At 36.7% G+C, this 71,523-nt stretch overlaps 2 protein-coding genes across 6 annotated transcripts; one reads left to right on the top strand and one right to left on the bottom strand.

Annotated features, from left to right (window-relative positions):
- Nucleotides 1-2,115: 2,115 nt before the first annotated feature.
- Nucleotides 2,116-40,335, bottom strand: IPMK (inositol polyphosphate multikinase). Of its 4 annotated transcripts, XM_060102716.1 has the most exons (7): nt 39,636-40,335; nt 38,950-39,150; nt 28,857-28,951; nt 23,453-23,549; nt 17,595-17,767; nt 5,978-6,059; nt 2,116-4,738 (listed from the first exon to the last, which is right to left on the bottom strand). In XM_060102716.1, exons 2-7 carry the CDS (start codon nt 38,975-38,977, stop codon nt 4,116-4,118), a joined length of 1,098 nt encoding a protein of 365 aa, XP_059958699.1. In that variant the 5' UTR covers nt 38,978-39,150; nt 39,636-40,335; the 3' UTR covers nt 2,116-4,115. The 4 variants fall into 4 exon arrangements, with proteins under 4 accessions (XP_059958699.1, XP_059958697.1, XP_059958698.1 ...); XM_060102714.1 differs by lacking the exons at nt 38,950-39,150; nt 39,636-40,335 and adding an exon at nt 38,157-38,645 and having other exon boundaries at nt 28,866-28,951; XM_060102715.1 differs by lacking the exons at nt 38,950-39,150; nt 39,636-40,335 and adding an exon at nt 38,157-38,645 and having other exon boundaries at nt 17,649-17,767.
- CISD1 (CDGSH iron sulfur domain 1) lies at nt 39,848-58,079 on the top strand. Of its 2 annotated transcripts, XM_060102717.1 has the most exons (5): nt 39,848-40,028; nt 42,123-42,183; nt 46,370-46,464; nt 47,524-47,729; nt 57,662-58,079. In XM_060102717.1, the coding sequence occupies exons 3-5, from the start codon at nt 46,425-46,427 to the stop codon at nt 57,749-57,751; spliced, it is 336 nt and encodes a 111-aa protein (XP_059958700.1). In that variant the 5' UTR covers nt 39,848-40,028; nt 42,123-42,183; nt 46,370-46,424; the 3' UTR covers nt 57,752-58,079. The 2 variants fall into 2 exon arrangements, with proteins under 2 accessions (XP_059958700.1, XP_059958706.1); XM_060102723.1 differs by lacking the exons at nt 42,123-42,183; nt 46,370-46,464 and having other exon boundaries at nt 39,852-40,028.
- Nucleotides 58,080-71,523: the final 13,444 nt, after the last annotated feature.

Raw genomic sequence — 71,523 nt, forward strand, 5'->3', positions numbered from 1 at the left:
AATTAAAAATATTCTTTACAGTATATTCTAATTTGTTTAATCGCATGAGTACTATTTCTTCTTACTAAACACTATCAAAATAAGTAATAAGAATTTAAATATTAACTCCAGAAACATGGAGACTCCAACCTTCTTAAAATATTAACGAGCATTTTAAGTAACAATACAATCATTCTGTAAGTCAAAAAAGTAATTTCATACTCAGTGCCAAATTAAAAATACAAATGATTTGAAGATTGCGCCCTAAAATATTTGCAGTAAATTGTAAAGTACAATTTTTTAAATGTGCAGTAATTTGTTTGTGAATATGTAATGGAACGTTTTTCACAGTAATGTTATGTTAAAACACTATTCTACATGAACAGTCTAAGTAAACGTACCTTTACCAGCAAAAGTGAAAAATTAAGGCCTTCTAATGCTATCTATAATTATTTCCTGAACTCAACTGTCAAATAGAGGTTACAATGCTGCAAAGTATTATTTTTAACCTCTTTAACATATTGTTAGTTGCTTCACCTCAACTCATTACCTTATCTTTACACAAAGTTGAATGCTAGTTAACTTTATTATCTTTAAATAAGCATTTCTCCATATCTCTATTTTAATTTAGCCCTCAACCAACTCCCATCTAGAGAGAATGCTGGAAACGGTTAGGGCTTTGTCTGATTGCATCACAACTATATATTCAGGGGTTAAAAATGTTTGTCACATTTATATTTCTGAATGAATTAAGATGTCTGGCCTCCATATACAACATTACTTGTTTTCCTAAAGCATTAATAGACAATTGCAACCTCTTTACATGACCAAATTGACTTGTTTTAATTGAAGTCTAGGCTATGAAGACATTACAGGATGTAATGGAAGGATAACCAAGGCTACAAATATAACAAATCAAGGTTAAAGGCACTGGATAAGGAAGATTATTACAAAGCATTGTAAACAATTTTTAAAGCAAATCAAGTTTTAAAGTATCAAATGCCAAGCTACTAAGAGCAAATGGTACTAAACTGATGACAATGCTTTAAAATAGTGGACAAAATTTCTGTAATTTCACAAATAAAATTCTTTCATTGTTCTACCATTTTCTTTCATCCTACATCATCTTTAATATTCCAAGTCCTAGAAACAAATGTTTCCAGTTGCATGAAACAAGAAAATCGCAACTGAGATATCTCTGAAAATTAATTCTATCTTCTCAAGTTACATTATAAATTTGATGTGTATACAGTATAGAGATATGAAGAACATCATCTTGGAAATCATAAAATAGTAAATTATACTCAATTAAAATCATAAAAAAGATATTATTCAGTTGAACACAATCTAAAGCCCCACAACAGCAAACTGTAGTGTAAAGAGGCATAGTAAGTACAATTTCCAGACACATAAAACAAATAACGAATACTGAGTTGAAAATACCACATGCTCCATGTTACAGTCATTTAATACACACATTTTCACAACTGTTTCTTGAAAAACTATTCAGATAAAATATTTAGCATTTATCATCAATTTTAATTTATTTGAATCTATGTAACTTCATCCATATTAAAATATCAATTAATGTAAATACTTTATTATAAAACTATTATACAATTTAAATTTTTATTAGAGAAATGTATTATTCACTATCCACAACTTCTTAAAGTCCTTTTCATGAGTGCATTCCATACGAAACACACTAAAATCATTTATATTTCCTAGGGGGAAAAAACTACGGTAATCCTATTAACCCAAACTATATCCTTATTTTTATTTCTTGAACATTTAAATGTTTAAATATGCTTGGTGAATAGTGATCATTCATCCCCACAGTGGTAAATTTTAGCATAATGTTAAATGACTGGACTAGACAGTAAAATAGTCACATGTAGATAACACAAATAGATGCTTGTTCTGTTACATGTAAGCTTACTTATAAAGTAACATAAAATGGGCATTGGATAACAGTGATAAAAAAATGTAAACAGAATTAAATGTGAATCCCTTCCCTGAAGAACAAAAGATAAAAGTGTTTCTTGTTTTATTAAAACAAAACATTATCTATTGTATCAAAAAGGTAAGACACTGATTATACAAAACTAAATTTCCAAATATGGATAAAGAAAATATGGAACTGATTCACACTTTATTGAGCTAAAATGCACAAAAAATCTGATAATACTTAAATTTATTAAATTCATTGTACATATAGGTTGATACCCCCCCATACAAAAAAAAAAAGTCTCTTGTTTTGTTAAGATTCAAAATAGTGTTTAAATTATATGAGCTTAAGATCTATTGAACCACTATCCAAATAACAACAACAACAAAAGTCTACACTGTGGGACAAAAAAAAGTAAAACTAAAAAATTTCTATTAACTATGACTTGAACTTTATCTCCACAAAAAAAGCTATGGCAATACCCATTTAGGCAGCAGAGAAAAATATGAAGTCCTTATGGAAAATACCTACACTGACTTTAAATTAAAAATTTTAAATAATCAAATTTTGCTATAACAAATGCATATGTATTTTAAAGGTATTCAGGCCTAATAAATTTACTAAGCACAGAATCCATAGGGCATTTGTTACTTTTCTTTGTGCTCAGATACTTGCAAAAGTACACTCAGAGAGGGTTGGGAAGGTGAGATAAACATAAAATTGTGATACTTTCCTTCACACTAAAAAAAGGCCCTTGAATTTAAAAGTTTAATTTGTAATTTTGGGGGGAAAACAGTCTAACAGTTCACAAGCCTAAATCAATTTCCAGGAATATGGCAAAACTGTTAACTACTTAGATGTTTTATTAGTGAATCAAGGTGCAAGTAATGAAAACATTTAACATATTTGCAAATTTAATTTCAAAGTTCTAAATGTTTCCAATAACAAATAACTAGGTATTTTTTAAAAGGGGTGGATGTGAAACAGAGATAATACTTACAAATCTAATTTTTCCAAGAAAAATAGTACTGTTCCCCCTCCATGAAGTTAAATTATAATTTCTCTCTTGAATATGATATACAAATGTCTTAAGTAAGAATGAAACAGAAGCATGAACTTAGACATGTACCAAACTCTGTATGACGTACTACTATACACACAGTATTTTTGATAACACTCACAATACTGGATGTTGTCCTTCACTGCTTATTAGAATTCTGAGAAACACTTTTTAGCAACATATATTCATACCACTGCTTAACTAAATGGGGACATATAAATACATGAATATAAAAGAAAAAAACTCTCAAAAGTTATTTAAAGGAGAAATAAGAAGAGCTTCAATCATCCACCTTTTTGAAGCTGCAGTAAAAGGTATTATATGGTTTATAATACTTGTCACAATGTAGTAAAATTCCAATTTTCCCATAAAGATTTTAAAAGAAAAACATTTTGTTCCTTGCAAATAACTTCTCTCTCCCCTAACCTTGGCAAGACTAATTATTAGTGCCCTTAATGTCAGGACTTTTGTTGTTGTTGTTGTCCATTTCAATGATCTTTTTCAAGAAGTATTTTGAAATATGTATATAAATGGAAATTAAAGTGAAAATCTGCTTTTGGAATACAATGATTCTAAATCATTTTACTTCTAAGAAGCACCTTTTGATATGCTGGTCTGAACTTTTAATATAAAACCTAAACAGTACTTATTTCTGTAGAATTTTCTCCAGTTTGAATAACTTCATACATAGCAATACTAAGGATATCAACCTGTGCTTTCCAGATTTTTGAAAGTGTTCTAATAGTGTAATGAGTTTACATATGGCTCATTGTCAAGGGTGGGTGGACAGAGATTTCACAATAAATTGGCTACAGAAAGCTAACTGAACTCGTAATGACTGAATAATGGTTTGCATTTTGCTTAAGCCAAATAGATGTTTAAGCCACGTACCACCACATTCCCTGCTTAACATTCCTAAGTTTCTTTATTCTTTATAGTTTTCTAAAGAACAAATAATTAGTTTTCCTGAGTAAGATTATAAAAAGTTAACCCTTCTACCAAAAGTATAAAGACAAATAAAATGTAGACTCACAATACAAATTTTTTACACAGCATTACAAGTGCAGAGTTATTGACTGCTGCTCTTTATTATGATTGCCCCACCCCTTTAAGATTGCAGCAAAGGATTCAATTATCTAAAATACTCTGCAGTACAGTAATTAAATGCTTCAGCCCATAAACATATCCCTCATCTACTGTGTTGCTAGGGAACACATGAGCAAAGTCTATCATTCGCACTTCTACTTCCGCATTCTCTTGACAACCAGTAGGAAGATGGTAGAAGACTTTTTCCAGTTGGGAAAGTACGTTTCCGTTTAAATGTTCCTGTGACATGCTTTTCCACCCATTGTCTTGCTCTATATTTTCAACTTTCAATGAAGTCTGACTGTGATGCTTTTTTGAATACATTTTTCTGTGACGAGCATACATTTTGGACAAGCTTTTGCCCACTGAAGCCTCTATTTTTCCATTCGCTGTGGAACTTAATACATGAAAGTTATTATTGTACTCTAGTACATCTGTGTCTGAGAGCTGTCCTTTGGACAAAAACTTTTCTGCTAAAGTTCTGTCATTCAATTTTGCAGTAGTTGGCTGAGATGAACCTTCATAAACAAACAGTAATGAACTTGCATAAAAGTTAAGCTGCTTCTGGCTTTCAAACCACTGCAGAATATTCTCAATCTTCTGAATACTGGCAGCAATAGCATCTTTTCTTAAGCAGAATCCATTATGAAAAAAACGGGAGACTCCTATAAAAAGGAAAATACTAGGATTATAATGAAATTATGAAATAACTATCACTTGGGAAGTAATCTCATCTTAGATACAATTCTTTAACTTTCTCCCATCAGCCCCTGCAATTAAGCAAACAGATAAGAATTCTAGTCAAACACAGAATCTTGGAGCTCAACTTAATTTCTGGTGAAGATGTTCTTGCTAGAAAACATATAAATGACACTTATGTAACATGCAATACCTTATTTAGACAAAAAATTTACTACAGGTAGACTGCTAGTTTAGTGCTCTCTCTACATTCTCTTAAGGAACAGGATTCCAAGATTTGCTTCATTTGCTATTATGAGGAATTTTACAGTAAGATTACATATTTGTTAGAATCACATTCAAGAACTAATCTAGAATCTAGAGTCAAATCATAACCATTTTTAATGATGTCAACAGCCCATTATCAAAATACCAAACCATAACTGTACTTAATTTATGTTCTCGAAAATATTTATTAAATCAGTATTTTCACAAAAGTTGAGCTCACTTTGGGGACTAGTACTACTCCAAGTTGAGTATGTTATTCAAAATTTAGACTTTTACATGTTTTAACCTATCAGATTAGGCCTCTTATAAAATTATTTATGCATATTTTATCATATTTGGGAATTTATGGATATATGTAATTAAATTTTGCTGTTCCCCTACTTCGGGACAGAAACTGCTAAAAAATAGTCATATTAGCCTAAGAAATATTTTAATAAAGAGCCAATCTGGGGATTTCCCTGGCAATCCAGTGGTTAGGGATCCATGCTTCCACTGCAGGCGACATGGGTTTGATTCCTGGTCAGGGAACTAAGATCCCGCAATCTGCACAGCATGGCCAAACACAACAGCCAATCTGAATATTAGCTTGCTATTGGTTAAGTATACCAAGGCAAACACTAATTGTTAAGGGCACACTATAGACGATTATTTTGTATACATAAAATAAAAATTCTTCAAACTATTTACATCACTCTTAAGTTCTGCCCCATCTTGGATAGAGCTAATAATAAACTTTAAAAGAATATTATTTCTGGAAATCTGTGCTATCACTGCTTTTATAATATCTTGGCCATAAATATTTTAGAAGCATATATGTTAAGACTTTATTGTGAACTGAATCATTATACCAAAGGAGAATTAAAACTGAAATCACTTTAGAATTATTTTGATAACTGTGTAGTAATAAAAGCAGTGAAGTATGGTTTTTCAATCCTTACCATCCTTTAGAGTTTCTTTTGTTAAGCTTCTTCCATAGTGCTGGTTTTGTGTCTCATAGCTATCAGAATGAACATGATAAACCTGTCAGAAAAAAGCACTGAATATTAAACACTAATACTCCTTGACCCAGGGCTGGGAGTGAGGAGCAGTGGGGGGAATCCCAGCAATGCAAGGATGGTTAAAGATGGGAAGATCTACTCATATAATTCATTCTAATGGAGTTAAGATAAAAAAAAAAAAACATAGTGTCTTATCATGCTGAAAAGGCATTTAGCAAATTTACATCCACTATCAATGAAAACTCTTTAAAAAGACAGATGAGTACTTCCAATATGAAAAGAATTATCCATCTCAATCCACCAAAAGTTAGCCTCAAGTTTAAAGCAGAAATAAGGAAGCATCTGTCCTAAAATACAAGAAACATCCACAAAAAGTACTCTACCACAATGTGTTTTATCATCATTATTACCTAATATTGTTCTGGAGTTTCTAGCAAATGTAAATAGGTAAGAGAAAGAAATAAGAGGCATAAGAATTTGAAAAGGCGGCAACAAAAATATTACTCTTTGTAGATAATGGTTGTATACTGGAAAATCAATTTAAAAACTAACAAAAACAATAAAAACTTGAAATGGTGACAGTACAAATTAGTAAACAGAAAATAAGCTTTCATATGTACAAACAACTGGCTAGAAAATTCAATGAAAGACCCTACTTACAAATCAAATAAAAAAGAAATAAAACATAGGAATAAACTAAAAAAGCCTAAGATCTATAGAAAGACGTCTTTAAAACACTCCTAAGATATACACATAAACACATACTCATGTTCTCAGAAAGGAAGATTCAACATCATAACAGATATAATTAATCTAGAAGTAAAATCAGATTATAATAAAACACCAACAATTATTTTAATCATATAAGCTAATTTTGAAGTTCATATAGAAAATCAAGAATTGCTAAGGAAAATACAAATAAGATCAGTAAGGAGGGACTAACCTTGCCATCCTACTAGATATTAAAACATATTTTATTTATACTTTTTCCAACTTTATTGAGGAATAAATTACAAGTATAATTGTATATATTTAAAGTATACAATGTGATTATTTGGTATACATATACATTGTGGAATGATTACTAAGATCAAGAAAATAAACATATGCATCACCTCATACAGTTAACTCATTTTTAGTGTATGTATGTAGTGAGAATGCTTAAAATCTACTCTCAGCCAATTTCAAGTATACAATATCATATTATTAACTATAGTCACCATGCTATACATTAGTTCCTCAGAACTTATTCATCTTATAACTGAAAGTTTGTACCCTCTGACCTACATCTCCCCATTTCCCCCTTCCCTAAATCCCTGGAAACCCCCATTCTATTCTGTTTCTATGAGATCAGCTTTGTCTTTTGGGTTTCTTTTTTTGACTCCACATATAAATGCTACCACACAGTATCTGTCTTTCTTTGGCTGGCTTATTGCATTTAGTAAAATGCTCTCTGGTTTCATCCATATTTCCTTCTTTCTCATGGCTGAATGATATTCCATTATTTAAAGAGGCACATCTTCTTTATCCATTTATCTGTAGACGAACACTTAGGTTGTTCCCATATCTTAGCTATCGTGAATATTGCTGCAATGAACATAGGAGTGCAGATATCTCTTTGGGATAGTAATTCCATTAAAACATACTTTAAAATCAAAAACATGAGAAGCTTGTAGGTGATAATGGTATTTTAAACCAGTAGAAAAAGATGGATTATTATTAAATTGTGTTAGTATGATTAACTAGTGATCTGGAAAAAATAAGTTGTATTTATAACTTATACCAGGATAAATTCCAAATACATCAAAGATCAAAATGAGTAAAATAAAATGCCTCCCCACCCCAAGACAGAAGAATCCTTGAATAACTGATAACTAAGGAAGGCATTTCCAACTAAAACTCAAAAATTTCTACTGCATACTATATGTTTTTTAAAATGTTCATAGTGTTTTTGCCATTCAGAAATCAAAAGACAACAGAGAAAAGGTATTTGAAATTTATATGATGAACAAAGGGCATGTTTACTCTTATGGGAAAATGAACAACATATCTGAAGAGTTCACTGAAATCAAACAGCTCTCAAACATACCAGGAACACAGCCTACCCCAAAATTGTGGCAACCAAAAATGCCTCCAGACACTGCCAAATGACTCCCTGGGGAATAAAACTGCCCCAGGCTCAAAACTACTGCTCTAGATATCAGGCAGACTGCCAATATCTACCACAATTGTAAACGCATACAAGCTCAGCAATTCCCCTCTAGGAGCTTATCCCATAAATACCCTAGCTGGTGGAATGAGGTAGGTCTCCGGTTAGTCATTTGTAACATTACTTGTAAGAACAAAAGACTGGAAACAAGTCAAAGGATCCATGAAAGTAAGATGGTTAAACTATAATACTGTGCCACTATGGAAAAATCTTCATGATACGTTAAACAAAAAAAAAAGTAAGATACAGAACAGTGTTCAAAGTAGGTAGGTTTTGCAATAAAGGAATACATATATGCAGCATTTACTTGTATATGTTTAAAATACTTCTGGAAGGATACACTGGAGAAAAAAATCACTACAATATAGTATCCTGTGTGCAGAGTGACTTCTCACTGTATATATTTCTATACTTTTTGGAGTTTGAGCCATATAACAATGTATCTCATCAAATTTTAATTAAATATTTTTAAGAAGCATTAAGAGTACATTGCTTTAGGGACTTCCCCAGTGGTCCACACACTCCCATGCAGGGGACCTGAATTTGATCCCTAGTCAGGGAATTAGATCCCACATGACACAACTAAAGATCCCGTGTGTGCCACAACTAAGACCCGGCAAAGCCAAATAAATAAACAAATATTTTAAAAAAGAAAAAAAAAGAATACATTGCTTTAGAAACTGATATTTTATAACTTTCAGTCTAATATGGCTAATTACCATCTATCTCAAATGCTTCACTTTATTCAAAAAGTTAAATTAGAACCGTGTTCTTACACGCACTTACAGCCTATTAAAGAAAGATAACTTACCTTGAATAAAGTGTTACTATGAATAGAAGAAAGCATTTCATAAATACCAAAATTACATTTGACTACAGGAAAAACTATTTTTATAAGAACAGTTAATCATAACCAAAATGTGTTTTAAAAATATACTCATGTTCTCTATGCACAGAAATATGTGTAAAAGAGGATTTTCAAAGTGACAGAGGTATTAACTAATGCTATGTGGCAATCATATGGCAATATACAAATGTAACAAATCAATATGTTGTACAACTCAAACATACACAAGGTTATATATCATTTATGTTGTAATAAAAAAGGATGAAATTGAGAAATTAATAATCTGAGGAAATATATTAAATAGGCACAAAAAACAAGTGAGAAGAATTTTCAAATACCCAGTCATGTAAACTAAAAACTAGGAAATGTGCCAAAAAAGAGGATTCTCAAAATTGTCACCATTCTACTACTCAGGGATGTATTTTCTGAGCTAAGTTAGATTCCTCATATGAAAAATCTAAATTTCACAAATAGACTAAAGCTAATTAGTTTCAGTGGGACTCCTTTATTGATATTCTCTCTTCCTCTATTTACTTATTTTTATTTATTCATTTATTTTTTTATTGAAGTATAGTTGATTTACAATGCTGTATTAATTTCAGTCATCTCTATTTACTTCTACTTTACTAGTTAAAGCTAGAAGAATATAAAGAGGTCTGAGAATTTCTTCAGTCTCTACCCACTGTCCAGTCTTGGTCAGTCACAAAGATATCTGTAAATCAAAAGTTACAGGGCTTCCCTGGCGGCGCAGTGGTTGACAGTCCGCCTGCCGATGCAGGGATCACGGGTTCGTGCCCCAGTCTGGGAAGATCCCACCTGCCGTGGAGCGGCTGGGCCCGTGAGTCATGGCCGCTGAACCTGTGCGTCTGGAGCCTGTGCTCCACAATGGGAGAGGCCCGCGTACCGCAAAAAAAAAAAAAAGTTACAGTACCACCTTGAAAATATTTTTAACGGAATGGTAAGCTGGAAGACATGAGTAGGACAGAATAACAAGCAAAAAAAAAAAAAGCTCCAGCACTTCCTGGATCATATGAGTTGCTTATTTTACAGGAACTCATGTCAGGAGCAAACCAATTCAAATATCTTTAGCAAAACACATTTCCTATTAAATCAAATCCTATTAATGGAAAAAAGAAATTTGAAGGGTTACTGTTATCCACTATTATAGAGGAAAAAAAGATATACAAAAAAAGAGTCTGATTTTTAGACAATGTGATAAATAAAGATCAAAAGCGAAGAATCTTTTCCCCCAGTAATTAGAAATCAGTGATTAAGAAACGTGACTTCTCTTAAGTGCAAATATTTATTTGTAAAAAATTTAAGTTATTGCCAAAAATATACTGGAACATCCAAAATTAAATCATCTAAAATCTTGAATCACAAGTTTTAAAGAAATTTCAGGTAAATTTCTACAAATTGTATTTCAATTACTTGTGGTTAATAAATATAACAAACCCCTACAGTTATATAGCATGTGTTTTCCGAGTCAATACAAAACTGGAAAATTAAACAACCATTCAAATAGTTAACCCAAAAGGATGCTATGTCAAAAAGCCAGGAAGTCCCAAAGCAAGCTGCTGATATATTAACTTCTCTCAAGTTTGATACCTTAGGCTAAAATACACCCCACCTTCCTACATATAGTATGCTCTAGTCACCTTACATAAACTCCTATTTCACAATATGCTCTGCTTCTTGGTTTTCTACCTATTATTCTCCCTGTTGCCAGTTCAAAATACCACCTTTTCCAAAGGCACTCTATACCCCTCATTTTGTGACTCCCTTGTTCTTATAGTTCCTATTCAGTTTCTATCTCTTTTGTTACACATATCTTAATAAATATTGCTGTTAAATCAAAGTGAGTCTTATCATCTACACCATCTTGGGATCAAGGAAATAACAGTATAATTGCTGACAGTCATTTAAAAATAAGGAATTCCTAAATTGGCATGTTCTTCTACCCACCAAACCTCTTCCTACTACTGGTTAAACATAACAGAAAAGTATGTTAAAACTGATATATCTGGTAAACTTCAGTCTATTCAGTTATATTAAGGGTTGTTTTTGGTTTGGTTTTTTTTTTTTTTAATTTAAAGGCAGGACTGTCTTGAAGGAGAATTTTTAAAATTTGGAACATTCATGCTAAAATTATTCAAGTCTATCTTTATTATTAGTCTACAAACCCACTGTGATTAAAAAGTTTAATGAATTTACCACCTACTAAAGAAATAACTATTTGAAAAAATCCTAACATAACTCCTACTAAATTCAAGGTATGTCTCCCAATTTTAACATTCTAGAATAACATAATTAAATTTATATTCACATTCTCATTTATTATTTCATACTTCAATCATATCCTTTCTCAGATAAGTAAACAGCATGTAATTATAAACTGCTAACTACTATATAAAGGAAGCCATGAAAACAAAAATAGGGGAACCCAAATTGATCTACAGATCCAAAACTATTCCTTACACCAAAATCCCAGCCGACACTTCTTTGCAGAAATGACAAGTTGATTCTAAAATTCGCATGGAAGTTGAAGGGACCCAGAAAAGCCAAAACAATCTTGGAAAAGAAGAACCAAGTTGGAAGTCTAGCAATTCCTGGTTTCAAAACTTACTCCAAAGCTACACTAATCAAGACAGTGTAGTTTTGGGAGTTCTTGGCGGTCCAGTGGTTAGGACTAAGTGCTTTCACTGCCGTGGGCCTGGGTTCAACACCTGGTCAGGGAACTAAGATCTCACAAGCTGCACGGCACAGCCAAAAAAAAAAAAAAAAAGACAGTGTGGTTCTGAGAAAATATCTGCAAATCATCTATCTGATAAGGTGTTAATATTCCAAATATATAAAGAAGTCGGACAATTTGATGGGAAAAATTTTTGATTCAAAATGGACAGAGGAACTGAATAGATATTTTGCCAAAGACGACATCCAAATGGCCAACAGGAACATCAAAAGGTGCTCAACATCACTAATCATCAGGGAAATGCAAATCAAAATCACAAGATACACTTCACACCTGTTAAAGACACCTCAAACAGACAACAAATAACAAGTGTTGGTGAGAACACAGAGAAAAGGCAACACTGAGTACTATTGGTAGGAATGTAAACTGGTGCAGCCACTATGGAAAACAGTATGAAAGCTCCTCAAAAACTTAAAAATAGAACTACCATTATGATCCAGCAATTCTTCTTCTGGGTATACACCCAAGAAAAAGAAAATAGGATATCGTGGTGCTATATGCACTCCCTGTTCATTGTAGCATTATTCACAATAGCCAAGATATGGAAACAACCTAAGTGTACACCAGTGAATGAATGGATAAAGATGTGGTGTGTACACACATATCTCATTTTACTGCACTTCACAGATACTGTGTTTTTCACAAATCGAAGGTTTATGGCAAGCCTCCATTGAACAAGTCTATCAGCACCATTTTTCCAACAGCATTTGCTCAGTTCATGTCTCTGTGTCACATCTGGTAATTCTCACAATATTTCAAACTTTTTCATTATTATTATACTGTTATGTGATCAGTGAATTTTGATGTTACTATTATAATTGTTTTGGCACTTTTTTAGCAATAAAGTATTTTTAAATTAAGGTATGCCCATTGTTTGTTTAGACATAATGCTATTGCATATTTAACAGATTACAGAATTGTGTAAACATAACTTTTATATGCACTGGGAAACCAAAAAATTCTTGTGACTTGTTTTATTGTGATATCTGCTTTATTGCAGTGGTCTGGAGCTGAACCCACAATACCTCCAAGGTATGCCTGTAAATAAACAATGGAATATTATTTGGTCATGAAAAAGAAGGCAATCCTGCCATTTGCAACAACATAGATGGACCTTAAGGGCATTATGCTAAGTGAAATAAGCCAGATAGAGAAAGACAAATACTGCACAGCATCACTTATACATGGAATCCAAAAAAACAAACTGAACTTATAGAAAGAGTAGAAAGTGGTTACCAAGGGCTGGGAGGAGGTGGGAGAAATAGGAAGAGGTTGGTATTCATCATTCAGTTATAAGATGAATAAAGTCTGAGGATCTAATGTAAAACATGGTGACTAAATTGATAACACTGTACTGCATAACTGAAATTTGCTAAGAGGGTAGAACTTAGAACTTAAATGTTCTCACACACACAAATAAAAGATAAATATGTGAGGTGATGGATATGTTAATTAACTAGATGAGTGAATCCTTTCACAATGTATATGCATATCAAGTCACAACAATGTATACTTTAAATATCTTTATGTCAATTATACCTTAATAAACCTGGAAAAAAAAAAGACAGTGTGGTTCTGGCATAAAGATAGACAATATGGATCAACAGAAGAGAACTGAGAGTCCAGAAGTAAATTCTTACATTTATGGTCAGTTTATTTTCAACAAGGGTGTCAAGAGCATCCAGTGGGGGAAAGAATGGTCTTTTCAATAAATGGTGCTAGGACAACTGAATATCCATATGCAAAAGAAGAAGTTTGACCCTTTCCTCAAACCACACCCAAAAAACTAACTTAAAATGTACATACATCAATGTAAGAGTTAAAACTATAGAAGAAAAATAGGAGTAAATCTTCATGACTTTAGTTTAGGCAATGGTTTCTTAACTATGACACCAAGAACACAAGTAACAAAAGACAAAAAAAAAATTAGACTTCAAAATTTAAAACTTTTGTACTCCAAAGCCATTATAAAGAAAGTGGAAAAACAATCCACAGAAAAAACAACCCAAATTAAAAATGGGCAAAGGATTGGAATAGACATTTCTCCAAAGAAGATATACACATGGTCAATAGCACATGAAAAGAGGTTCAATACCATGAGCCATTAGCAAAATGCAAATAAAAACCACAATGAGATACCACTTCATATCCACTAGGATGGCTTATAGTTAAAAAAAGAAAAAGAGAGAGAGAGATACAATAACAAGGTTTGGGTTTTGGGTGAGGATGTGGAGAAACTGGAACTCCTATATATCTCTGGTAGAAATGTAAAATGGTGCAGGAACTTTGGAAAAACACTTTGGCAGTTTCTGAAAAAGTTAAACTTAATCATAGCACCCACCAATTTCAAATTCAGGAACTATCCCCCCAAATAAAAACATAACGACTTGTACATGAGTGTTCACGACAGCATTATTAATAATAGCCCAAAAGTGGAAACAACTCAAAGTTGACCAAGAAACAAATGGATAAACAAAATGTGGTATATCCATACAACAATAAGAAGGAATAAAATACTGATTTATGCTAACATAGACAAACTCTGAAAACATTATTGAAAGAAGCCAGTCACAAAAGACCACCTATTGTATTACATGATTCCATTTATATGAAACGTCCAGAAGAGGTAAAGCTATAGAGTCAGAAAGTAGATTAGAATTGTCTATGGCTAGGGGGTTGGAAGTTGGAAGGAAATGAGGAGTGATTGCTAGTAGGTACGGCATTTCTTTTGGGGTGATGAAAACGTTCTACAATTGAATATGATGACGCTGCCCAACTCTATGAATATACTAAAACACAATTGTGTACCTTAAATGAGTGAATTAAATGGTATATAAATTATATCTCAATAAAAATGTTATTAAAAAATATAAACAGGGCTTCCCTGGTGGCGCAGTGGTTGAGAGTCCGCCTGCCGATGCAGGGGACACGGGTTCGTGCCCCGGTCCGGGAGGATCCCACATGCCGCGGAGCGGCTGGGCCCGTGAGCCATGGCCGCTGAGCCTGTGCATCCGGAGCCTGTGCTCCGCAAGGGGAGAGGCCACAACAGTGAGAGGCCCACGTAACAAAAAATATATATATATATATATTATATATATAAACAGAGGAACCTCATTTGTCTGGGGAAATAACACAACACAGGAGAGCAAAATCATATCTTAAAGGCAATGGAAACCCACTGAAGAGTTTTTAAGCTGGGGAATGTCACAATTAGATATACATTTTGCAATGTTTGGAGAACAGACTGGAAGAGAGCAAAACTGAAATTGAGAGTTCAGTAAAGATACTAGTCTAGAGAGGAATAATTTTGACAATGGGACTCAGGTGCTTGGGAATTAAGATCAATAGGATTGATGGATGGCTCTGAGAGGTGATGGTACTATGAGGTTTCTCACTCGTAAAACTGGACGTATGGTGATGCCATTTACCGAGACAGAGAATAACAGGTTTGCTGCTACTGTTGTGGTTGTTATTTTGCAAGACAGATCTATGTCCATTTTTTACATATTAGTCCTAGATGTCTTTCAAGTTATCCAAGTAAAATGTCTAATAGGCCGTTAGCTATATAGATTAGGAGATCAAAGAAAAACTAGAAGCTGAAAATATATGTCTGGGAGTTATCAGTGTAAGTGAAACTGAACCAATGAGAACAAAGGACGCTACCTAGGAAGAAATAAAAAAGAGAGGAAGGCAGTAAAATGGAACTAAGCAGAATACCTCAATATTTAAAGAACAAACAGAAAGAAATGAGCTGGCAAAGAAGACTGCAAAGTGGTCTTAGGAAAAAAACAAGAGAGAGTGTAGTGTTGTGGACACAAAAAGGAATGTTTCAAGGAGAACCTAGTCAGTGTTGAAGGCTGCTTTTCAAAGTGAAGTAAGATGAGTAATGAAAAATGCCATTTGGATTTAGTGACATGGAGACGTCATTAGGGACCTTCATGAGATGCCAATCTAGTGGCATGATGAAGCCGAAGCCAGACTGGAATGGGTTGAAGAATACTGAGTGGGAAGTAAGGCAACAGAAACAAATATAACTAGTTTGGGTGCAAAGGGGAAACAATTTAAATCCATTGCTGGAGAGCAGAACAGGATAAAGATGGGTTTTGATTTTTTTTTTCAGAGTGATTTGAACATATTTAAAACAAAAGGAAAAAAGAGTAAAGAAAGACAGAAGTTGAAGATATAAAAAGGACAAGAGAGAATCAACAGTATTAGGCTCCTGAAGAGGTGGGAGACAATGAGATCCAGAGGACATAGTGAAGGGCTGTCCTTAGGAAGATGGAAAATTCTTCAATGTGACAGGAAGGAATAAGGAGGAAATGAAAGCACTTGCAGGTTAGGTATGTACATCTGTTAGCAGGAAATTAAAGGAAATCCTGTGTGATGGCTTATTTTTTCTGAAGCAGAAGGCAACGTTATCTGCTAAAAGAGAAGGAAAGCAGGAGGGTGAGAGATTTGAAAACAGTGAAGGTTCAAATAACTACCCAGTCAGATTCCTTTGAGATGTTTATTCCTTGTTTATTTTACCATTATTCCACTACCCTTTTCCCCTTTACTATATACCCACATTTAATTAGAGTTTTCTAAAATGAAATAACTGTGTCAATAATTTCTTTGGTTTTATTTACAGACTACCAAATTCAACTGTGCTCTTTTAACTATCACAGTAACAATTCATTTATAATGCTTCTTATTAACTCTCCTGTTTAAAACTCAAAAGGAAGACTGTATATCATCTTACATGATGAATCTCAAAATGACCCATTATGTTTTTATAGAAGCAATAATTTATCATACATACAAATTTTACCTCCAGACATCTAGGCATACCATTTATTTAGAGGATTTTATTCCACGTTCTTAACTGTGGCATATTGTTTGCGAAGATGGCCTCAACATCCTTGTGCACACTGCCATTTGTATTTTGACTTCCCTATTCCCAATATCAGAAGTGGGGTCTTCTTCTCCCTATCAATATGGACTGGCCCTATGATGTACTTTGACCTATAAAACTCCATAGAAATGACAGAAAGTGACTTCCTAACCTAGATTTTAACAGCTCTTGTAGCTCTCACTCTTGCCTTCCTGGAATGTAGCACACGAAAAAGCTCCACTTAGCCTTCTGGAAGATGAGGAACCTCATGGGAAAAGGCTCAGCCAACAGTTAGTATCAACTTGTAGACATAAGAGTGAGGTCATTTAGACCATCAAGCCCCAGCTGAGCCAACAGATGAGTGCAGCCACAAGAGGGAACCTGGATGAGATCAGAAGAACTGACCACCTGAGCCCAACTCAAATTGCCAATCCAGAGAAACATGTGCAAAGAAAATAACAGCTTTAAATCACAGTCTGAAACAATAACTTAATTTTTAATTTCACTTTTCTGTTTTAAATATACAGAAAAATTACTGAATATATAAACTTAGCACTTTTCTCGTGGGAAAATCATAAATAATATCACATTCACTTATCATGTTATTTATTTTGCACCTAAACTTAAGACTTCTTTAATACAAAATTATCAGTCAGAGCCTTGAGGTTTAACTATTCATTTACTTATTAATCATGTTCTGTGTATCAGAATAATTCCTGACACTACCCACATACCAGTGAACAGAAGAGGTAAAAATCTCTGCCCACACTGGGGAGTTATGGATAACCTAATACCAAAATATATGTGACATCTATAATTTTCAAGGGAAGAACATGTAACAAGAAATGTGTGTATTACACTAAAAATCACTCTTACCCTCATGCCAAGCACCAAGAACCCAATCTCTTCCATTAATGGGTACTTGCTGACCTGTTGCTGAATCTTCTCAGATGAAGCAAAAGGATCATAGCTTTTCCGCCCTATCTTTACATCCATTATACAGGGCTTATTAAATTTATGGGTCACATCTTCCAGTTTTAGGTATAAATCTGTTATTAAAGAAAAACCCTAATTAGTAATAGGAAAACATATTACTATTCAAGGAAAAACAAAAATGAGGAAATATTAAAACTGAGAAAAAAGTTAAAACAAGTCCAGAGTCAACAATTATTATTACTCCACCTGAAGAGGAAAAAAAAAAAAAGACTGACCAACAAATTTACAACAGGTATAAATGTCACAGAGAAACTCTTGCAGGAGATGGAATAAATAATATTCAACCATAAACAAAAGGTATGAATTAGATATAAGGCTTCCAAGGACATTAAAAAGGCAATGAGATTATTTTAAAAGCTGTCCCAGAATACATTCTCCTTTTCAATATAGTTTATATCATATATGCCTCAGCAGATATCAGTATTTTAATAATTTTTAAGTCTTCATTTAAAATTAGTAATAGGAATAAATCCTTCCCACAGAGGACACAACAGGTATAGGTTAAGAAAGGTAAATCAATCCAAATGATGGTCACTGCCAAATATACATTCTAGTCTTACTAGTCCCAAAGGAAAAACAAATATCCTGCTTTTTAGAACACAAGAAATCCTCAAAAGTTCATTTATAAATAACTTTGGCATCCTGTATACATCTTCCCTCAGAAAACTATTATAAATGGAGATTCAAGTAAAAACATAAACATCCCAGTTATCACACACGGTAGCTGACTTTATAGTTTTAGCTTGAATAAGAGTCCAGGTGCACTGAGGGAAAGAAGCAAAGAAAGAAATTCTTCCCCCACTTCCTGGGTGAGTGAGTCTTCCCAAATAAAGTTCTGAATGAGATCGTAATTTTCAGTTACGAATGTAACACGAAGCACTTCTCGTAAAAACTTTTCCTCAAAGACAGAAGAGATTATATTTTCTTTTTATCAAAGTAACAAGGTTTTACTTCTTTAAATAAAATTTAAGTAAATAAATTTATTTTTAAAAATTTTATCTCTTAGTGAAAGGAAAATGGTGAGTGGGAGGATTATAACCTTGTAGAACTAGGTGAAGTCAAGTGACAAAAAAGGAACTGCAGCCTAAGAGAACAGCACTGGCAGAAACAAGAAGGAGCATGCCACATTTTAAGAAAGTTTCTAACAAATGGACATCTTCAACAGGATAAGAGAAAGTAAAAGGTCTGGACACACACATGCACCTGCCGACAGTGAAAGGTAATGAGACAAGTAGGAATATCCTGATCAAGAAACTGGAACCCACCCATTTCTGTGCTTTAAAAGATAAGCAGAGGAGGGGATGAGAAGAAGAGAAAGGAGGCAGCACAGGACAGGCCCCTTCAGATTCTCTCTTCCCAATTTCAGCTACCTTGAGCAAAACAGAAGGAAACCAATCCATCCTCTCCCTAAAGTTGTACAAAAATTTCAGTAACTAGGCTTATATTTCAAGTATCAGAAAAGACTAATTAGATACTAATATAGTAAATCATTAGCATTCACAAATTTATCATCATTAATTTCCATAACTCAAGAAACCCTAAAAGCCTTACTGAGGTGAGACTGTGTATGGGAGTATAAAGATAGTGAGTAAACCTAGCTATCACAGCATCTATATTTCAGTGTAGGGTTATTATTTTCTACTTGCCAATTTGGTAGTGATTAAAAACAAAAAATAACCTGTTTGTTGTAATAAGATAGAAATGTCAGAAACTAGAGTAGAGACTTTGCAAACTGCATATAAAATCCCTATTTTTTCCTTCTCTTGCAAAGGAGAAAAATACAAATGCAAACTTTCTTTATAGTGGGAATACAATAAATGTTTGCTGAAAGAATCAATGTTTGCCCTTCTCATTCTTACTGCCCAGGGGAACTTTGGGTTTGGCCTTCCTCATCCTGTAATAAGTTGAGCCATTCCTTCAGTAAACAGGCTTAAGTATCATCGATTTTACTTGACATTTATTTTGACTAGGCAAATGTTTGTCACTATCTTACTTTCAGGTTCTTGATATGTTTTATATGATTGGAATTACCAAATAACTGCTAAATTATTGATTATTAGTGTTAAGTTAATGATCATTAAATTAAGGCCTACTGAGAGTTGGTTTAGTGTATTCTTTTAGTTCTCTGGCCTTGATTTTTTTTAAGTGAAAAGATTTTGAGATTCTTGTTTCTCCTTCCCTCTAAGTTATTTAAAAAAAAAAAATCAAAACCTGCTTTAGAGATGCAGAGTTTTAAAAACAGAATGTGATGTTATATATCTAGCAGCTTGCCACAACTGCTTTTGAATAAAACAGGTAAACAGGAAAATGAGGCATGATCTGAGCGCTGAGATCTAAGCTAATTTTTTTTACAGGTTATTATCACTAGAAATTAATCTGAATACTAATTCCCTCTGAAAAAATGCTATTAGCAAATTATTTCAGTAGAAGACAGTTCAACTCAAAGTAGGTCAATCTCAAGACTTAATAGCTTAAATGACCAAAGGCATTTTACAACAGGGGAGCCTCATTTATAAGGCAATGCTACAGACTGGATAACAAAGGACACTTTTTCAGCTAAGCCCCTCTGGGTATAGTGGAACAATATTTTTCAGTCTTTAGGTATGCAGAAAATATGTTCTAAAACTCCATCGCCAAAATCTGATGGACTAAGAATAAGATAATGTTCTATCTGGAATAGTTTAGGTTCATTGTAAACAAGGTCAAAGAAATAAATTAAACTATATTAATATGATGTTTGGAAAATAATTATGACCATTTGATATGATGTAACTTGTAAGTAAAGCCAGATTTTTGAATATTAAAAAATGAAGAGAGCTGATTTTTTCATATATACACATATATATGCATGTGTGTCTAAATCATAAAGATAGCAAAATAACTACATTTACTTTTTTAAATTCTTAAAAGCTCTATTTAGGACAACAGATTCTGATGAAGACAGCCTGTCAGAGGTCTAAGGACTGGCATTTGTGAACCTCGGAGCTAAAAGATATTCTATTAAGCTTAGTCTTGTTATTTGTATAATAAATAATAGGACATCTATTTTTCATAAATACATGGATCTCATTACAAGAGATCACACTGACTAGAAGTATAGTTTAGTTTAACGGGCTGTGGCCATAAGGGATATATCTGTTATTTACATATTAATTTATGGAAAATATATATAGAATTTCCATAGTTCCTTAATTTTTTGAGGTAAAAATCAGGAAAATAACTACCAGGTATTCTATAATATACCACTTCATGCTGTTATAAGCAGACAATTAAGTAAGACTTCTCAGTGGCTATACCAATGGCATAGTTAACATGCTCAAAATATTTATATATTTCATGCTATTGATGATAGTATGTATAAGATTACACAAGGTTACTATGAATGAAAAAGCTTTTCTATTTTAAATATATTTTCTATTTAAATATATACGATTAAATATAATTATCTGAAATATTAATATAAATACTTACATTGTTTTCTAATATATTAAGCATAAAAAAATTCTACTGACAGAATATAGTCCTGACACTCTAAGAAAAAAAAAGGCAGAAAATTCCCGAGTATCAAAGGAGAAAAAAATAAAAACATTTGGGCTTCCCTGGTGGCGCAGTGGTTGGGAGTCTGCCTGCCGATGCAGGGGGCGTGGGTTCGTACCCCGGTCCAGGGGGGTCCCGCGTGCCGCGGAGCGGCTGGGCCCGTGGGCCATGGCCGCTGGGGCTGCGCGTCTGGAGCCTGTGCTCCGCAGTGCGGGGGGGCGCAGCGGTGAGAGGCCCGCGTACCACGCAAAAAAAAATATAAAAAAATAAAAACATTTGAAATACTGTGGAAAAATTGAAAGACCTACAAAAAGCTAAACAGTCAAGATGAGATAACTAGTTCTTTTAAAGGAAAGAAAAGGGTGAAGACATTTAGAGAGTTGAAGGAAGACTTATTCAGATCCCCTTAATGAATATTACTGATTGTATAAATCATTAGAATATGGGTTCCAAGTTTCATCACATTCTTCCCCACCATACCTAGGTACTGGCTACCATCTTCATTTCTGAACCCCCCAAAAAGGAGAAAAGGCCTGGTGGTGAATCCCTGCCCATCTATGAAGCCAAATTTCTGTTTTTCACATCAATCTTCAGCTATTTCTAAGAGCAACAGAAGCTGAAAGTAAAAGGAATTATAAATAGAAGAGACCTTGAGCCTCCAAATGTGGGATAAAGGGAACAGCTAATTTCAGTCCATGCTTCCTGAAACTTGACTAGTAGCTAGATCCAGAAACCTACCAATCAATGAGACTGGAGATTACATTTCAGAACTCTCAATTTGATCAAACCTACTTGAAGATACACTTTTCCATTCCTCCAAATAACTATCAATAAAAGGCTTTTGATAGTACATGTACTAGGCATCTATGTACTTACACACAAGTAAAATGAGATTTAATATGTATAAATAGCTCCAAATCTTCAAATGTAATTACTAACAAATGTTTTACCTTAAAAAACAAAAACAAAACCCACTGGTCATGTTCTAAGGTTTGCTAATGGTGATGACTATAACTCTATAACAAAAAACTACTGAATTGTATACTTTAAATGGGTGAGTTTTATGGTACATAAATTATATCTCAATAAAACTGTCATAAAAAATTTAAAAGAATAAAAACCCTATTGGTCAGCACATCCTTATGCTTCTCTTAAGTGACAATAATTTGCTGAGCAAACTGGCAGTATTTTCTACATTTTACAACTTTGGATTATAAGAATTATACAAAGCTGTATAAAACTCTACCTTGAGCACATAAGAAAAGATGCTCAAATAAAAAGAGGAAAAAAAAGTCAAGAAATAAATTATGTCATTAATTTAATACTATGTAAAGTTCAGTAATACAAACCAGTTTTCTACTAAAATTTAAGAAAATATTTGTTTTCATGATCCCGTGGGCTAAAGATGTCAAAGAGTTTCCTACCTTATATTTATTTCACTTACAATCAAAATGATAAAAACAGAAAGATAATTCCATGAACTCTCTAGCAAAATCAAAGCTGAACAATCTGTATGGTGCAACAGTTTTATCTAACTCCTTCCAGAGCTAAAAAACTGGAAACGGGACTTCCCTGGTGGTGCAGTGGTTAAGAATCCGCCTGCCAATGCAGGGGACACGGGTTCAAGCCCTGGGCTGGGAAGATCTCACAGGCCTCAGAGCAACTAAGCCTGTACGCCACAACTACTGAGCCTGCACTCTAGAGCCCATGAGCCACAACTACTGAGCCTGCGTGCCACAACTACTGAAGCCCGGGGGCCTAGAGCCCGTGCTCTGCAACAAGAGAAGCCACCGCAATGAGAAGCCCGTGCACTGCAACGAAGAGTAGCCCCCACTCGCCGCAACTAGAGAAAGCCCGCGCGCAGCAACAAAGACCTAATGCAGCCCAAAATAAATAAAATAAATTTATTTTAAAAAAAAAAGTTCGGAAAAAAGAACATCTGTAAATTAATACAGTACTAAATACTAGTATACATATTTTCATTCAATTATAAGGGATTGGTCATTAATTTGTATATGCTATCTAAGAAACTGGTTATGAACAGCAAAAATATTAATAAGTTTTCTTTCATGAAGAAGAGAAAAAGTAGTAAGAAAAACGGATATATTGTTTTTATATACTAGGCTTACACTTATTTAAGCCTTTTAAAAAGCAACTCTCATGAATTAAGACTAAAAGATGGCTTTTAAAGAAAAGATTACCATTTGGTGCAGTGGGAGGTGACCAGATACCGTAATATTTTGGCAAATATTTTCGTAGCTCTAAAAGAACACCATCAGTACAATCAGCAGCATAAACCTGAAACAAAGAGAAATATAATATTTTCATGTTAGTTTCTTATAATGCTTTATTTATAATTGCTCCACACATTTTTCAAATAACACACTACTGTTGAATCATAATTTATCTGGTATGAGTTTTAACTGGAAGTAAATCTGGGGAAAAAAAAAAGATTACTATGTGTCTTCAGTGAAAAACCATGTACTGTTTAGAGCACATTCTTCTTAGTTATGTAATTCTAGCCTTTCACTGTCCTTGAACTATTTTACAACAAAGTAAGTTATAGATAACTCTTAGCAAATGCAAAAGAATTCTTGCCCATAGACATGAAAAGAAATTCTGGCCAGAGGAGGGTCAAATGACTTCCCTCCAACCCCGCTGAAAGGGGAGAGTTTACAGTGTTCTTATGTACACTCATTCCACCTTCCCTTTAAGCCATATAAACATGTGCTTCTTTGACTTCTCTTTTGAACCAGTTTTAAATCTGTCTAGTTCCCTCATTAAATGATGAGTTTAACAAAATCTTTACCATGTATTTGTTTTATATCTGTAAGGAAATTGTGATTTTACCTCAAAAAAAGTATCGTTTAAGTCAATGCAAGTCTAACTATTATTGCTCATTTAATTCTTTGATTTATAACCAGTAATAATTCTAGAAAAGACTAGAAATATCCAGATATCCTGGAACTAGATTCTTAACTTATTTCCTAGAAAAGGAGAGAAAATATTTTTGTTTTAAAAACAACTTGTAAGACACCTTATCCCATTAACTCTTGCCAAATAAGGTCTACCTAATTATCCAAAACCACTTAAGTTTACTCATGTAAAATGCTCATGAAATCTCAGTATCAGAATTCTAAGTGTCACACCACATTTATGTCAAGTAGTTACATATAACATAATTCTATAGAATAAACTCAAGTATGGCAGAAACTCACCAAATATCCACATGATACATTGTATTTCCCAGGTTCCCCTATTGAAATATGAGCAGAAGTGATATTAGTCACTTCTGGGCCAAGGTAATTAAGAGCAGGGTGTACCTTATCATCCCTCTGTTCCTGGCACAATGAGAGTGAGGGCACAGAGTGTCCATGATGACCTAACAACAAGATGGAGGAACCAAGTATATCTCTATGTACTTACCTAAACAAGTCTATGATATATTTATAAGTGAAAAGATAAAAACTGGAAGAGTAGAAGGGTAAACTTTCTCTTCTTACTTTAAATATTTTTTAAAGTAGTAAGACTGGTATTTACTGCAATATGCCAAGCAAGATAACCTAAAAAGCTTTCTACCTAGAAATGCAGAATATAACAAATATTTTCTTAAACGCATAACTGAGCTCCCAAAGTTAAAAAGGAAATTCATAAGGATCTAAAATAAAGAGGAAACCCAAAGTGCTAAGCTGAGCAGTGATGTTGGGCTCATAGAGGTCCACTCTGAAGACTTGAACCAAAGGATATCTGAACTTAAGGACTAGTCATAGATGAGGATAGAGCTACTATACTGAAACAAGGAGAGTAAATAAAGAAGGTTTTGGTCAAGCTGATAGAGAAAAAGAGAAAAATAGCAAATAAACAATATCAGGAATTAAAAGGGAGTCATAACTAAACTAGCATAGCATTTTAAAAAATACTATGAAGAACTCTGCCAGGTGGGTAATTATATAAAACAAACTATAATCTGTATTTTACTATCACATTAACAAAGAAAAAATCAAGACATTTAAGAAACTGAATCATTAGTTTAAAAATACATCCCTTGGGGAAGGGGGTAAGTTGGGACTAAGTGAGAGAGTAGCACTGACATATATGCACTACCAAATGTAAAGTAAGTAGATCGAAGCAGCAGCATCGCACAGGGCGATCAGCTCGGTGCTTTGTGACCACCTAGAGGGGTGGGATAGGGAGGGTGGGAGGGAGATGCAAGAGGGAGGGGATATGGGGATATATGTATACATACAGCTGATTCACTTTGTTATACAGCAGAAACTAACAAAATATTGTAAAGCAATTATACTCCAATAAAGACGTTTAAAATACACACACACACACACACACACACACACACACACACACACACACACACACACACACACACACACACACATATCCCTTCCAAGGAAAGAATGAGAGAAAAAAATGGATGGAAAGGAGGAAAGGAAGAAAAAGAGACAGGCCACTCGGATGAATTCATAGGTTAAGTTTTATTAAGGCTTTAAGGAACAAAATCCTTATCTGATACAAATTCTTCCACAAAATAGAGAAAGAAATGCTTCTCAACTCATTTTATGACGCTAAAAGAAACCTGGTATCAAAATCAGACAAGGGGGCTTCCCTGGTGGCACAGTGGTTGAGAGTCCGCCTGCTGATGCAGGGGACATGGGTTCATTCCCCGGTCCGGGAAGATCCCATGTGCCGCGGAGCGGCTGGGCCCGTGAACCACGGCCACTGAACCTGGGTGTCCAGAGCCTGTGCTCCGCAATGGGAGAGGCCACAACAGTGAGAGGCCCGCGTACCGCAAAAAAAAAAAAAAAAACCAAGGACAATATGTGAAGAAATAATAGTCCAATCTCACTTATGAGTATAGCTGGAAAAAAATCTTAAATAAAACACTAGCAAACAAAATCCAGCAATGCATATTATTAAAAAACAAATTTAAAAAGACATGTCCAAGTAGGTTTTATTTCAAAAATGAAAGGTAGTGTAATGTTAGAAATCTATTATGGCATTTACCACGTTAACAGATTAAAAGAGGAAACTCATATGACCTTTTCAATAGATACAGAAAGGCAGCTGAAAAATATTCAATACCCATTCGTATTTTGAATTGTTTCTTGAAATAAAAATAGGAAGGATGTTACATATCTTCTCCTTCCCCAAGAAGTTCATATGAATCGACTGCATCAAGGGGGGTTCCTTGCCCTCTTGCCATTGTCTCTTCCTGGTACAAGAGACTGGAGGGTAGGAGAAGACTTGAGGTCAGCTTATTTACTTCTCTAGTTCCCTCCTTATCTTCTCATAAAGTTACCCTCCCTGAGTTCCAGCAACCACTCCCTCTCCTTGCCGATTAGGCCCAGGGATGGTATGGCATTATCTCTTGCAGGTGGCCTTAAACTCTGACTATATTAAACTGACAGAGTGCACCATTTGTTCCTTGACAGAATCTTGACTCACAAAGAAAGCAATTTCCTTAACCTGGGGAGAAGCACCCTCAAAAACTTAGATTGAAAGTCATACTTTAAAGGGGAAATGTTAGAAGCACTTCTACTAAATGAGAGGAAGATGCCCCCACCATTGCTTCAATTAGGCACTGAACTAAAGTCCCTGACTGCAAGGGATGCGGGTTTGATCCCTGGTCGGGGAACTAAGATCCCACATGCCTCGAGGTGCGGGCAAAAAACAAAAAGATTTCAGCAAGATTACTATATATAAGAACACTATACAAATATCTATTTCATTCTTGTGTATTAGCAATCATTGGAAAACTTAATTCAAAAAAATACTATTTACAATAGAAACAAAAAATAAGGTACCTAGAATAAATCCAACAAATTATGTGCAAGACTTTTACAGAGTAAATATAAAATACTTTCCTCAAAAAAGAAGCAGTGTTAGCAGTTAAAAGCATATTCTAGAGATAAGACTGCCTATGTTCAAATCCAGAGGCCATCATTAACTGTTTGAATGATCTTGGTCAAATTATTTAAACTAATTTTGCCTTAGTACAAAATGAGGATAAAAATAGTACCTAACTCACAGGTTGTTGTTAAATGAGCTAATGGTGGTGAAGCATTACAGCAGTACTTGTTTTTTGTTTTGGTTTGCATCGTTTTTTCACTTGCACTAAATTTAAGAGCTATAGTTATAAAATTCTTGGAAGAAAATATAAGCATAAACCTTCATGACCTTAAATATGACACAAAGTCTATGCTTCGAAGGACACTAACAAGAAAGTGAAAAGACAACCCAAAGAACAGGAGAAAATATTTACAAATCACATATCTGATACAGGATTTGTATCTAAAACATGGAAAAAAGGTAAAGACAACCCAACAAAAAAATGAGCAGAAGATCTAACTAGACGTTACTCCAGAGAAGATACACACATGGCCAATAAGTACATGAAAAGATGTTCACATCATTAGCCATTAGGGAAATGAAAATCAAAACAAACCACAGTAAGATTAACACTTCACACTCACTTGAATGCCCATTAAAAAAATAATAATAATAACTAACAAGTGTTGGTGAGGATGTGGAGTAACTGGAACCCTCATACATTAGTGGTGAAAATGTAAAATAGTGCAGCCACTTTGGGAAACACTTCTGACAATTCCTCAAGTAGTTAAGTGTAGAATTACTATATGACCCAGCAATTCTACTCCTGGGTATATATCTAAAAGAACTGGAAACAGGTACTCAAACAAATACTTATACATAAATGTTCATAAAAGCACTATCTACAAAAGCCAAAAGATGGAAACAATCCAAATGTTCTTCAATGGGTGAATGGATAAACAGAATGTGGTATGTAAGTATAATGGAGTATTACTCAGCCATAAAAAGGAATAGAGTACTAATGCATACCACAAACCTTAAAAACATGCTCAACAAAAGAGGCTAGACACAAAAAGTCACATATTGTGAAACTCTAATTATACGAAATACCCTGAATAGGTAAGTCCATAGAAAGCAGATTGGTGGTTGGCAGGGATTTGGGGTAGGGAGGAATAGGGCATCATGGCTTAATGGGTACAGGGTTTTCTTTCATGTGATAAAAATGTTCTGTAACTAGACAGAAGTGGCAGTTGCAAAACACTGTGAATGTTCTGAAAAACACTCCTAGCACACCACTGTAAAGCAATTATACTCCAATAAAGATGGTAAATAAATAAAGTTTAAAAAAAAGTACTCCTAGTAATATGGTTAGTTCGATGTTAAGTGCCCCCCTTCACCCTTACCCTCCTTTGGAGTTGCACAGTACACATTAGCACATTCAAGGCTCTAAGAAATCCCGTAGTAAAAAAACACCTATTTAAACTCAGCATTTCTGAGAAACACAGGCTCTCAGCTAAGCGTTTTTCAAAGTGTAGGTCACAACCCATCAATTGAAATCAATTTAGTAGATCAAATCTTTAAAAAAATTAAGTAGAATAGAAAATACTAGAATGCATCGGTAAAGATAAGCATTGTATTTCTTGAAGGTTTTGTTTCAGTCACATACACAGTATACTAAGACATGCTGTCAAATGTATTTTTTACTGAGTCATCACCAGAAGGCTATGAAAAACACTTTGAATACAACAAAACAAATCTTACCTCACTTACCATATTATAGAATTCCAGCTCTCTTGGACCCCTTGGAGGTGGCTGCAACTGTTTCAAAACTGTGCCATCTGGATGTTGCAGTATACCTATAGAACAAAAGTCACATATTTTAAAATGGCTTAAATAATAGCGTATCTTGCATCATAGATTTGTTCCTAAAGTTACAGATAAACCACTTTCATAAATTTAAGGGATTCCTTACACTTATTTCAGAAATTTTAACATTCAACCAACATATTTCAGTGCTTGTTATATGCAAAGCACCGGAACACAAATTCTAAACAGCTTGGTTTTACTGTCTCCAACCACTGTTTCCCTTGTAGCCCCCTCAGACTTTCTAATAAATAGAACACATGTAAATTTTTACAGAAATTCTTCAGTAATAGACTTTCCAGGAGATGTTAATTTATAGTTAAATAAGAAGCAAGTTAAAAGCAGGAGCATGAATTGATCCCACTTTTATTAGGCAAACAAAAAAATGTTAACAATGGTTCTATATGAATTTCCTACTTTGTAATTTTTTTGTTTCTCTCATCTGTTATAAGAAAGCAACTAAAATTTTTTCCTGATTCAGAGGCACTGTGTACAGCTGTACAGATAGCATGAGGGCACCTAGGCAATGGGAAAAGTGGGGGCTGAAATCAGGGGCCAAGCCTGGAGCAGGAAGAGGTACCTTTTTATAATATGTCCACTCAAAGGGAAAAACTTTTCCTAAAGTCATCACATATATATACTAGCACTGCCCCTGTCACTATGCCATGAAGGTTCATTCCCAAGTTTATATGTTAAAATCTTAAATTTTCGTATGTTGAGATTTCATAAAATCACACTAGTTAGAACACAACATAGCTCAAATAAATCTATTTACAATTTTGGTAAAATACGTCACTTAAGTTTCTATTTCTTTTGGCAATGCCAGGAATTTTTAATCATGACAAAAATGCAGAGTTTAATCAACAGAGGCAGAAAGTACCAACTTAAGAGAAACAGTAATCAAGTTTATTTGTTTTAAGTCCTAGTTATAGACTAGAAGGAAGCTAAACATTAATTCATATGGATAAGATTGGTTGGTAGGGGGTTTTGGGACTTCAAGGAGGAGTCTAACAGAGCTAAAAGTTACTAAAGAGAAATTCTATTCCCAAAGGCTGGGATGTAGAACAAGAAAGGCCTTCACTCCCATGGAAATAGACATTTTCAATAGGCTAATGAAGAATGGTAGATGTAAAAACTCCTTGGTGAACTGAACTGTGGTTGTGGGGGGGAATGGAGCATTCATAAGTGAGAAGAGAACCATGAAGCTTCCCTACCTTGGGTCAGACACCTCATCTAGAGACAGGTAAACCTGCCATTAGACAAATATTTTAGCAGGCAAGCAGAAATCAGCCAGACTGTAGACAACAGTGGGGGGTAGCAGGATGGATTAGAGACAATAGTCCTAACACAAAAATAGATTGCTTGGTCCAGCAATTCTCCCACACTACTCACTCTGCAAAACATCCCTTCCAAATTTTCAGAGAAAGTAGACATGGAGTAGAAGATAGTAATACCAGGCATTCTCCCAGTGAATGAATTCCAGGATCTAAAAGTAAACCAGCAGTACCTTATACTGCATGCAAATACCTCACAGCCAAAAAACAGTCATGATAAGAAAGGAAGCATCTTGGAAGGCTGAACCAATACCAGGTGAACTGAATCTAAGACTGCAGCCCACACCAGCTCAATTCAATTCAAGGGGGAATCTGATTTATCAGCCCCTCACCCTAAACAAAGGGAAGGGCTTATACTCTATGTGGAGCAAAACAAAACAAGACAAAAAATAGTACACTTCAGGGGACTTCCCTGGTGGTCCAGTGGTAAAGAATCCACCTTCCAATGCAGGGGATGTGGGTTCGATCCCTGGTCGGGGAACTAAGATCCTACATGCCGTGGGGCAACTAAGCCCTCGAGCCACACCTAGAGCCCCCATGCTCTGGAGCCCACATGCCACAACCAGAGAGAGAAAACCCGCACGCCACAACTAGAAAGAAGCCCGCCCGCCACAACTAGAAAGAAGCCCGCCCGCCACAACGAAGATCCCGTGTGCCGCAACTAAGACCAGACACAGCCAAAAATAAAGATAAATAATAATAACCTTTAAAAAATAATAATAAATAAATATTCCAAAATGAGTAAATATACTGATGTCTGGGGAGACAGAGTTCTCTGTGAGAAAAAAGGGAGATATGAATACAGAACAGGGGGAGGTAAAGAACCCTGTGATATTAGATTTTAATTATAGCTATGAATATGAACTCTAATTTTTTTTTTTTTTTTTTTTGTGGTACACGGGCGTCTGTCTCACTGTTGTGGCCTCTCCCGTTGCGCAGCACAGGCTCCGGACGCGCGGGCTCAGCGGCCATGGCTCATGGGCCCAGCCGCTCCGCGGCATGTGGGATCTTCCCGGACCGGGAAACGAACCCGTGTCCCCTGCATCGGCAGGCGGACTCTCAACCACTGCGCCACCAGGGAAGCCCTGAACTCTAATTTTTAAGAATATGAAATTATTTATTTCTTAATCTAGTCTGCTGAAAGGACAAACAGCAACCACACTAAAGGAGCAATGAATACAAGTGTTGCCCAGATCTTGGTTTTTAAATATCATTTACCGCCAAAGGAACTAGGTTCTTGAAGAAAATAGTGGTTCATTCTAGGACTGGGACAGGAAAAGTACAAGATGAACATGGGATATCTTTTTATGCCACAACGTGAGAAAATGCTTTAAAAGAAAATATGGGAATGTTCAAAAGGCACAGGAGGGACTTCCCTGGTGATTCAGTGGGTAAGACAGCCAAAATAAATATTAAAAAAAAAAAAAAAAAGGCACAGGGGCCAGCTTGAAGAAGCTCCCACTGCCGAAATCTGGGACAACTGAGCATCAAAATAAGTAGCAACAATAATGGATAAGACCCATTCACTGAAGTTTGAAAAATCCATTAATCCATCCTACTAATTAAGAAAGAGAGAGAGACAGAGACAGAGGAGGGAAATCTATATTCCTTATTGAAGAATGCCAAAAAAAAAAAAAATAGCGACTTCCCTGGCAGTCCAGTGGTTAAGACTCTGCGCTTCCACTGCAGGGGGCACAGGTTTGATCCCTCGTCCTGGAACTAAGATCCTGCCTGCCATGCTGTGCGGCCAAAAAAAAAAAAAAAAAGAAGAATGACAACTAACATGTAGCAGGAATAAGAGAGTTAGAACATTACCATTTTCCAACTAACAGTAATTAGTGAGTTGGTCAAATATCCTCAATGGGTGCTTACAACATTTGATGAAAACTTTGATGAGAAACGTGATATTTTAACAGTCTCAAAATATTCCTCTCAAATTATTTACTTACAATAGGAAAAATAAAACTTCAAAATGGAAAACTCTGGCAGATATCATTTAATCAGGTGATCAGTTATTGGGTTGGCCAAAAGGTTCGTTCGGTTTTTTCCGTAAGCTTGCTCTAGTAGCGCTTAGTTGTCTTTAACTTCATTCGAAACAATTTTGTTAGATTATATCGTGACAGCTGTCTTATCAGCATGGATTAAAAAAAAACTTATCAAAATTGGTGAATTTTTGTGTAGCTATTTTAATATTGAAGGTGGAAGAAAAAAAGCAACATTTTTGGCGCATTATGCTTTATTATTCCAAGAAAGGTAAAAACGCAACTGAAATGCAAAAAAAGATTTATGCAGTGTATGGAGAAGGTTCTGTCACTGACCAAACGTGCCAAAAGTGGTTTGCGAAGTTTCGTGCTGGCGATTTCTCGCTGGACTATGCTCCACGGTCGGGTAGACCAGTTGAAATTGATAGTGATTAATCAAATCGAGACATTAATTGAGAACAATCGATGTTATACCACGTAGTAGATAGCCGACATACTCAAAATATACAAATCAAGGGTTGAAAATCATTTGCACCAGCTTGGTTATGTTAATCGCTTTGATGTTTGGATTCCACATAAATTAAGCGAAGAAAACCTTTCCACATGCGATTCTCTACTTAAACATAATGAAAACGTTCCGTTTTTAAAACAAATTGTTACGGGTGATGAAACATGGATACTGTACAATAATGTGTAACTGAAGAGACTGTGGGGCAAGCGAAATGAAGCACCACCAACCACACCAAAGTCTGGTCTTCATCCAAAGAAGGTGATGTTGTGTATATGGTGGGATTGGAAGGGAGTCCTCTATTATGACCTCCTTCCGGAAAACCAAACGATTAATCACAAGAAGTACTGCTCCCAATTAGACCAACTGAAAGCAGCACTCGACGAAAAGCATCTGGAATTAGTCAACAGAAAACACATAATCTTCCATCAGGATAATGCAAAACCGCATGTTTCTTTGATGACCAGGCAAAAACTGTTACAGCTTGGCTGGGAAGTTCTGATTCATCCACCGTATTTACCAGACATTGCATCTTTGGATTTCCATTTATTCCGGTCTTTACAAAATTCTCTTAATAGGAAAAATTTCAATTCCCTGGAAGACTGTAAAAGGCACCTGGAACAGTTCTTTGCTCAAAAAGGTAAAAAATCTTGGGAAGATGGAATTATGAAGTTGCCTGAAAAATCGCAGAAGGTTATTAGGAGAAAATGGTGAATACAATGCTCAATAACGTTCTTGGTGAAAATGAAAAATGTGTCTTTTATTTTTCCTTAAAAACCAAAGGAACTTTTTGGCCATCCCAATATATCACCAGTAATGCAACTGACATCCTGTGCTTTATGATATGATGCTTCAAGAAAACAACATAATTCATAAGTATTCTTACCAAAAATACATTCATCTGATTCTAAGCATGAGGAAATAATTCGACAAACTTAAAGAATATTCTAAAAAGCCATATGCCTATACTCTTCAAATATTTCATAGTTATGAAACATAAAGAAAAAATTAAAAAACTGCTCCATGTGACAGGCAACTAAAGGCTCATAACAACTAAATGCAATGTATATAGCCTTAGAAGGGGAAAAACTGTTATAAAGAATATTAGAGGAAAATTGCTATAAAGAATACTATAGGAATAATGGCAAAAGCCAAATGGAAATATTCTGGAATTGATAATTTTACCATGGTTAGGTAAGAAAATATTCTTATTTTTAGAAGATACACAATTATTTAGAGGAAAGGGGTCATGATGCCTGCAATTTTTTAAAAATGGTTCTACAAAATCATTACCATATGCAGAGAGTAATAAAGCAAATGTGGCAAAACATTAATAATATGTAAATCTAGATGAATAGTAATATATGCATTCATTCATTCATTCATTCATTCAGTTCACTGTACTATACTTGCAACTTTTCTAAGTTTGAAATGTTCCCACACACACAAATTCTTTAAAAAGGAAGGATGATTTACAGTAGCATCAAATACCTAGGGAAAACCTACTGTAAGACCTTTACACTGAAAACTATGTCTAAGAGAATTAAAGAAGGCCTAAATAAATGGAGAGATAGACGATATTCAAATACTGGAAGACTCGGGATTATAAAGAAATCAAATCTCATCAAAGCAATCTATAGATTCAAAGCAGACACAAAATCTTATCAGGTTTCTTGGGGAAAATGACTAGTTGATTTAAAATCTATACAGAAATGCAAAGGGCCAGGAATAGTCAAGATAATCTTGAAAAAGAAAGTAGGATGTTTATTCTACCATACATCAAGACTTATTATACAGTAGCTTAAATTAAGATAATGAGGTATTATTGCTAGGATAAACAAATCAGTGAAACAAAGTCCAAAAGGAAATTCAGGAAATTGAAATAACTGGGGTATATGCACAATACAGTACAAATGAGCTGTAAAAAACAATGAGGAAGCACTCTATGAACTGATAATACTGATTTCTAGGAGATATTGTTAAGTTTAAAAAGCAACGTCCTAAACAGTATATACAGCATATCATTTTTTGTGTCAGAAAGAAGGGAAAATGAGAAAACTTACAGAGATCTGCTTATTTCTGCAACAAGAAACTCAGAAAGGATAAATCAGAAAACAATTTAATTGGTTAACTACAAGGGATGCTGAGAAATGGGATGGAGTGATAGGGAATAGAGTGACACTTCTGATATACCTTTTTGTAAAGTTTTGACTTTTGGAAGCATAGTAATTTTATAACTATCCAAAAATATTGATATATCACTGAAGGAAGGGAACTGAATTTAAACAGAAACAAATGAATCCAACTGTATTTCAAATGAATAATATTACCATTGAGAAGAGGGGGGTAAAAATAACCACACACACACACACACACACAAAAATTCTAATCCAAATAACTTTTGAAGAGTTTCCAACCACATACCTTCAGTAAAAGGGAATCTCATCTTGCACTCTTTATTCTAGGGTTGTTTTCTAGAGTAGTATGGGTACAGAAATCCTGAAGATTATAGGATTAAGAAAAATATATATATATATATATATATTGCTGGGAGCCAGGTCCTCACTGAGGCAAATGGGAAACAAATTTAGAATCAGGAAAAGGAAAAAAAACTCTGTGGAGTTGGAATGAAACTGGAAGTATCAGTATGTACTTATGATTTCTAAAATATTTATACATACTTTTTAGTTACGTGTATTGAAAAGACCTGGAAGCAATGACACCCTAGTAGCAATGAGCAAACCTGCACTCAGATCTTGGTTTCTAAATACCACTTCCCACTAAAAATGAACCAGGGCTCCTTAGAGAAAATGGCTGGTTCCAGAGCTGGGAAGGGAAGGCACGAGATAAGGCAAAAATAACTTGTGACAGAAAAGAAGGAAGTGCTCCCAATTGGCCAAATCTAGGACAATTTGGACAGCAAAATAAACAAGTTCTATAATGGGTTATGACACTTTATAAAATAAGAATCCACGACTCCAAAGTGATCATAAAAAAGAACACATATGCACAGTAGTAATGGAGGGCTATTTCTTTTTTTTTTCCTTTTCTTACAAAGTCAACTATACTTCAAATAAATAAAATATTGACTATATTCCCTGTGTTGTACATTACATCCTTGTAACTTATTTTATACCTCATAGTTTGTAGTTTGTACCTCTTAATCCCCTTCACCCGTTTTGTTCCTCCCACTGCCCCTCCCCTCTAGTAACCATTAGTTTGCTCTCTGTATCTGTGAGTGGAAGGCTTTTTTTTTTTTCTTCCTCTCTGAGGGCTATTTCTTACAACAGAATGCTGACTGTTAAAATAGAGGGAGTGGTAGAATTGGAAAAATCACAATTTTTCAACTATCAGAGTAAAGGCTGCTTCAGGCAAGAATCATCATCAACAGATGTCTAATCTAGGGGTAAAGTATGAGGATCCCAATATCTGCATGATCTTAAAGCATCTCTCCATAGACAGCTTATTATTGCAAGGTGGAAAATATTAACTATGTACTAGAGAAGCCAGACCACACTTGGACCAGATGATCAAGTTAATATCACTAATAATGGGCAGATAGACATTGTGGACTTTAGACTTGATACCCTAAGAAGGACACACTTTTATAATGTTCCAGATAGAAATGTATCACCTGAATCTCATCGTAAGAACCCATCAGAAATCCAAATTAAACAATATTTTATAAAATAACTAGCCTGTACTCTTCAAAATTGATAATATCACTTTTAAAAAAAGAAAGAAAAGCTGAGAAACTTACAAATTAAAGAATTCCAAGAGACATGACAACTAAATGCAACAAATGATCCTAGACTAGTTCCTATGCCGAAAAAAACAAATATGATAAAAGACATTATTGGAAGAGTTGACAAAACCAGAATATGGACTACAGATTAAAGCATTGTATCATGGTTAAATTTTCCATATTTGATAAATGTGCTGTGGTTACAGTAATACACACTAAAGTACATTCTTAGACTCGCTGAGGTATTACTGTGTAAAGGGGCATGATATATACAACCTACTCTCAAATAGTTCAGAAAAAAACAAATTATGTATCAATATATACAGAGAGCTAACTTCAAGGAACTAACAAGTTAACTAACAATTTAATGGGGAGAAAGGCAGGCAACTGACACATCATTAACCCCTAATTTTGAAAAAGAGAAAAGGAGTAGGTAAAGATCAAAGTAGTGGGAAATGTTCTTTGGGAAATAACATACATTCAATCTCATCCATTTTCAGAAATCCTTGTTTGAGCGGTTTTCTACAAGCACAATACACGGTGGGGAAAAAAAGTGCTCTGAAGCTGGACCCTTGGTTTCCAGATTCTACACACAGTAGCTTTGTGACTTTAGGCTTGTCACTTAACCAGCCTTGGCTTCAATTACCTCGCCTAAAAATGTCAGTATTATCTTACCAGCCTAAACCGGAATCATCTTACCAGCACAAATTGTCAGGTCTAAGATCCGCATTACTCACATACGCCTCCATCTGATTCTCCAAGTAATCATGGCCTAGGAACCAGTGTAAGCTAGGTGAATTCCAGTTTCTAAACCGAACTTTTACATCACCAAGAGAATAAAAAGGCCCTGGATTGTGCTTTAAACGCCGTGACTCAAAAGATGTACTACACAGGCCATGACACAATCTTATAAAGATGATCAAGAATAACTGATGGTCTTATCTGTGTACCATCCTAGTACAATAGTAGGGTGTATTTCCTACCGTGAATCCGAGTTTCAGCATTCCTGAAACCACGCCTCCCGGAGAAATCCAGGAGATATCAGAAAAACCTCTCAAGGGGGCGCGGAGAGAGATCCCGGATAAAACCGGACAAGCTTCCAAAACCAAAACCAAAACCCAAACAAACAAACATTCTAAAACAAAAAACAAAAAACACTTGTTTCTTCCCCTCCAGCTATGCAGCTGCACCCAAAAGAGAAGCACTAGATTAGCATCATCTGCATTTCATTCCTTTTCTTTTGCAATACTAGCTGCCCGCCTATAATAAACAGACCTTGTGCTCAGGGGAGAATTTCCTTCCCCGTCCAGTAAAAACGAAGTTCCTTATTTTCACTAACAACGAAAGCCGTCTTCAATCAATACCCACCCTCCCTGGGGAGACCAGACACTCCTCTCCCCGCCACCTCCTACAGCCCTCCTGACGCCCCACACCCCAGAAATCATCCCACTTTTCGAGCCCCTGCTGCACGGGTCGCGAGGCTCTGGGGGAAAGCGGAAGAGACCGGGGGTACGGTGTACACACCCGGAGGGGCGTCCGGCCAGGCCAGCGAGCCCCAGGCTACCTCGGCCGGCCCGGGGCTCGCGAAGGCGGAAGGGGTGCGGCGAGCTCTGCGCCACCCCCACTTACCCACTTTGTCCTTCCCGTACATGTGCCCGGCCACCTGATGCGAGAGGGGCACGCAGCCGTTGAGGAAGCGGAGCCTGCCGCCCACCGGCTTCGGGGTGCCCTCGCGGGCGGTCTCGCCCGCCTGTGGGGTCCGCATTTCTGGGGGGCCGGGCGCCTCAAGCCGGAGAGGGGATGGCGGCTCCGTTGCCATAACGGAGAGCTGAAGCGGCAGCAGCAGCGAGAGCAGGGAAGAAAATGAGTCGGAGGGAGGGGACGCCGGAGAACCCGGGGGTCGCTCAGGCTCGGCCGCGAGGAGGCCCGGGGGTTCCTGCGGCTGGTGCCCTCTGTGGCCCGAGGAGGGGGCCCATGACGCCGCGAAGGCGCGGGCTCTGCCTTGCCCAACTCTCGGCGGAGCGCAGCTCTCAGCTCCCGCTGCTCAGCCGCCGCGGCCGCCGACCCGGGCGCAGCCCAGGAGACTGACCCCAGCGGATAAGCGGCGTCGGCGGTGGCGCCCCGCGCTCCCTGGGGCCTTGACGGAGACGGCGGCCCCACCTCCCGTGCCCCCGCCCCCTCCCGCCGTCCTCCAGTCCCCTTAGCTGCCGCGCGCGCGTCAGCGCCGCCGGCACCGCCGCCTCCGCCGTGAGCTTCCTACTGCGCGACCCGCGGCCGCCGCCGCTACTGAGCATGCCCAGAGGCCGCCAGACGGGACCCCCGCGGCAGGGCGCGCGCTCGGCGCTGCCGGGGCGAGCGGAAGGCGACCTGGAGGAGGCGACTACGCTCGCGACTCTTCTCATTCCCACCCGGTTGGCCTTACGGTGCTGCCAGGGCTGGTGTGCCTTCATTCATTCAGTGTGCGCTTCAGCGCTTCCCGGGGTTAAGCTCAAAGACATGAGGGGCTCCCAGTTGTGAGGGGCAGTCAATCACGCGTTAGGAGAGTTGGGAGGCAGTAGCGGTGCCCAGGGAGGCTTGGAAGGCCACCCTTTAACTGCAATCACCTCCTTCTCCAACTCCCACCCTGCAGATACAACAGGAGTAAAAACAGGCAGCTTCTTAGAAGACGCACCTCCAAAACATCCCTCAAGTAATCCTATCCCCCCTCCCCAAATTGCTGCCCCTAAACAGCTAATTAAAAAAATTTGAAACCGACACTGATTTCAGACTGTAGAAGATAGGGAATAATCTTAATTTTTTTAAGTGAGCACATTTTTTAAAAGAAATGAGCCGTTTTTTTCTCTCTCCCACTCGACCCTTAGCGCAAGTTCCAAGGTGATCAAGGAGAATTGGGTGGAAGGCAGAGAAAAGGGATGCACGCTGGGAGCGAGGGGGAGATTCTGGGATGGGACACCACAGTTGGTTCCTGTGTCCGGCATTTCAAGTGAAAACTGGACCTGGCCTTGCAGGTACCAGACTAAGCAAGAAAATTTTGGGTAAAACCTTAGATATCTGATTATGGCAAGTGTTATATCAGCACACACCCTCTGCCCCCATAAATCCGCACACCTGGGAGAGACGTAAAACCTGGTCCGGATTCCTTATTCCAAAGGCCCGTCCGCTGGGCTCCAGGTCCAAGCACCTCAGGACTGCGCAAACTCAGTTGCGATCTCTCTTGGTCTTTTCCTCCTCCCACCTCTTACGGCTGTCAAAATCCGGACTCAGGACTTCCTAAAGGCCCGGAACGCAGCTTCGCGCATGCTCAGCATCAGCCCGGCTGCTTAATACACACGTGCTTATGGCCTACCGCGGCGCCTGCGCGGTCGCAGCCTGCAGTTGGCCGTTAGGACAGACGCCTGTCGCACCTTGACTCCCGCTGTCCGCTCGAGCTGGTCTGTGCTCAGTGTCTTGTGTACATTCTTGCAAGCGACGGTGCCATGAGTATGACTTCCAGCGTACGAGGTGAAGTGGGGCATGGGAGCGGGTGAGGCTGGCGGCCTGCGCACCGGTTGCAGCTCCCTCAGCACCTCTTCGGGCTGTTACGGCTGCCCTGCGTTCCCGCCAGTCTTGTAACCTTGAGATGGAGAAGGGCAAGCGCTCCGCGGACGTGCGGGCTCCCCGGGCCACACGGGGCAAGGGGGCCAGGTCAGGGTATGATCCCGGGGCAAAAGTGGCGTGGGGGCCATGCAGGCATCTACCCAGGTCTGGGTAGTCACCTAACTATACCGCTGCGCTGCTAGCTTTTCTTGTTCTTACCTGAGACTCCTTTCTGTTGTGTCACAGGGCCTGGAAAAAAGGAAAGGTGAAAACAAAAAACAAAAACCCTCTTCCCCCTTCTCAACGTTTAAATTACCGTGGAGTGAGAACGTAGATTTCCTGCAGCCCTCAAGCGATGCATGACTAATAACAGCTTAGTTTTGCACATTTTTTCAAGGGAAGGCACCCAATCCAAGGTCTTCAGTTTTCCCAGGGTTTTTTGTTCTTGCTGATTTTTGTTTTTAATGCCTCTGGCATCTGGGCCTCGGTGGCAGTAGTCCAGGAGAGAGGATTGAAAACTGAGCTCATTGAGCCTTCACCTTTCTCAGCCTTGCTTCCCTTGTGCTAGTACCTAGCGTTTGGAAATGTTACTTCACAGAAGGTCCGATTAAAATTAAGAGACTTTCTAGAGCTTCACTTTATAACAATTCTTGGTGATAGTATAATTGTTAATATAATAGTTTGTACCGCTACGGGATACATGTGATCTTTGCCCAGGTATAAAATACCACCCTCAAGGTTTGGTTACCTGTAACAGTAGTTAGGTAAAGATAGATTGTCCAGAAATTAATTTAAAATAATCTACTTGATTCATTTAGTAAATATTGAGCATCTGGAGTGCCAGGTTCTGTAAAAGGTCCCTACTAACTTGGCCCTAATTTTGTAATAGATTCTATAAATTGGAGAATTCCACTTGTTGCCAAAAGTTATCTGTCAGAGTGAGGGTGATAACCCATGACATTTTTAAATTACTAATACGGTATATAGGAGGTGATTATTTGCAAAACATTTCAAAGGATACTCATCTTTAGGCTCCTTTAAATAGAGTCACCTTCGTACATTTAAAATAGGGAGTGATTTTTATTGTAAAAAAAATTTTTTTCCGAGGAATAAGACAATTTTGTAAAATAAGATATTCGTGTGACTTGAGCCACTGATAATCTTATAGGAAGACAGTTTGCACTTGTGTGATATGGGACAAAAGATTCCAAAGTGTTTTTTTTTTTAATGTGGAGTCATTTTGTATAATTGGGCACTAAACTCTATTTAGGTAGCATACTTTTGAAATGTGAAATAGGTGAACCCTAAGACTCTTAAGACTATAAGCTAATCTTTCCTGTAATCAAGACAAGTTTGTTATTTTTTTGATCTAACTATATGGGAATCCAAAGGTGACTTTCCCATTATTTTGCCATTTTCTAAGGGATAAGAAATTGCTTCGTCAACTGGGTTATTAGCTTAAACTTTAGGTACTCAACTTTGTTACGAGAACTACTTTTTTTCCGGCTGTGTTGGGTCTTTGTTGCTGCATGCGGGCTTTCTTCTAGTTGCAGCGAGCAGGGGCTATTCTTCGTTGCCATGCGTGGGCTTCTCATTGCAGTGGCTTCTCTTGTTGCAGAGCACGGGCTCTAGGTGCACTTGCTTCAGTAGTTGTGGCTCGCGGGCTCTAGATCGCAGGCTCGGTAGTTGTGGCGCACGGGCTTAGTTGCTCCGCAGCATGTGGGATCTTCCCAGACCAGGCCTCGAACCCGTGTCCCCTGCATTGTCAGGCAGATTCTTAACCACTGCGCCACCAGGGAAGCCCGAGAAGTAACTACTTTTTATTTCACCTAAAAGCATAAGGACTGTTGTGAGGACTATGGGCAGGGACCCCAAAGCCTTTGTAAATCACTTCTACCAGTGTTTCCTTCCTCAAATATAGTGGTGTGGCAAGGTAGGGACGGAATATCTGGTTTGTAATGTTTAGATCTCAAATTGTTCTACTCTCAGTGTTTAAACCAAACCTGTTCATTCCTATAGATTGAAAATCAATTTAGATCTTTTGATTTGGGGGAAGATGACCATGACTTTTCTCAGTTAAGTAAGTGAATTGTATATATTTTTTTATAATTTGTGTGTATATTATATAATTATAAAGGGCTTAGAATGGTATTTGGCAATGGTAAGCACTATATAAGTATATGTTAAATAAAAGGGTGTATATGGGCATGCAGAATTCTTGTTTATATTCAGGAAAAAAATAATGGGCAGGTTAGAAATAAAATGAATGGCGATCAGGTCAGGACATGAATCTGGGAACGGCATTGAGGATGAGTGATTGGAATGGTAATCCGAAGATCCCAGTCAGTGAGATGGCTTTTGATGCCCATTTGGTCGATATTACCAAACTTCTTTTTTCCTTATTGAGGTATAATTGACATACTTATACCAAACTTATTTTTTATGTGATACCAAATATTTATTACAGTTTTAGAAACTGTAATAAATATTAAGAAACATTAAGTGCCTTTCACTGCTACAGAGTCCCCACTCTCTAATGACCCCTCCTCATACCCAATAGATGACCTCTAGGAAGTTTACTAAACTTCTTGCTCCTTAATACCTCCAAGACTCATTGACTCTGCTCTCATCCTTAATCCCTTCCCTTCTATTTGCAGGGAAGAGATTATCTGAGGCTGTTCTCTCTATATCATCCAGATGCCATTTTCTCCTGCTTCCTTAAGCTCGTGCCTCAGTAATGATACCAATTGCTCTGAATTCTTCTGTCCTCTGACTCACAGGGATTTTCTTCTCTTCAGCCCAAAGTCACTCATAATTCACCCTCATTTAAAAAAAAAAAAAAGCCAACTAAACCAAATATTTTTAAAGGCCTTTCTTCTTCCTGCTGTCCCCTCAAGTCACTTTTTTCTTCATATTTTGCTTTACCCTCCAGTTACAAAATAGGCATTCGTCTATCTGCCTGTGCTTTATTGTACTTCCCAAACCCTGAGCACTACAATGCTTGTAACCAAAACTAAATTTCATTAGTTCTTATTCTCTGACTGTTATATCATTCTCTCTTTTGTTGAAACTAACTCATAATTTTCCAGTCCATTTAACTTCAACATATAAAAATACTGTTTGGGTTCAATAAATTTATTGAGTCATTTAAAGTAACTATTCAAGGGTTTGTTTTTATCTGAGAAGGAATGTGCAGATCATTCTGTGAATAAAGAAGTTAGCTCCTATGGGTTATGAACAATAAATAATAGGGGATTTGGGGGCGGTAGATGAAACAAGATTGTCAGTGAGTTGATACTTGTTGGAGCTGGGTGAGGGTAAATGGGAGGTCGTTACAGTATTTTCTGTGTATGTCTGAAGGGTTCCATGATGAAGTTTTATTTTTAATCTCAGGAAGTATTGAAATTCCACAGTTTGATGCAGTAGGTTAAGATGAGGCCAAAGAGAAGTCATTTGGTGTAAGAGCAATGTGATAGTAGGATGGACAGATGGAGTTGCAAATTCAAATTAGGAATCTATTATTTCTTTTTACTTAACTAACATTGAACACTGGCTGTGCACCAGGCCTTGAGAGAAAAACGTTACCAGGCACAGCCTACCAATCTGAGGGGGACCTAAGGGAGGCAAAGATTTACACACAGCTCCCCTCCCCCCTCCTGAGGTGGAAGGAACATTCTGATTCTATGGCAGTTGACACTGGGTAGGAGAGGACAGTTTGGGGCTACCAAAGGGGCTAAAGGAAAAGAAGCAGGGTGAGATTTCTGTCTTAGGTTAAAGCAAAATGATTTCCCACAGTAAAGAAATGAGTTATAAATATGGGTGGGGGATTTGGGAACAAGTTGATGTTTTCTCTATCTCTGAATAATCCTAAGAGAGAAAACCAAAGATTATACAAAGATTGCCAGGGGAAGAGTAAGAAAGGGAGGGATTATTTAGAAATGTATTTTTTGTATTTTCTTTATATTGATGTATTCATGGCATTTGTATAGATAGAGAGCATTGTTAAGCAAGGTAGGGGTTTGATCTAACTATAGGCACACTATACCTTGAGAGAGGTGTACAGAAAAGAGAAGTAAGGATAAAGTAGAAGAGGCAAAAATAAGGCTTAGGATATTTCTGGACACCAGTTTTGAAAGAATGTCTGAAAGGTGCCAACTGAAATATCTTTAGAAATTGGGTCTTGATATAGTCCCTTGTTCAACCTGAGATGGTGTCTGTTCTTAATAGGCATGTACACTATCAAGAACTAAATGTTACTTGGGTTTTATTGTTTGTTTCCTGTCTTGGGTTTTCAATTCTTTCTCTATTGTAATTGTTGACTTTTGAATCCATCATCATTCTTGTCTATCTCCATATAGTTTCCTTTTCTTTCTTTTCCCTAGAGTTGCCAGTGGCATCCATAGCTTTTTGCCAGAAAAGACTGATTCAGGCTACAGTAGTGAAATGATAAAACAGCAACATTTCTCTTACTCTGGGAACTTTTATATTTGTCTCTAATGAGGTTAGAGAATTAGAATTTGGGAAGGGAGGATGGATGGAAATTGTTTTCTTAAGACCTTATCTGGCTCTGTGAGTCTAAAAAGCTCATTGGAGCAAACGCAAAGCCATTTCCTAGCACACATATGGTGCTATGACATTTATAAAGGTTCATCAGTGACCCTCCTTAGGGGGTAGGGTTACAGAGTGCATGTTTTGATTCCCCACAGGGCAGCCACTCTTGGGTAATATCTAGAGTTAGTTCCCTCTGTGTCAGTTATTCTGTCATTTCTTCCACCATCAAAAATAATCCAAGGGAAGTAAAGGTTTTTAAAAAGTCACCATATGGATTCAGTTGGTAGTAATGAGAAAAGAGAATAGAAGGATGTTTTGATGGCTGAGAAAGATTCTTCTGGCCTATCATAAGTTTCAGGTAGAAATTCCTATAGGATTCTTTTTTTATATCATGAGACCAATTAATCCTAACCAATTGTAGTTGTTCTTTGGATCTCAGGCCTTTATGTAATACGTAGGCATCATTAAAACAAATCTGATAGAGATTACTTCAAACTTCACCTCAAAAGTAAAGTGTAACTAAGATCAACAGCATTTAGGGAATTGTATTATTTCAGTCTTTTGGGATATTTCCCTCTTTTAAGTTTATACTAAGGATTTAACTTTCAGCAAACATAATTGAATATATATGGGCAAAGCAGTATTTTAGCCCATTTTGTGATAGGTACATTAACTATTCAGAGTGGCTTTCCATTAGCTAAGAAGTAGATTGCTATAACTCCTGACATTTTCTCAAGGGACTTCCATGGTAAAAAAAAAAAAAATGCATCAGAAAGGAAGATCATGAATCAAGCTAGAAATCAGTAAAGTTTCAGCCCTGCTTGGAGTTGCCACAGAATGATACCATGAAGCAGCACTAAAATTCAAGGCAGGGAATTCCCTGGTGGTCCAGTGGTTAGGACTCCAGCTCCAGGACTGGAGCTTTCACTGCCGTGGGCTCCTGTTCAATCCCTAGTTGGGGGAATAAGATCCTACAAGCTGTGCAGCACAGCCAAAAAAAAAAAAAAAGAAAGTATCCTTTACCAATGAGAAAAAATGATGACATTCATAATAAAACAAAATTTTAAAAATAATAAATAAAAATTTAAAAATTCAGGGCAAATCTACACAAAGTGTGTAGTTTAAAGTATCTTTCAATGAAGCCAAAGGTTTGAAGCTTTCAAATAACTTATTAACTTTTCTCAGTCATACAGCATCTGGGAAGGGCATAAAGTTAATGTTTATTTTATATAGCAGGGAGGAATAGAACTGTTGTGTGGGCAGGAAAACAAACTAAATTTTTTCATAGAGAAAAATAACTGTTGAAAATAGAATCCAAGGAACATGCTAAATAGGAACACTTGATGAAAACTAAATTATTAAATAAGCTAGAAGAGAAGACCAAGATAAAAGGAACTAAGTGTGAGAGTGGTTGTTCCTTTCCATTAGAGTTTTGTAAGAATGAACTCCAATTTTATGTAAGGAACTATTAGGTTCAATGATTAATCACATTAGTACAATAAGAAATTTGACTCAGTAGTACAAGTAAGCCATACAGTTAATTATTCATTATATTTTTTTATTTGGTCTTGGAATGTGTTTTTTGTACTTATCTCTCTAGGGCTTTATTTGATAGTCTGGGAACTTATTTCAAACACTGTGAAGATCTGACTTAGGAAATGCTGGGACGCAGTCCAGTGCGTTTCTCCTGACCCCTGTTCAACTTCTTCCTGCAGTCCACTCCATGCTGGGAATAGACAACTCTCCTCTGAGGCTGAGGCTAACCAGACTATGCAGAACTCTCTCCTCTCCAAAATTCTCTGGAACTGGGGTAGTTGTTAAGTGCTTGGATTTCTAAGGGATCCTTGAAAAGCTACGTGAACAGAATAAGTAGATGGCCTATTAGTCAAGCAAATAATTGCGCAGAAAAAATGTCATTAAATTTAAAATGAAGTTTGTAGGGAATTCAGATCATCCACCGGTGGATAATGGAAATTTAGAATTTATTAAAGGAGAATCTAACTAATTATATTATGTTTTCTATAAAATTAGTACCTTCTGAGTTTTATTTTAATGAGACACTTTGAAATTAAAAAACAAAAACAAAAACAAAGCTTTTGAATGACTTGAAGCCCAGAATGCTGCTGGATATATTCCTCTGAATGTTTAATGTTAAGGGTTGGTTTTGTTTTATTTGTCTTTTCTTTTTCTTTGGATACCAGTTCTGTTTGTGGTTATGCATTTTTAAATGACTAAAGGACCTACTATTTAAATGAACTCTGGGACTTCCCTGGTGGTCCATTGGTTAAGACCCCACTCTTCCACTGCAGGGGCCACAGGTTCAATCCCTCGTCAGGGAACTAAGATCCTGCATGCTTCAGGTGTGGCCAAAAAGAAAAAAAAAAGAACTCTGATGAGTCATTTTGTTAACATAATCACCTCCTGATTTTTAGAGGGATGAGGAGGGTCTTGTTTGTAATCTGAATTTTTATGGTCTTATTAGTAATCTGAATTTTTATATGTATCTTTTTTTTAAAGCAATAGGTATCTGCAGGCTCACAGGTTATTTTTAATCTATTTATGAACACTTTAAAAAGATTATTAAACTTTGTTTCTTCTCCAATTATAAAATAATTTTTAAGTTTCCCTATTCTATCTTAACTTAGCTAACAATACTGAATAGAAAATACACAAAATTGCCTCAAGGGCTGGGGAAAGTTTTAACAAGGGACTACTTCACCAGTGTGTTCTGATCACTTTTTTAATGTTAAACACCTTTGACTGTTGGGATGCTTAGTACTCAAAAACTGGATTTCCTGAACGTTCGTGTTAGATTATTAGTATAGATTTTGGTTTTGATAATCATTCCTGTTTTCCTTCCCTGCCCTAGTTGAATGGATTGCAGCGGTTACCATTGCTGCTGGGACAGCTGCAGTTGGTTATCTAGCTTACAAAAGATTGTATGTCAAAGATCATCGCAACAAATCTATGGTAAACCCTCACATCCAGAAAGACAACCCCAAGGTAGTACATGCTTTTGACATGGAGGATTTGGGAGATAAAGCTGTGTACTGCCGTTGTTGGAGGTCCAAGAAGGTAAGAGAAGCAAGTCCTTTATGCCAGTGCCATCTTTAATGCAACATTTCGTTTAAACTATTCTGTCACACTGGTACCATCAAATATCAAGATATCCCTTCTCCTTTGCTTCCTTTTTTTTATGGATTCTGTTTTTCTCTGTTTTCTGTGTACTCTTCAGGAATATATTTACTAAAATGTGTAACCACCATGCAGTGAAATTGCATTGTACCCTCGTCGAGTTAGGCAAATATAACCACATTCTTGGCCAGAGAAGAGAGAAAAATCCCTTTATTTACGCTTAGAATTTCCTCCCCAAGTGGGTGTTAGCATTCACTATCCCAGGAAAAGGAGTATGCAGCCTAAATACAAAGAGAAACAGAAGAGGTCATTTTTTTTCCCTTGAGATTTCTAGATTCTAGCACAAGTTTTAGAAATATCAAGAGAAACTTTTGGAAAATTACCCCTGAAAATTTCTTACCTGGTACATATGTATTGACCCTGTATCCTAAGCTTTCTTTAAGCTGCAGCTTCTATATTTAAATATCTAACACAGGATTTTTTTGTATATTTTCTTTTGTGAGAATTGGATTTTATCAAGTTCCGTCTGGAATTATCTCTGTGATACCTGCAGCTTTTAGATAGCAATGACAGCTGGTGATCTGAAGATGGTAAAATGCTCTCCTAAGGTCATCTTGAAAAGCTTCATACATTGAATAACTTCAGAATTTCTGGTATATTTAGAGAAATATGGTGAAATACTGTGTGTACTGCCACTATTAGCATTTAAATAAAATGGATTTTACTAAAGATGACACTATAACGCCTAAGAAAATAGACAATAAAAATGATGTATCTATTTCTGAAAGCATGTTATGTCAGGGACCTCCTCCCACAGTGGAAAGCCATTATCACAAATCACATATCACAGATAAGGAAGAAGTCACATACTAGGTACTGGAAAGCATATTACACTAACCCCCTTCTCCGGATACAATTGATACTGTATAATCCAGTGGTGATAGAGTGCTTAGATTATGTCATTGTGTCTGAAAACTGCTTGATGAACATATGGAATATGAACGAAAAATCAATAGTCCCATTACAGAAATTGTTCCTTAAGAAGAGCACTGTTCATTTGGAGTGTGGGATTGTTTATAAGTCCTAGTGGAGTTGCTAGAAAATAATCCTCAATAATATTCTGTAGACTAGATCTGGTTTGTTTTTTAAAAATTAACACCTATAATAGGTTTCATTCTCTTTTTGCTCACCAAAATATAAAAAGTAATACCTTTAGGGGCTTCCCTGGTGGTGCAGTGGTTGAGAGTCCGCCTGCCGATGCAGGGGACACGGGTTCGTGCCCCGGTCCAGGAAGATCCCACATGCCGCGGAGCGGCTGGACCTGTGAGCCATGGCCGCTGAGCCTGCGCGTCCAGAGCCTGTGCTCCGCAGCGGGAGAGGCCACAACAGTGAGAGGCCCGCGTACCACAAAAAAAAAAAAGAAAAGAAAGTAATACCTTTAGAAATTAAGGAATTTCTAAGTCCGGAGTTGTAATAGTTCTTTAGTCAGTGATCTTAAGTAGTTCATTTAGTTTCTATTACTATATACATGCTTGAGAACAGTTAAATAATAAAAGAGCAGGTATCATAGATGTGTGTAGTAGATGCAGTACGAATGCTTTAAATAAAAGGAAAAGCTTGTTGCACTGTGGGCTAGAATTTTCTAGGAAGGCATAGTGATATATACATGGGAGTTAAATTGCCCCTGGAAAGATTGGTGGCATTGGAATACACTAGCAAGTATTGGGGACTCTTTCTCAGAATCTGTGGGAAAGGACTCATGAGTGAAAGTGGGATCGATGAGGAATCTAGTCTGGTCCTTGCACCTCCCTCCCCACAGGAATAAGTCCAAATTGAGGAGAATCTTGAGTACCAGCATGAGGAATTTCTGCCTCCCAACATCGGGGAGCTTCTTGTCAGGGATTTCAGACATAAAGTTATACTTACACCAGAGTGCTGGCCGTGGGAATGGAGAAGCATGAACAGATACATGAACCATTTTGAGGCAAGGATCAGCCAAATGCAATGACTGATTTGTGTGAAAGATTGGGGGAGGAAGACTAAAGCTCATTGAAGTATCTTGCTTAAGATAGGATTGTAGGGTTAGAAGAGGTGGTGCCATCAACAGAAATAAGGAATTCGGGGTGAATGGCTCATTTTCCAGGACACCAATGAGGAGTTCAATTTCAAAGAGTGACATTGAGGTGACATTTGAATGGAAATGTACAGCAGACAGTCTGAAATGTGGGACTAAAGCTGAGACATCAGGGTTGGAGATAGCGATCAGCAAAACTGATGAGTCAAGGGTAGGAATGCAGCAGATCCTTGTTACAGATAAAAATCAAGGGCTAAGTATGAAATCTTGGAGAATTTTCTGCATTTTGTAAAGAGAAGAGCCAAAAAAGGAGATGAAATGGGCCCCAGAGTTAGAATAAAACTAAGAATATCGTGGCTTCACAGTGGAAAAGGGAAAAGTTTCAAAGAAGGTTTGATTGTGAACATCGGCTTGTGCAAAAGACCAGGAGGTGAATAGACTATTATACTAAGACTGTGGGGTTAAACAATTAGGCAACTGACCTTTTGGGGTCATTTTCACAGAATAATTAGAATAGAAGCTGTGTCCAAATTGATTACAGTATGAATTACTACTAAAGAAATACCAGAAGTCTAAATATATGGCAAAATTTTGGTAAATATGACAGTGAATGGAAAGAAAAAAATATGATGACTGCTTGAGTGAACTCTGAAGCTTAGCTTTGAAGCCAAGTAAAGGGCGTTTGCTTTGGTAGGGTGTTTCCAGGGGGTAAAGGGTCAATAAAGCGAATATGGACTTTTATGGACTAAGATCTTAAGTATTTCAGGAAGAATCAGAAATGGACACAGGCCAAGCTAGTGGTTTAAATGTTTATTAGACTTTATAAGTCAACAGAACGTTCCAGGATTATTCTTTCATCATACTATTTAGAGTTTCCCTTAGGTAGACTTTAAAGAAAGGAATGCGAGACCAGTCATTTTATTTTCAATTTTCTCAATGTTTCTTTCTTTTTAAGCTTACCTTTTATACCATTATTAATCCTCTTTGCATCTTTGATTTGTCGGTTCTGAATTTTCCCTGAATCTTGGGCACTTTTTATTCCCACATGAGTCGATTCAAAGTTCACTTTTAATATTATTCAAATTAGTGGATGTTCTTATTCTCCAGGCATCTTTGGAATCTCCCCACATTCCTGAGGTTCCTAAGGTTGTCACGCAGGTGCCAAGTCACACACTTACATGCCTGTCCACAGGCTTGATACCTTTGATTAGATGGCTATATTGAGTTTATGTTCAGTAGTTTTTTCCTCATACACCAGTTGTGTTTCTAATACAACAAAATTTAAACTCCTATCTAAAAAAAAAAAAGTTATATGTTATATAAACTAATTCAATGTTAATTCATTATTTTTTTTAATTGAAGTATTGTTGATTTACAATACTGTGTAAGTTTCAGGTGTACAGCATAGTGATTCAGTTTTGGAGGGGTTTTTTGCCAATTATATTCCAATATAGGTTATTACAAGCTATTGGATATAATACTCTGTGCTATACAGTAAATCCTGTTGTTTTTCTATTTTATGTGTAGTCGTTTGTATCTGATGATCCCATACTCTTAATTTTGTCCCTTCCCCCTCTAATTCATTCTTAAGGTACAGTCATGAGTAACCTGTTGTGTGTTTCTAACATTTTGAGCAGTTTTCTCAGACCTAATGAATCAGATCTCTTAGTCATGTGCAGAGTTACATGTTTTTAACACACTTCATTCCTCCTCCCTTCCCCCCGATTGGTGTGCCCTCTGCTGTTTCAGAAACTGGACTGTTTCATAGTATTTCACAAAAGGGTTGTCCCTAAGTGAAGTGAGAAGGAAAGGAACCAATACAAAGGAAATGATTAAAGCAACTACAGGGAAAGATACTATTTGAGACAGTAGTATGTTGAGAGGGGTGGAAGGAAAGGAGAGTACGAGCACAGATTTCGGACTCAGCCTTAGAAAGAAAGAGATAGTCTTACTTTCGAAACAAGGTGAGGGAACATTGATGTCAGAGGGAAGAGTGTGCAACATGGTCTTACTAGATTCCCACCCGCCACTCACCTCGGGTAGATTATGGCATTTGCTGAGTTGTGTATTGGCCATTGGGGAGGCAGGAGAGATTTGAACAAGGACAGCAGGAGAAGGCAGACTAAGAGATAATCAAGAAAGAGAGGAAAGGTGAACCAGTTCATGCCAGGAGCTCAACTGAAATTGAAATGAAATGTAACTGTGTAGAATAATTTTCTTTCCTTTACAACTTCCGGATTTGAGTTGGGTTTTTTTATTAGTGGTGGGTTTGTTTTTGGTGGGTGTGGGTGTGTGTGTATGAGTTATGGAAAGTCTCCACCCTATTAATGGTTAGAAATGGGACTTCCCTGACTGCCCAGTGGTTAAGACTTCACACTTCCAATGCAGGGGGCATGGGTTCGATCCCTGGTTGGGGAACTAAGATCCCACAAGTGGCACAGCAGGGCCAAAAAAAAAAAAAGTGAGTTGCACTGACTCCATTTCTTCATAGAAACAGTACTCTGATCGTTGGTTACATTGCTTGCCCAATCCACATAAAGACAGTCTTGTAGGGCTTCCCTGGTGGCGAAGTGGTTAAGAATCCGCCTGCCAATGCAGGGGACACGGGTTCAAGCCCTGGGCCAGGAAGATCCCACATGCCACGGAGCCACTGAGCCCGTGCACCACAACTACTGAGTCTGCGCTCCAGAGCCCGCGAGCCTAGAGCCCGCGCGCCTAGAGCCCGCGCTCCACAACAAGAGAAGCCACTGCAATGAAGAGCAGCACGGGCTCGCCGTGACTAGAGAAAGCCCGTGCGCAACAGCGAAGACCCAACGCAGCCAAAAAAAATAAAATTTAAATTAAAAAAAAAAGGCAGTCTTGTAAAATCTTAATTTTTCTTACATATTTTCCTACAATATCTACTATCATAGGTCTTACTAAAGTAAGTACATAAGAATGGTATAAAATGTCATATTCTCTTGTTTAGTCTCAAAGATCTCATTGCTTTTATTTTCTTTCTCAACCAAAGCAAGCTTGTTTCTCAGAGCAGTTTATAGTAATGAGCCAAATGGCCCCAGGCAACTTCCTTGGAAAATACAATCCAAACTCTAATTAAAAATACAAAGTTTGGCAAAGGAAGCTTCAAAATTTTTTTTTTAATTTTTGCAAGTAGAAGAGGTAAGTGAAGGATGAACAGTTATTTATTTCCATCTTGAATCACCCTAAAAACAGAAACACCGTAACTTGAGATGTGGGACCATTAAAAAGAAACAATTTTTTGTGAATACCCTGACAAGGTTGCTAGCTTTCCAAGGAGAGAGCAAGGACCTCTAGTGTTTTTTACCCCTAGACATTTATTTCCACCTCTTCTCCACACCCTCTCTTCTCTAGTTTTAAAGGTATTTGGGATTCGTAGTTTTCTAATTGGGTTAACGAATATGATAGGATATTTTCTGGACCTACAGGAAATTCAACCAATTTAATTCACAAACTTTTCTCCAGGATTTGTTAATAAACAAAGTTTAACATCTTAGAACAAATGTTAGAATCATCTGTAAGCTAAACTTTCTCATCAATTTTCTGATTCTTTTATTTTTAAGTATTGATACATGAGCTGAATTAAATATACCCCTTGTGTTTTTTGTAATTTCAGCTCTTTGCTTGACTTTTTTTTTTTTTTTTTTTTTTTGTGGTACGCGGGCCTCTCACTGTTGTGGCCTCTCCCGCTGCGGAGCACAGGCTCTGGACGCGCAGGCTCAGCGGCCATGGCTCATGGGCGCAGCCGCTCCGCGGCACGTGGGATCCTCCCAGACCAGGGCACGAACCCGTGTCCCGTGCATTGGCAGGCAGACTCTCAACCACTGCGCCACCAGGGAAGCCCCATACAATGTATTCTTAAGAAATTGCTAATCCTATCTTGAAATAACTCATTTTGGCTCTTGGTTGAAAAAAATGTTTAGTCTTTTCATTAACTTAAAATGAGACATCTCTAATGGATAAATATGAGAATGCCTAATCTTCACATGAAGTTTGGGAGATTATTCTGACTAGTGTTAAGCGATATAGGAAGTACTATTAAAAGATATCTGTGCCTCTGAGCAGAATGATTTTGAATACCGAGTTTACATTTTAAAGGCATACAAAGCTTTATGTACTTTAAAGAAGCATGAAAGTTTATTAACAAATAGCCAGGATCTCCTTATTCACTACTTTTTTTTTAACTTTTATTGGAGTATAGTTGATTTACAGTGTTGTGTTAGTTTCAGGTGTATAGCAAGTGAATCAGTTATACATACATATATACCCACTCTTTTTTAAATTCTTTTCCCATATAGGTCATTACAGAGTACTGAGTAGAGTTCCCTGTGCTATACTAGTAGGTCCTTACTAGTTATCTATTTTATATACAGTAGTGTGTATATGTCAATCCCAATATCCCAATGTATCCCTCCCCCCACTAACTACTTTTTAAAGAAATATTTTTTAGATTGTTTTTTTCTTTTAATCTTTTTTTAAATTTATTTATGTACTTGTTTTTGGCTGCATTGGGTCTTAGTTGCTGCGCGTGGGCTCTCTCTAGTTGTGGCCAGCGGGAGCCACTCTTGATTGTGGTGTACTGGCTTCTCTTTGCGGTGGCTTCTCTAGTTGCGGAGCACGGGTTCTAGGCGCACAGGCTTCAGTAGTTGTGACACGCGGGCTCAGTAGCTGTGGCTCGCAGGCTCTAGAGCACAGGCTCAGTAGTTGTGGTGCACAGGCTTAGTTGCACCGCGGCACATGGGATCTTCCCAGACCAGGGCTCAAACCCATGTCCCCTGTAATGGCAGGCGGATTCTTAACCACTGTACCACCAGGGAAGCCCTAAAGAAGTATTTATTTTTTACTTGTTTACTTTTAAGGCCATGATGAAACATGTGAATTTCCATTTTTAGGCAGAACCAGATTATTATAAAATCATATCCTCATTTTAGATGTATGGCTTTCTTATCTTTTGTATATTTCTCTACAGATTTCTCTCCTGTTCTTCATATATGGAGAAAAATAATTTGAGAAAATATATTAGTTTTCTAGTATTCTCAATGTGAGATTAAAATAAAAACAAAAGTTAGGGACTTCCCTGGTGGTCCAGTGGTTAAGCCTTCCAATGCAGGGGGTACGGGTTCGACCCCTGGTCAGAGAGCTAAGATCCCACATGCCTTGTGGCCAAAAAAACAAAAAAAAAAACAAAAAAACAGAAGCAATATGGTAACAAATTCAATGAAGACTTTAAAAATGGTCCTCTTGAAAAAAAATAAAAGTTAAATATGCTATTTTAGTAAACTATTTGAGACTTTTTACTTTATGAATATTTCATTTTTCAGAAATGTATTTTATAACCTGTGGGCATAAAACCATACAGTGACGTGTTTTATGTGTGCTATTTATAAAAATGGAGTTTTTTTACAATGTAAACTTTTATTCTCACTATAAAATCATCTGTGTTTGTTTATTAAACATATGTCACTTTGAAATGCTGTTCTTTGCTGTGGGATACATTTCAGTTTGATATTTTATGGCCTGTTTCCTCATCCATGCCAAGAAAACACTGAAAGCTTGGGGTCATGTTTTTGTTGCATGGACTCGTTTTTAATATGAATATACTGTACCATATCTTATTGACAGAAATAATGTAACTTTTATATACATTGAATTTATATTGGCACCCCAAGATAGAATTTCTACTTGGAAATATAAGATGTGACGATACCTTGAGTTTTTCTGTAGTTTTTAACTAATTTACCACCTCCCAGAATTATATGCAGATCGTAAAATTAAAGTTGAATTTCTTTAACATCAACCAAATATTATTTTAAGCTTAGAATAGACAAGTCTCATCAAAGTTTAATATTATATACCATCATTGCCTAGTTTCAGATATTGAAAATTATACTACCTTAATGGAGTAATGGGTGATTTTACTCTTCAGGCCAGGACTCCTGTTACTTTACTCTTCTAAATAGGCTCCTTTAGTGCAACAGTGTACCTTATACTAAACAGTGAAGCTAGATTCTAGAGTGCAGGTACATTCCAGACATCAAGAATGAAACAAAGATGCTCGCTATCATCATTTGACATGAAATAAAAAATGAAAGGTATAATATAGAAGGTAAAAACAAAATAATGTACTGATAATTGTAAAATCCTGAGGAGACACCTAAAACATTGTTGCATTCTTATTTTTATCATTTAACAGTAGGAAGTACATACTTGCAAAAAGTGATATATACACACACACAGACACACACATATATTTATATATATAATATATATCAAGAGTAGTCAGGTATGAAAATATATACCTAATTATAATAACCATAAGACATGTAAGGCAGAAATGATCTTATTAGAAAATGCATGAGACCTGAGGATGAAAAACAAGAGGAATAAAATAGGACGTGGCCAAAAAATTCTCAAGTTTATCTGGAGGAATAAATAGGTAAAGTTTAATAAAGTTAGGTAAAGAATAAATAGGAAAGTTTTAACAAAGAAGAGTAATGTGAAGGAAAACCAGCCCTACCAAATATCGAAGCCAATTTTAAACACAGTCATTATCCCATTATGAATATGATAATATGAATGATGAATATGATAATGTAGAATCTATAAATAAGCATTTTTATATGTAGAATTAATTTTGATAAATTTATGAATAAAGGTATAACAATTTGGGAAGCAATCACCTCTAATAATATTGAAGCAACAGGATCTTAGAACAGAAGTTTGCAAATTGCGCTCTGTAGAACACCGTGATAACGGGTATCAAAGTGAAAGTGTCCATAATCCAATCAGCTTGGGAAGTTTGGGGTTAAAAATAGTGTTTTCTATAGCAGAACCTCTTTAAAATAATAATATATGTTGTGATTTAACTGTATATGTTTTTTAAACACAGAATGAAGTTAAATCAGAATATTTTGCAGGACTTATTAATTTGCAGAGCTCACTCTGGGAAACACTGTTTAAAACTAAATATTTAGTTTTGTCCCTTTTCCTTCAACTGGACACCAAAATGTCTGTGTTTTCTAAAATGTGAAATCTTGGAAAGGAATGGAAATTTATCGCATTTCCAGGAGAAAGAAGTCTCCATGAAGGATGATAAAAAGGGAAATACTTATTTGTATGAAAGAAGAGAAATTAAAGATATGAACAAATAAGCAAAATAAAAAGGGTTGGGTAAAAAATTACTGCAAAGATGATCAGCAAAAGGATAACGAACAGATTGATTTTAAACAAATGAACTTAGGCTCTTACCAATAGATAGGCCATGGATGTAGTTCACTAGAAAGGAAATATAACTAGTACGTAAACATGGAAAAGGTTTTCCACATCCACAATCAAATGTCACAAATGGAAATTCAATTAATGATCTGTGTATTATCCACAAGTCAATTTCTTCCTCCTCCTTAGTGTGTATACTTTACATATGCTCATTAAGAAAACCTGTAAGGGCTTCCCCGGTGGCGCAGTGGTTGAGAGTCCGCCTGCCGATGCAGGGGATACGGGTTCGTGCCCCGGTCTGGGAGGATCCCACATGCCGCGGAGAGGCTGGGCCCGTGAGCCATGGCCGCTGGGCCTGTGCGTCCGGAGCCTGTGCTCCGCAATGGGGGAGGCCACAACAGTGAGAGGCCCGCGTACAGCAAAAAAAAAAAAAGAAAACCTGTAAAAGGTAGCCAAGAAAAATCTATTGAGTTATCATGTCATATGTGAATTAAGCATCACCCCAACTCTGCCAAACGTATTACTGATTTTGCAATTAGACATTTCACATTCTTTCTCTTCCTAGTTCCCACTCTGTGATGGCTCTCACACAAAACACAATGAAGAAACTGGAGACAACGTGGGACCTCTGATCATTAAGAAAAAAGACACTTAAATGGACACTTTTGATGCTGCAGACCAACTTGTCATGATGTTTCCTGATCGTTTAATTAGAATGAGTACCACTTGTGTCTAATTCACCTCCCCTGGGTTCTAGATGTGGTATATTGCAAACTACAGCTTTCATATTCACGGCATTTGCCTTATTTGTTGAACCATGGTGGTGCACATTTGTTGAAACAAAAAAAAAAGGAAAAAGGAAAATCCAGTCTCATGGACTGTGGGTTATTTTGGTCTTGTAAGGATCCGTTTCTTTACATTTAAAAATGACATTACAATATAGTTGTATGGCGAGTTAACGTATTAAATTATTCTCAAAATCATGTATGTGCAGATTGTACTTGTAAGTTTCAAAGAAAAATTAGCACCATTTAATATTACTTAGTTAACCTAGAAAGTAAATTGGGTGTGATTAAACTACGTTAATCTCTTAATAACAATCTAGGAAGAATCTTTTATGACCTTGGTTTTCTTCTTGAACGTGGTAGTGACACTGAGAAAATACAGCTTCTGTGTTTTCAATCAAAATGAACTTTGAATGTTAATTCTGCTTAATTATAAGTGGGCCAGGTCAGTAATAAAGGGACAGTAACTTCTTTGTATTCATCTTCATGGATATTTAATTGATCCATTAAAGAAACCAGTAGTGGAAATTTAGATCAAAGTGATATGAGATTTAAAGTTGTCATGAAGGATGTCTTAAAATATAATAATGTTCCAGAATTCTAGCCAAGGAGTGGCAAACACTTGAATTGGGGACACTGAGGAATTGGAACACATAATGTCAAGTCTCCTGTACGCAGACCACACATCCTTGACAGAAATAGTAGTCGTGAGGGTAGATCAGAGGCATGGGAAGATTTTTATTTCCTCATTCTTGATAATCAGGCACATGATTAATTCTAGTAAAGAAACTGTTTTGGGGAGAAAAATAAGAATTGCATCCTCTTTTAAACTGTATAATCTTAAAAGCAAAAATTTGAAGACAAATGTTTATGTAATATTCTTCAAAGAAACTTTCTTCAGACCAGAAACATTGCATTTCATTGCTGATTCAGAAAAAAAATATGAAAACTGAAAATAATTAGGAGCAATAAAAGAGTTAAGACAGGAGTAGTTTATATATATATATATATATATATATATTTTTTTTTTTTTTTTTTTTTTTTTTTTTTTTTTTGCGGTATGTGAGCCTCTCACTGTTGTGGCCTCTCCCGCCACGGAGCGCAGGCTCAGCGGCCATGGCTTACTGGCCCAGCTGCTCCGCAGCATGTGGGATCCCCCCGGACTGGGGCACGAACCCGTGTCCCCCACATTGGCAGGCAGACCCTCAACCACTGCGCCACCACCAGGGAAGCCCAGGAGTAGTTAATATATTTTTTAAGAGAAATTAGGTTTTTGGATTTCATGGGTTAGAAGGAAAAATATATATGTAATATAGCAGACATAATTTGAAATTGACAAAGGTAACAGGTAAACATTCTCATCATTTCTTTGCAGACACTTGAATTCTCAGTAGTAGTCCATCATGTTTCTACTTGGTAGGATCCAGAATTACTTTGGAAGTAACAGGAATCAGTACAACTAAAACATCAGTGTTCCTATATTAAGTACGATCATTGATATTTTTTTAATGTATGGTTTTGTGTATTATAGGAGATAAAGTTGATCCCAAAATTGTGTTTACCAGTTTTTAAGTAGTCCACATGACTTAATTGAACTTGTCTTTAAGGCACATCCTAAGCACAAAATTTCAAGTACTACAAACCCTGATTCTACCTATAAGATTCTTAGGATGAATTTTTTCATGCCTCTTCCTCCTTTTTCAAATAAGTATGATTGGGTCAGCCATAGAGAGCATCATGCTTTTAAAGGTTAATTGTTTTAAAGAAAAAGACATCTATGAACTCCCAAAGTTACAGATAAAAGGACATCCTTTGAGGGAATTGCCCAGCATCATGCTTTTAAAGGTTAATTGTTTTAAAGAAAAAGACATCTATGAACTCCCAAAGTTACAGATAAAAGGACATCCTTTGAGGGAATTGCCCAGTTGTCCAGTGGTTGGGACTCCACACTCAATGCCAGGGTCCCAGGTTCGCTCCCTGGTGGGGGAACTAGGATCCCATGAGCCACATGGTGCAGCCAAAAAAAAAGGGAGGGGGGACATCCTTTGAACACACTAAACTGTATTCTTAATTTTGAATTTGAAATTATTATGAGTCATGCATTTTTATAGCTAGTGGGAGAAAAAAAAAACTAGTGCCAATTCTCAAAACTACTTTCAATGGTGTAAGTGGGTGACTATGATTATGGTAAAATTGGAAATGGTCACCTTATTGTCAAATGCAGATCTATTGTAGCATTTTGATAGTCCAGAATAATTAGATAAATGTAGGCCCACGGTCATGTTAAAATTCTATTACATGCTTTTGAACTAGAATTCCTTTAGGATATGAAAACCTTTTCATGTTATTAGTTAACCTAAAAAGTAAAGTAGGTGTGGTTAAGTTAATGTGAGCTGTTTTTACACAAAAATCGTTGTGTACAATTACTGTTCTCACTTAAATACCCTAAATCTTCTAATTGCTTTTTCATTTGATAGAGAGATCAGGCAAGTGGGGCTCCCCAACACCATCACCATCTTTTTTTCTCTGTATCATTTATGTTTCAGTGATTTCTTCAGTAAGATTTTGTGCCAGGTTGAGAAGTTTCTAATGTCATGAAGAAACTTGTTTTGCAGTGACAAGTTTAGAGTGACGTACTCCTGTTCATGCAGACATTTATTAAGCATTTATTATAGACGATGTAATTGAGAACACAACATTTTGGAGAATTCAAAGCTCACAGTTTGGATTATATCATTTATGACTTGGGTTATATTATGATAGTTTATGACTTGGGGTTGTTTTCCTTGAAAAATTGTAACAGGTGCAGTCATGTATACCAAGTCTTTCTACAGAGTAGGTGGGTTTATTTGATTTTGTATTAGTTATGAATGATTTTGTTTTAAGGTAAACGTTGGTTAAGGTTCCTAATTAGCCACGTGTTCAATACTTGGGTATCTGTGACAGTGTTTTATTCTACTAGTTGTCAGAAGCTCTGCTTTTCCTCCCTGATTTTAACACTAACTGATGACAGGCAAACCCACTCACCTCTTAGCCTTTTAATTGAAATGGTTGGACAAAATGGCATTTTAGGCATTGTTCCCCAATTCTAAGCCAAGACTAAAATTTCAGCATCCCTAAAGGAATAAAAAAAAAAGGTTGACAGAAGGTCATCAACTTGAATTTAATTTTTATTACATGATTATACCAACTTTTGTGGTACTGAAGTATCCTTTTATGAAATGGTGTTGATAGTAGTATTAGTTGCTTTCAATATTCTTGGCAAAATAAAAAGTTGGCAGCCCTATATTGGCCCCCACTTTTTTTTTTAACTGCTCCATAAAATCTAAAAATCTGGAACCACGTTTTTATCTAAAGCCAAGGTTTTAATCTAAAGTTCTGGGACTTAGTAATTATTTTATAAAGGTGTAAACAGTACAGTTTTACTGATTTTGATATTTAGTTTATATATTTGAAATTTTTCATATATGACTATTAACACAATGCATTGAGGCTACATCCAAAGTTATTAATGTAAAAGAGTGGTTTTACTTTCATTCAACTTACCGTCATGATCCAAACTAAGAATAATGCCAATCCATCCCAATCCCTTCATAACTCATGATTTTAAAGGATTAAATAAAATACACAACACTGAGATTTGCACAAGATGATTGTTAACTGCACATCTGCGTTTTCTGAGAAAAGTGTTTTTTATGGACCTAAGAAGTATTTCATAAACCAAAAAATTGCATATATGAGCTGAAGTTACCAGGAATCATGCCCAAGTGGAAAGACTAGAAATAAAATTTTAATCAGTAAATGAGTGAATATCATTCAGATTATAAATTAAGGGTATTTATATGGTGTTAGCCCTAAGGTCTCTGAACAACAAAAAAGGCAGTGTGACCTCAAACATGGCACTGAAGAGTGCCAAGCTGAGAATGTCAGCTAGGCATTGTGTAAACTGGATGTTCTTCACTTGCAGTAATACCTGTGTCTCTGAGGATAGTCTATTTCTTTCTAGTTCTTCTAACCTGTCCCTTACAGATGAGCAGAAGTCAATTTCTGTCAAGAGCTGCTTCTTCAAGTGCTATTTCAAAAGCTGTTTTCATTTGTAAGTCTCAGAGTTTTATAGATTTCCAGCTTTATTTTACATTTAAAATAATTTTGAACATTGCCCACATGCTCATTACTATAGAATAAATTGTTTTTCTGCTGGTAATACTGCCTATCAATATTTTCATTATTGGGTTAGGCAGTGGCTCATCTCACACCATATACAAGATAGACATGAGAGATGATGTTTCTTATGGCTGTATCAACCATTAAACTTAGCTAAATCTGTTAAGTTTGGAACTCTATGAAAGGTAGAGTTCCATTTCTGTACTCCATCACTGCAAAGCAATCCTTTATCCTAAACTTTCTTGATATGGACTACCACTCCTTGATCTAGACAGTAAGGCTGTGTTCCCCTTAATATCACGATTTTACACTTTTAGAATTGGTCAGCCTTTATCTTTCCAACTTGCAGTCTGCTCTGTAGCCATCACATGAACCTTTTCTTTATCTCTTCACTTCTTCGGCCCTTCCAGGGAAGAGCATTGTGATCATGACGTAAAGCAACCTCATCCCTTTCTCATTTAATAGTGTTTCTCAGCACCCACCAGGAAGCTGCTTCTAGCACAGACACTGAAACAATATTGACTTTCCATTGCTGGTTACTGCTTCTATCCTGACCCTGAACGCCACCTAGTGTAGACTCTCTGGTAATGAGAATATTAAATCATAAATTACATTTCTTAATTTAACAGTGCCATCCAGTATATGCACTGAAGTCCCTGACCCTAAGGAACCTTTATTTACACCCCAGAAGTCTGGTCACTGGCAAGTTTCATTTTTAGTTCTGTGACTCTCTTGCGTTTTGGGCATCTGGTTTGCCAAGATATTGGTAATGCTACATGACTTGCTTTTTTTTAGCAGACATTGGTAATGCTACATGACTTGCTTTTTTTTTAGCTCTGAGAAAGAAAATGTTTCAAATTTTGATCATTACAATATGCCCAGTACCCCCAAACAGTTACAAGTATATAGCAGGTGCTCAATAAATACTTGTTTTAATTAGTAAGATTTTAATGTAATTTTAAAAGGATACAAAAGTAATTGTCAAAAAGTCAATATTTCTATCTTGTTCTGCTTCCAAATCCTGATTATCTTTTTTTTAATTTGCTCCTCTATATCCAGTATTACAGACTTTTGATCATGCCTATTAGGAAAATTTACTGAATTACTTATCCTGACCAGATTGGCTATTATTTAATCAACTTCTGTGCCTAAACTTCTAGTATGAAAACCAACGAGCAAATACTGCTATCCAGATCAGTTTGTTTGAAGCCGGTATGCACGTGATGCTTCATAACTGGGGGGAAATGTGGCCCTTGGGATATTTTAAATCTGTGGACATTGCTTTGGGAAAAGAGAAAGCTGTTATGAAAAAGACCAAAGGTTTATCAACCTGGAAGTGCTCCTAACTGCATTTATTACCTCTCTGATGGCAGTGTGTGGACTGGGGCAACAATCGGGCTTGTAAATCAGACTTAGGTTTAAACCCCTGCTTTGCCACTTGAAGAAATAATTTTCTGTGGATCTCTGTGGTGGTTAATTTTATGTGTCAACTTGGCTGGTCCACAGAGTGCCCAGATTTTGGTCAAACATGATTCTGGGTGTTTTTGGATGCGAGTAACATTTATATTGATAAACTAAGTAGAACAGATTGTCTTTCCTAATGTGGGTAGGCCTCATCCAATCAGGTGAAGGCCTGAATAGAATAAAAAGGCTGACCCTTTCAAGAGGAAGAGAGAATTCTCTCCGCCTAACTGCCTTTAAACTGAAGCATCTGCTTTTCCTGGGTCTCAAGCCTGCTAGCATTTGGACTGGAACTATACCATCGGATCTCCTAGATCATCTCCAACTTGCTGACTCACCCTGTACATCTATATACCTATATAGATATAGATCTATCACTCTGGAAATCCCTGACTAATACAGCCCCTTTTATTATTTTTTTAAACATGTAAAAGGGGGTTATACCTACCTGAGAGGGTTAGAGATAATGGATTTAAGCATCTATTGTGGGACTTCCTGGTGGCACAGTGGTTAAGAATCTGCCTGCCAATGCAGGGGACACGGGTTCGAGCCCTGGTCTGGGAAGATCCCACAGGCCGCGGAGCAACTAAGCCCATGCGCCACAACTACTGAGCCTGCGCTCTAGAGTCTGCAAGCCACAACTACTGAGCCCATGTGCTGCAACTACTGAAGCCTGCACACCTAGAGCCCGTGCTCCACAAGAGAAGCCACTGCAGTGAGCACGAAGCCCGCGCACCGCAATGAAGAATAGCCCCCCACTCACCTCAACTAGAGAAAGCCTACACAAACAGCAACGAAGACCCAACGCAGCCAAAAAAAAAAAAAAATCTATTGCGGTATCATCTCACACATGACTTCCTTACCCTAAAATTATGTCCCCTGCTAAAAGTAGTATAGGAAGGTATTCAGAATTATCTTCTACATAAATAACACAGAGAAATGACTCAACATTGGCAAACTTACTTTGCTAACAAACATCCCCAAGACAATTTTCTAAAAAGGTCTCCTATTTTTCTGCATGAGGGAAAAAAAACAGTTTTAAAATTGCAATGTCTTTCTACAGCAATTTCTACAAATAATTATCAAGCACCTACGGTTTGCCAGGCTGTTGGTAACAAACTGAAACAATTCCTGCCCTTATGGAGTTTATCGACCACCCAACTCTTAGTAAGGGGGAAGGTTGGTGTTACAGACAAGTAATCAGGCCATTATTAATATGACTAGAGATATGAGGGAGATAAGTGTAAGAGTACAAGGGGCAAAAATCCAGAACCAGAGGTCAGGACAAAAGCTGAAGGATGAGTAAATGTTTGAAGGGGAAGAAGGGCCAGCAAGTTTCAAGGCTGGGAGTGATCCACCTTGTCCTCTCCTCTGAGATGGCCCTGACTGGTTCTACTGCTTGTTATATCTGCAGTGTACCTTCCTGTGGCACGATCTCATTAATAGTAATTTTTTTCTGGCTTTTAATGTGCAAGATGAAATCCAGTTGTCATCCCTGACTCATCAGGTGAAAGGACAAAGTCAGGATTAAACCCTAGTAAAAGAGGTCGGCCCTATTGCTTGAGCCAAAATTTAAAAGATCTTGTATTCAACCTTAATCACTTCACCAGCAAAGCCAAGAAGTCAAATTCATGATGTTATGTATTGTCACTGCCTAATGAAGAAACACCTGATCTGTACAGAAATGTTTCATGATCTCAGTAGAAATAGTGATGTATTAAATTAAGCTACACTACAAAGTAATTTTGAAGAGGAAGGTTAAGTGGGCATTTATGCCAAAATCATTCTCAGTATTCACTGACCATCAATGAGCATGCTGGAAGGTCCCTAACAAAGCAAAGAGCTAAGTGTTACCGAAAGCTCAGCTTCTCTGTACTCCTGTGCTGAAAACCCCAGAGAGTTTGATGAGGGTTTTTAACAGTCGTTCAAGGGTGGGGTCTCTGACAAGATTAGGGTGTGAGCAGGGCCTTCACTCCTTAAATCTCTTCTCGGGTGGTCATTCTCCTAATCTTGATGAGTTTCTCTGATCTGCTCCTCCCTTGATTAGCAACTCTTCGAATCCACCCTTTGGAACTCAGGGAAAGTCATGGAGGCTGGAGTCTTGCCCCACAGGGCCTCCTTTCATAAGCCCTCTGCCTTTTCCACTGTGAACTTGATCACACCACTTAACCTATTTGAGCCTCTATAAAACAGGGATAATAGGACTGACTATCTCACAGGGCCTTTGTGAAGATGAAATGCATGTGAAGCACTTTACACCATGCTCAACAGCTGGTAGGTATACTCAATTACTCATTATTGTCCATTACTGTCCAGCTGTTTAACAGTGTATCAGAGTGCTGTAGGAATCATTACTATTGCATCTACCATGACCATTTCAATTCAAAGAAACCTTTTCTTGATCAAAAACTATTGTTTGGTCAGAACTATAGTCAACCAACCATAGTTAGTTTTTTTGTTTTGTCTTGTTTTTTATTTTTATGTTATTTATTTATTTATTTTGGCTATGTTGGGTCTTCGTTACTGCACACGGGCTTTCTCTAGTTGAGGCTACTAGCCTCAAAGCGGGGGCTAGTCTTCGTTGCAGTGCACAGGCTTCTCATTGCGGTGGCTTCTCTTGTTGCGGAGCACGGGCCCTAGAGCACGCAGACTTCAGTAGTTGCGGTGCACAGGCTCTAGGGCACTCGGGCTGCAGTAGTTGTGGAGCATGGGCTTCAGTAGTTGTGGCTTGCAGGCTCTAGAGCACAGGCTCAGTAGTTGTGGCAGATTCTTAACCACTGTGCCACCAGGGAAGTTGCATAGTTAGTTTTGAGTGTAAGGCTGCTTGGATTGTTTGTTACACACTTTGATCAACATCCAGAGCAAGAAACTAGGGAAAAAAACAGAAGCAATAAACACACCACACAAAGATAATGAGATTGGAAATGTAAGCTGAGAGAAGTAACCCAAACATTCCTACATTTTTCTCCTTCCCCTTTTGTCCTTTAGCCTCTTCTATTAATATCTGCTCCAAAGGATGAAAAAGCCTAGGGAGAAATGCAAAGTTCTGAAGATTCCCATGTACTTGTTACTATGACCACCTGGGGGCGTCCTGGCCACACATTTCTATGGCAAGGTACTAGGTATAGTGGAGCAAAGTCTCTTTTGCAAAAGTTTCTCATTAACATTTAATCAAGATTAGAAAAACTGCAGTATGGTTGACTAATGGGAGTGTACCACTGGATATCAAAGAAGCTGTTTCATCCAGCTAAGTTCTTATTAGTGTCCTAAGAAAAAAAGAGGAGAATGTAAACCCTAAGGGCAGAATCAAACTCCAAATAATAAGCAGATCAAAGCAAGTGGATCTGAGACTGTTCTTTATCAGTAGGCACAGAAAAATGCACACTTGCAGAGGAAGGGCTTCATGAAAGTCCATGTGTAATATCAAAAAATTTTTCTAACCTCCTATTGCCTTCAAACCATCTTAAATGATAGGAAACATTTAAAATAATACAATTCTCAAGTGAAGCACATTTCTCTAGCCTTAATCTTCTAATGTTCCAAAGAGTAATGAGATTTTTTTTTCCTTCTTGGTAAGGATTCAATACACTCATCATTCTCTGGGAGGGTAAAATGAAGAGTCAGCTCTCTCTGTCTGTATTTATATATGTGGTAAATATTTTATGTTTTATATGTATCAGCTGCAAGTCAAAAAGTCACTTTATAGATAAAAATCAAAATATAAGGTGTGCAATTGCAAAAGAAATAATCATGCCTTTGTGGAAGATGTACCAGCAAAAAGTCCAGAGGAATTCAGAAAGGATAAAGGAGCCCTTTGGGTTTCAGTAGTTGGAAAAGACTGTGAGAAAGCCAAACATGAACTGAGTCTTAAAATACACACACTAAGGGATAAAAGACCTGTCATAGTCATCTGTTCAACAGCACTAGCACAAATAAACAAATAGCCTCACCACCTCAAAAATGTCTGGACACAGGTAAAGCAATAGAAGAAAAGTTCAGTGTGAAATGGAATTTTATTACAACCTTCCTCCTATGCAAATGCCATCAAATTTTCTTTAGCCCCACTAATCACTTGGGCAATCATTTTAACCCAAATGATTTAATAAGAAATCACACCTTCGCTACTGCTATTCCACTTGTATGATATCCCCTCCCTCACTCTTTTTTGTGTATAACATTACTTATACTCATCGTCCAACAAATACTATTTCCTCTGAGAAGTCAAGGACAATCTCCTTTTCTTTTTGCACTCCCAAAACACTAATATGCAGATATTTAGTCATTCAAGGGACAAATATGAAATATCTTAACAGATGCTTTGTATACAAACATGTACTTAAAAATGGCCCTTGACTTTAAAACGATTCCAGCCTAGTTGGAAAACTAATAACAATAACTATAAAATGAAATAATTACAACTAAAATAAAAGTATATGCAGAGTACAGTAGTTCAGTCAATTCAAATTCCATTCTTAAGGGTTACAGAGAGGTTGAGATCATCTTTCCAGAAAAACTGGCATTTGAACTGGTACATGAAGGATAAATGAGATGTTGCCAGTCAGGAAATAAGAAGTAAGAAATTAAACACAACATTGTAAATCAACTATATTTCAATAAAATTTTTTAAAAGATAAACTGAGTCATACTAAAATGCTTAAGAGTTTGTTTTTTTTAAAAAAAGGGAAGAAGAAGTAAGAAATTATAGACTGCCGTTGGGGGAAACCCACTGAAAAAAAAGTGAAGAGGTGTTAGGGTGTGTAGTGTGCCAGTGTCGTAGGAAGTTAAGGATTCAATGTAGTTCTTCGTGACCAAGCCTGACTACCCTCCGGCACCATCATTCAACATTCCCAACTCATGCTCTAGAAATCAGCTATTCCAATCTAATTTAGATCACATACCAAGCTGGTTTCTCTTCTTGGAATGCCTCCCCACACTTTTTTTTTTTTTAATATATACAACTTCTCCAAGAATCAAAGAATCAATTCAGACAGATATTGCATCCTCTGGGAGCCGTCCCTACTCCCTCAGTTAGGATTAGGTGCCCCTTCTTTGCAGCCCACAGAACTCTGCATATTTTCTGTCTGAGTCCTTATTACACTTATTATAAGCCTTTTCACTTAAGTTATGAAGTCTTTTCTGTTTCCCTGCTACCTAACATTTGTTGAATGAGTGAACAAATAAATGCATGGACCCCTGGTAAGTACCAGAAACTCTGGTAGGTGAGGGGAAGGAGAGAGGGATGCTAGGACATAATCCTTGCTCTTAAGGAGTTTACAGTCCAGATAAGTCTTAAGTGGTGTTATCAGTGGCTGAGGATAAAGGGAGAAGAGGGAGAGGGCACTCAGTTGTAGGAGCCATTGGCTGATATTGGAGGGAGGAGTCTGGGAGGAAGATTCCTTTTGTGTGTCCCCAGCACCTATTAACACAAAGAACTGGTAGACCCACAGCCAAAAGAGTCACAGGCATGTTTCGTTTGTTCCTTTAAGCTAACACTGAAAAATCAGATTTTATATAATAAGGTAGATTTTTTGGCTCCATTTAAATAATTTGGTAAAATAGAACTACATTCTCAGAGCTGAGGAATAGCTTCCTGTTTTATAAGACATTCACATTTACCATTTTTTATATTGTAAAAATGTTTTAAAAATATAAAAAAGTTTACCATTATAAACTTATTTCAGTTTAGGAATGTGTCACTTTGAAGAAAAACATAAGGTAAATAACTACAGACAGTATTTGGATATGTCCTAAAAAGTGAAGGTGGTACTTAAAGGATGATTCAAGGCCATAGAGAGCAATACAGGGGCCTCTGGATTCTCTGCCACTGGTACCGCCCCCCACCCTCACCTGCAATTTCCAACAATTTTGGTCAAATTGTACAGATAAGCTGGGCATAACTATCTGTAAGAACTTCATTGTATATTGCACACCCTATAAAGTGTCATCTTTGTAATTGCTTTCCAGAATTTAATCTCATCTGATATTAATATCGGAACCCCTACTTTCTTTTATTTGTATTTTCCTAGAATATCTCTGTTCATCCTTTTCTTTACAAAGTTTCTGAGTAATTTTAATTTAGTACTTTCTCTATGTGCAGAATATACACAGAGAAGTACAGAATGTTCTTCATTTTATAATTCAACCGGAGTCTTTTTTTTCTGTATTTTATTTTTACAAGAGATAAATAAACTGACACCAAGCATTGTAAATGGATGACCACAACAAAAGCAACAATGTTGCAATTACCAAACACGAAACACACTCACACTATGTCATAATATTGACATTCAGTCCAGTAATCCTCTACTGTAACACCTCCTTTACTTTGCAGTGAATATTGATTTGTATAGTTTTTGCCTCCGAGTCCTTGTGGGATTTTTTTTTTTATTCAAACAGAAAGTCACAAAAGTTATAATTATCCTCATCTGTTCACTCAGTCCCATGTAATTAATTTTTTTATCTTGATCTTTTGTTAGCACTTTTATGAATTCATCAGTTTTCCATTAGAGTTCTGAAAATGCATATTCATTCAGTTCAGCAGTATAGTCAGTTACCAGAAACCTGTACTTGTCAGAGTCTTTTCCATGAATTCCTTGAAGATGAAACCCTTTTATAGGAACATTTTTGCAAAAGCATCAGAGTACACCCAGAACTGTCTGTAAATGACAAAAAAACTTAAAAATGACCATGGTTAAAGATTTGATGAAAGTTCATAATAATGCAATTGACAAGGAAATTTAGTTATTTCTGAGATGTACATTTTAAAGTAATAACTAGAATTATGACTTATAACATTATACCAGAACATATAAGATTTTTAGAAATTTCATGTAATGTCTGAAACATTTATATTAACATATTTCCATACAAATAACCCAAAGAAAGTTTAGTATTAGTTGGGTTTTTTTGTTTGTTTGTTTATACTGCAGGTTCTTATTAGTCATCAATTTTATACACATCAGTGTATACATGTCAATAATAGATAATCAATAGGTCTTAACATATTTCCATCTATGGATACAATAGTTAGATGAGTCTTAGTTCTATCATTTTTAAATGATTTCTTTCTTATTTTTAGTTTTTTTTTTAAATAGATTGTCACTACATGCTCTACGCTTGTTTTGTGTTGGTACGTGTTTTTCATCTGACAATTTTGGGAAGTTCATATTTTTATTTTAGTCATTACATTTATTATGAAATAGACTTTCTCCTCTATTTCTTTAGATAGTGTCTAACTACTACCTATTCAAGAATTATGACACGAGCATATTTGCACTTCTTTCTCCCTTTCTTCCCTCTCTGCCGCCAACATAAATGGACATCTGAGGGAAGTAAGTTATGGGTGGTGGAACAGCAATTGTAAAGACCTGGAGTAAATTATGCTAAGTGTTTTTTGTTTATGTGTTTGGAGAATAGCAAGGAGGCCCCTGGGGCTGGAGCTGAGAGGGAGTGGGAGGTGATGAGGTCAGAGCTTTGTGAGTATTTGTCTTTACTCTGAGTAAGATCAGATTGTACTGTAGGTTTTTGAGCAGGAGGCTGACATCTGATTTACATGTAACACAGGCTTCTATATGGAGACTAACTGTAGGGACACCAAGCACAGAAACATGGAAACCATTTGGGAGGCTACTGCAAGAACCCAGATGAAAGAAATGATGGCGGCTTCATGTAGGTATGTGAATGGTAGTGAATTGGTCAGATTCAGGATATATTTTGAAGATAGAATAAATCAGATTTGCTGATGGACTGAATATAGCATGTAAGAAAAAGAGAAAGGATTACTGCAGGGCTTTTGATCTGAGCATTTACTGAGACATTCTCCAGATTGCTGTAGGAGGATTGCAAAACCTATTATTAAACCCCAAATTAGCAACCTCAGATAGTTAAACCTATTATTAAACTACAGTAATAACACTGAAATGGTGTGATAATGGAGCATGAATTTACACACACACACACACACACACAAAATCTATGAAAAGAATAGAAGCTTAGAAATGACATTAAGTCAAATAAG

The sequence above is a fragment of the Mesoplodon densirostris genome, chromosome 1, assembly GCF_025265405.1.
Source record: "Mesoplodon densirostris isolate mMesDen1 chromosome 1, mMesDen1 primary haplotype, whole genome shotgun sequence".
Classification (NCBI taxonomy): domain Eukaryota; kingdom Metazoa; phylum Chordata; class Mammalia; order Artiodactyla; family Ziphiidae; genus Mesoplodon; species Mesoplodon densirostris.

What these genes read in the sequence shown, in the direction of transcription:
- IPMK (XM_060102713.1), bottom strand. Translation starts at nt 38,346, where the DNA reads ATGGCAACGGAGCCGCCATCCCCTCTCCGGCTTGAGGCGCCCGGCCCC. An exon ending in GTACGGGAAGGACAAAGTGG is followed by an intron (nt 28,952 to 38,156) that starts GTAAGTGGGGGT and finishes TTTGTTCTATAG; the next exon opens with GTATACTGCAACATCCAGAT. An exon ending in TCTATAATATGGTAAGTGAG is followed by an intron (nt 23,550 to 28,856) that starts GTAAGATTTGTT and finishes TCTTTGTTTCAG; the next exon opens with GTTTATGCTGCTGATTGTAC.
- CISD1 (XM_060102717.1), top strand. Translation starts at nt 46,425, where the DNA reads ATGCAGAACTCTCTCCTCTCCAAAATTCTCTGGAACTGGG. An exon ending in CAAAATTCTCTGGAACTGGG is followed by an intron (nt 46,465 to 47,523) that starts GTAGTTGTTAAG and finishes TCCCTGCCCTAG; the next exon opens with TTGAATGGATTGCAGCGGTT. An exon ending in GTTGTTGGAGGTCCAAGAAG is followed by an intron (nt 47,730 to 57,661) that starts GTAAGAGAAGCA and finishes TTCTCTTCCTAG; the next exon opens with TTCCCACTCTGTGATGGCTC.